The following is a 50,716-nucleotide window of genomic DNA, read 5'->3' on the forward strand; positions in this document are numbered from 1 at the left end:
GAAGTTTTAAAGACACTAGACAAAAGAAAAAACCTTGTCACACGAAGTTGTGTGCTTACAGATGCTTGATTTCGAGACCTCAAGTTATAATATGAGGTCTACATTTTCAACGATTTAAGTCAAAATCATGAAAAATTACTTCCTCGAAAACTACGTCACTTCAGGGGGAGCCGTTTCTCACAATGTTTAACCCTCTCCCCAATACTCGTTACCAAGTGAGGTTATTTTGAGTAATTACCAATAGTGTCCAGTGCCTTTAATTAAGCCTATCCTCTGAAAAGCATTTTCGGACAGTAGCGTTTCTCATTGTGTTTTCCAATAAGGAGTTAGTCTTCCTTTGGTTGATCGCTCTAGATCTTCGGTGATATCTCAAAATCGCCTTTTTTTTTTATTTTTTTTTTTTACATACAATACACTTTCGGAACAGAACAAAAAATTCACAGATTTACAAATAACTAACAGGGTTTACAGAAGGTAATGGTGAAAGACTTCTCTTGAAATATTTATCAATGAAATGCTTTTCTTTTTGAAAAAACATTAAAACAATTATCAATTCTCGATATCGAGAATTACGGAAACAATATTCTAAACACAATGTCATGACACGGCGAACTAACGTGCGGAAACAAGGGTGGGTTTTCCCTTTATTTTCTCTCGACTCCGTTGACCGATTGAGCCTAAATTTTCACAGGTTTGTTATTTTATATATAAGTTGTGATACACGAAGTGTTGGCCTTTGGACATGGGCCTTTGGACAATACTGTTTACCGAAAGTGTCCAATGGCTTTAATATAATTGTTAAATAATACACAAGGATTAAAACAATAAAACAGTTCAAAAGGCGAATTTTTCACTTTACAGCGGCACTGGGCCATCGTTTTCGGGCTATTTTGTGGCAGTTATCGTGAAAACGGGAGAACCCCCCCCCCCCCCCCCCCCACACACACACACACCCATGATGTGGAAATAATTTAAGACATTTGGCGCCTTGAAGTTTGATACTTTGTTCTTGTTGGACTGCGCGTTCAATTTTCACATAGTGCATATTTTGGGGGGTTCCTAGAGTGCATCTACACACGTCTCGTGTTATATAAACCCCTTCAATCCAAATGGATGAAAAATTGACTGACGCAACTGTTTCCCTGGCAACGGATTTGTAAATTGATCGCCAGATGAGTACACCTGATGATCTAGGGGGGACATCGTAGCATATGATGAATCGTTTATTTGCTGTTAAATCCATTGAGTTATGAACTGTCGGACGTCTATCAGATTTCAACTCTCCAGTTTCACAAAGGAAGTTATAAACAAGGTTTTTACAGTTTTTTTTTAAGAATAAACATTACAGTAACCGAACGAAGTAATAATGTTATAAGCTACAATCAACAATCACTGTTTGCTACCACTGTTGAATGTGATTGCTCAGGCTTCGGCGGGGTCAAAGGTGATTCGTTCCATATAAGGTTAATTAATAGAGACTTGTTACTATGCATCAATGCACGTCACACTGTTTATGTACGTAAACTATCAATCAACTAATATAAGCGTCTCTGATTGGTCGTTATTGCCCCAGCTGTTGTGTTGATGATTATTTATGAGTGACGTTGGGATACGTCACGGTTGATTTCCAGTAAGCCGCGCCCTGAGGTCAACCATTGTCCAATGGGATAGCCGGTTTAGTTGACCCGCACCGTGGGGAAATTGATGAATGGACTTGTTTCGCGCTACATGCTGCAGGTTGTCGTCTCGTGTGAAATTATCGCATGTTCAATCCACGTTGCGTGTGTGTTGATTTGATGTGTAGCAGGATTATATTACCACAGTGTGCTAGGCATCATGCAGTGGGTTTAGGATAGAAATAAGAATCAAAAGCGATTGCGGCGCTCGACTTGTCGCACGGAAGCTTGTGTCACGCCGAAAATCACCGTTTACCATCTGTGATCAGAACGACGATAGCCTCCGTCAACTTAAAAACTTAACTCAACTATGTCAACGTGACACAAATGTTCCAACCATCAGCAACACACATCGCTTTTTCTGTCGCATGCCACCACTATTTTCTTGTCATTTCTGTTGTGTTACCGCTGGATATCCTGTCGTTGCTTTAGCGAGATCGCCGAAGTACAACGACCGACTACAGTTTTATTGGAATTGGGAAGTCGTTGGTGTGCTAATCCAACACTTCACTTTTGGTTTCCCAGATTGACGGTGTATCTCGCAGGTTCGAGCCCGTCTTTACTTGGGATAACTCCAGGGATAACTTGGGAGAAGCACCACTTCAGTCAAGGTAAGTTGAATTGCTCGTTTGGTCTATTTTTAAGAACATCAGATTAAATTTACTTGTCTTCCACTGATTAATTGTAAAGTTCGTTTTTATTCACTTACACAAGTATGTAGTAAACAAAACTGTTCGTCGTCAGTACACACACAGTGATGAGTGAGTGTACTCATCTACTGTCGTGTTGCTATTATTTTATTAACATTATTTTTAAAAACACAAGATTTATTTTAACACTTAAGTCACTCTAGTCTCTTTAGTAACTTCTTAGTGTTAAGTATTATTATTATTATTATTATTATTAACAGGTCTGTATGCTTCGTTTTTGAAAGGGCAAGGGCACCAAGGCATTTTCTTTTTGGTAAAGGGCACCCTATGATGAAATTGCAAATTTGTACTGGAGCATTTCAAGGGCACCAAGGCAATGACCAGGGGACACGGAGGCAATCGCCTTCGTTGCCTCCGTGAAGTATCAGGCCTGTTATTATTATTTTTTTTTAACCAAGTTTTTTTTGGGTACCATTGAGGACTTCCTCCTTGTTTTAATAGTAATACCACCAGTCACCACATTAGATGGAAATCGGCACTTTGCTTGGCAATTGTTAGATTGTACTGATTTGCACTTCCTTGAGATTTATTTTAACTATTGAGCCCTGCTCTATTTAATTAGTGTTAAAGAGTGAAGTACAGTAACAGTGTGCATTCCTTCATCCATCTCATCTCATCATTTCATCTTTAAAACAAGTCCATAACCATTAACCCATCAGGTTGATGCATCGTAGTTGCTCTCAAAGTATAGCATTCAATATCTCATATCTTGATTGTCAGTTATGTTTTTTATCCTTTTATCAGTTACCATGGTTTTTATTTTTATCCTTTTATCAGTTACTATGATGGTTTTTATTTTATCAATTTTGTCAGTTTCCATGGTTTTTGTTTTTATCATTTTAATATTTATCAGTTACCATGGTTTTTATTTTAATCCTTTTATCAGTTACCATGGTTTTTATTTTAAATCCTTTAGGCCTATCAGTTTTTTTTATTTGTTATCCTTGCATTTCAACTGTGGAGTAGAAACTACTCTGTGGTTACAAACAACATTGTTGCCTCCATGGTTGAAGTAAACAATTAATGTTTTAATTCCAATTTATTTTGGTTTTCTAATGTATCCACACTAAAAACAAATCAATAAACCTCTATCCCCTTGCAATATAAAACTGTATTAGTGTTAAGGTGTTGCAAAAAAAAAGTTGTTTTTTAGAGCAGTCACAGTGTAGGCCTAGCCTATAATACGATGTCATACTAGTGCACTTATTATGCAATGGGATCCGTCAAGTGCTTGATGCAGAACAAAATGAAAAACTAGAAAACTAAAAATAAAAAGCAATTTTTTTAAACTGCAAAACAACTAGGCCCATCAATACAAAAACAATATAATCTGAAACTATGCCAAACTACTGTTTGAACAAATTTGAAATCACTAATTAGTAATAGAGCGCAGGGGGCCTATTCTCAAAAAGAATTGTTTTCCTTTTCATCTCGCAGGTAAAAAAAAGATTTCAACCAAGATGATGTATCATCACCAACAACACAGTCACGAGGCAGACTCCACATCGATGGTAGTCCCGGACCTCGCCGTTTTGGAACCCGCTCACCATGAGGTGAATCAATATCACCACATCCAACATCACCATCACCACCATTCCCAGCCACAACAGCATCATCACCAAGTACAGAGTGTCTTCAGACCGGGCAAGCCCAGACCAAGAGCACTGGATATGATTAAGCTGTTTAAGGTAAGCAGGCCTGTGCTTCATTTTTGAAAGGGGCACCAAGGGGAGGGCTGCATTTTCTCCTTGGTATAGGGCAACCATTTATAAGCCTTTTTGAGATATGACGGACACAAAAAAAAAATGCTAATATGAGTAAAAAACAACACTAAAAGGTTTGGGTAAATATATCTATAGACCGTATTGAATAACCCCATTTTGCTATGAAAAGTCGCCATCTTGTAGGGCAAACCGTATGCATGTCCAAACGCGTACATCATTGAAGCACGCAGCACACAACATCCAGGTTTGATTTTTACGGCACATGTACGCATACACGCAGGCACACTCACAGACACCATCTTGTAGGTCAGGTATTTGAGCCGCGTGACGTCATATTCAATACGGTCTATATACGCCAAAACCAAACTGCACTCTTATCGCGTCCGTCGTACCTCAAAAAGGCTAATGAGGACATTCTTAATTTCTACTGTAGAGCATTTCAAGGGCACCAAGGCAATGATCATTGGGCATGGAGGCAATTGCTTTTGTTGCCTCCGTATCAGGCCTGGGTATTAGGGTCAAGAAAATTGCTTACATCATCAGTTTATTATGAAACCATAACGCTCTTTTTAAAGGCACTGGACACGGTTGGTAACTACTCAAAATAGTTAGCATTACTTGGTAATGAGCAATGGAGAGCTGTTCGATTATAAAACATTGTGAGAAACGACTCCCTCTGAATTGAAGTAACATAGTTTTTGAGAACGAGGTCATTTCTCACTAAAATTAAATCTGATAAAGACTTCAGGCCTGAAGCTTTTCTCAGGCTTCTGAAAGCACACACATTGTGCAACAAGTACATGTATGTTGTCTCTTTCATTATTTGTTTACAACTTAGGCGACCAATTGAGGCCAATTTTTCACAGTTTTTTAATTGGGATACACTGACTGGTCTTTGACTAATTACCAAACGTATGTCCAGTGCCTGTAAGATTTGCCTCAAATTATGTCATCCACTCACTTCGTTTGAGGAAAGTCTAGAATCTACTAATTGGGGAGAGCTCAATGCATTCCAGTCATCAGAACAAAACTTGCACTTCATTTAAAAAAAAAAAGTGAAATGAAAAACAAGAATTGTATAATGTTCATAATTTTTTTAATAAAAGCACATCTCCCCCCCCCCCACCCCCTGTGTTTCATAAATGCACAACAGCTTGCAGAGATTTGGTCGGAATAAACGACTTTTGTTATTGTGTTTATTACATCAAAGCAAATATAAAGCACCTCATCAACAGATCGGTTGATCATTTTTAGACTGCTCTCAAAAAACAAAAAGGTAAAATAAACATTTAGGCCTAATATGAAATATTCATCTATCAACCCCAGTTTTTATTTAAGTAAAAAAAAAATAGATTTGGACAAGCACTTACAAGTTGCTGTAGTGACTATAATAGAAGAAGACAACCGAATTGTTTTAAAATTTATACAACTTTCATACAAAACGGAGCAACAGAGGTGATCATCGGACTCAGAATTGAAAATACTCTATAAACAAGGGTGATTTTATTCACAGACTAAAACACCATCGCGGACTTGTCCGGTCATAAGTTGTACAGTCCCGACGACGTCACTGAAAATGCAGCCTCGGGCCTGCGGTCCAGTGTTTATTCCGAGCCAAGCTCATTCTCACCTCACTGTTTCTTCATCAGCAAGTGGCAAGTAAAGCTATGACGACCCCCCCCCCCCCCCTGTATAGAAAGAAATCTTACAAGTGTTGAGTGAAATGCCCCTACCCCATGGGGCGAAACCCAGCAGGCAGTGGCTTATCCCTTGATCTGATTCTGATAACAAGCCTTTGAGGCTTCTCACTGAACTGGAAAATAGTGCACAAAAGGGATTAGGGAATAACTGTAGCTAGCAGAATGGGGAGTTTATTGAAGAAATGAATGAAACCAATGGGGTTTAATAACCTACATGCCCAGTCTGTTATTAGGAGTGGGTTATTTGAGAAAAACTGACCTGTTGAAATCAATGACTTCGTGTTAAATAAAAGGAGTGAGTAATAGACATCTGTAAAGCACACACATTAACACTGGTAGGCCTGACACAAACTCTGCTTGTTCGTGTTTCACAAGTTTACAACTAGAGTGTAGAAGCCCGTCAGTAGAGTGTTCGGTTCTGTTCAGCACTCTACAGCACCTAGATTTTTTGTATTGAGTTTTTTTTGTGATTTCAAGATAACTTTTCATGGGAGCGCGTTGTTTTTAGCTTTCTTCATTTCAATTTAAAAATAGTTTATTGGGTAATGACAATTAGTAGGCCTTTGAAAAAGACTTTTACAATTTTAAAAGAAGAAAATTGCTCAGTGTTTATCGTGGTTTTCACCTTTACCACAATGTGCGTACGTTGGTTATATTTTGAGGTTTGCACACTACACCTTGCGGATATTACAAATGGAAACCGTCTTTCCAATTGTGGTATTCGGAGTTAAAGGCAGTGGACACTATTGGTAATTACTCAAAATAATTATCAGCATAAAACCTCACTTGGTAATGAGTAATGGGGAGAGGTTGATAGTATAAAACATTGTGAGAAACGGCTCCCTCTGAGGTGACGTAGTTTTTGAGAAAGAATAATTTTCCACAAATTTCATTTCGAGACCTCAAGTTTAGAATTTGAGGACTCGAAATCAAGCATCTGAAAGCACACAACTTAGTGTGACAAGGGTGGTTTTTTTTGTGTTTTTTTATTCATATCTCGCAACTTCGACGACCAATTGAGCTCAAATTTTCACAGGTTTGTTATTTTATGCATATATGTTTAGATACACCAAGTGAGAAGACTGGTCTTTGACAATTACCAATAGTGTCCACTGTCTTTAAGTTAGTATTAAGTTAAAAGTTAATTTGAAAACCCCTTTTTCTTTCCCTAGTGATCAAAATGTTTATTTCGTATACCACAGTTTTCTGAGTTTTAAAATCAGTGACAAAACAACAAACCATAAACATACTACACTGTACTACAAATTTAAAGTTCCATTAGCAATTTACAACTTCCTCACAGAGGTGCCTATAAACAAAGGAGAGTTCACATCTGGGCACCCTTGGCCTTTGTTGAGGAACAAAGTGTCGTAATTAACTAATTTGACCAGAGACAAAGGTGGCCTAGCGTAGTAAAAGAGGACAAACTAATTAGTCCTGCTGGCTAGGCTCCGAAGAATTCAGGGCAAAACCTTCACATTCAATGCGAGGCCTAATTCTGGCCGAGAAAAGTTTTGATATGATCACACGGCTCAATTTCATGGCGTAGACAAAAATTTCAACTGAAATTGTTTTGTACACAATGAATGCTAATAAATTAGCAAATGATGACTTTTGAGTAGTAATTGTATGCCCTGTACATTTTGTGCAGCAATTTTGATACATTTTATAACCAGGGAAATAATTCACTGAATAGACGCTTACGGAAGCATGGAATTCCGTGCTTTTGTGCATGCAAACTCCACATTATTGACTTACACAGCAAGCGCAGCAATTCTGCGCTTCACTGAATGTAAGCGAAGAATGATGATAGCTAAAACAGAATTCGGCGGTAAGCAGAGCCAGGGAATTCAGCCCATGTCTTGCAATATATATGTATGTTCACTCAAATTCTGCTTAGAGAAACAACTGGTGTTGTCAATATTAAAGCCATAATACACTTTCGGTACAGAAAAAAAAAAAACGATTCACAGATTTACAAATAATTTAAAGGGTTTACAGAAGGTAATGGTGAAAGACTTCTCTTGCAATATGGTTCCATGAAATGCTTTACTTTTTGAGAAAACATTAAAACAATATCAATTCTCAATAGCGAGAATTACGGATTTATTTTAAACACATGTCATGACACGGCGAAACGCGCGGAAACAAGAGTGGGTGGGTTTTCCCGTTATTTTCTCCCGACTCCGATGACCGATTGAGCTTAAATTTTCACAGTTGTTATTTTATATAAGTTGTGATACACGAAGTGTGGGACTTGGACAATACTGTTTACCGAAAGTGTATAATGGCTTTAATCTTTTCTTTGGGACAACTTGTATTGTACACATTATTGTCAAGTGCAAGGCTTCGTTGGTTTTGCTGTTGAATTGTTGTAATGTAACCATAGAGCTAAGGTGTAACTTTGCGAACTTAAACTGCAACCTGACACTTGGCCAGTCCTTTGTGTGGCAGGATTTGCATGGTTCATGTGGACAGTGGACACAAGTGTTAAATCTCTAGACTTTGTCAATATCTCAAAATCAAAGGAAGTGTACACACTAGCTAAGTATTAGGTGTTAAAACCAACATCTATTTCCTTGAGGCAAGTAATATTTCCTCCTTCAGAATTTATGCTACAAAAAAGCGAGACCCACACAAACACTCACCGATACTAGTAAAATCAGGTAACGATTTCGTTCAGCAATTTTTCATCCCTGCCAAAAATTTCAACTGCACTAATTTTGTGCACACTGAGCGAGCAAATCAGGGTTTTTAAGTAGTATTTATCACTACATTTTGTTGAAGCATTCTGCTCTGCTACTATGCAGGGGGAACATCGTTCGCTGCAAATGATGTTGATACTAAAAGAAAGAAATTTCAACTTTGTGAAATTTGTGAAAAAGAATTATTAATAATTTTTCTCAGATGGCACTCACAAAATACATAAAAATTTCAAACAAGTTTCAGCACAGCTTCAACTGCTTTTATTTTCCAAAACAAGATTTTGGTATAATTTTGACTTAAATTACCCTTTAATAAGGTTTCTTTTGATGACTTTGTTTTCCAGAATAAAGGATTTCCTTATTCATGTGAAAAGCGGTCATTGCACTTTTTACTACAAATCTAAACTACAATAAGTCATTCCCGGTTTCCCCTAACGCAACACGCTATTTCAATTGTTAATGGAGATTGATCAAAGAAACAGCTATGCAATTGAAAAAATCTAGATCTCTTTTAATTTTAAAATACCTTGTTGACAGCTCGCTTGTTTGTATTTATTTTGCTGCCAAAGTTATAAATACATGTAAATAGGGTCTTCTTTTTAGTCATCCACAAAATATTTCACTTCAGTAAAAAACCGTCAGCACCATTCTGATTACTGTTCACACCATACACAAAATAAACACCAGCCCACTTCAACTCTGAGTTTCCTAGTAAACAGGTTTGTTTGGTGCTTAACAACCTGTAAGCACTTGAGCACACATTGTGCCCTGTCCAGGTTTTGTATTGGTCAGTTGGGTGAACACTGTACCCCCCTCCCCTTTAAGAGGGCAAAGAACTGCTATAACCTGAGTTATAAATAACGATCTATGGTAAACTAATGAATGGATGGCACTGGAGGTTCAATGCCCGGGAAAAGATACGCATCACTAATATTAATTTAAAAGAGATGATGATACACGTAGTCTTGTTATCTCTCTTAGTGACATCTTACTAGGCTTGTTTCAAGCTGCTAGTTCTCAATGTGTCCGCCCTCTCAATACAAATAAAATGGGGGGAAAAGACAAGGAAGAAGAGGAAACACAAAGTGGCATGATTTTTATTTAAAAAAATTCCAGATATTCATAAATATATAAGAACAAAAAAAAATTGTAAAATCGTTAGTGAACGTTCAATTACTAGTACCAATTGATACATTGTAGCATTTACATCCTGAAAAGTATTCATAAAACTTGACAATTTACAAGTATTGAATTGAATGTCTGGTCTTATAAACAAATTTGTACAAAATTCATTTCCATAATAAAAAATTACAGCATACAGGCTTTATAGGCCTACCTTTTCTGCGAAATGGATGTCAAAAGTTAAAAAGCCCACCATATGCGTACACAGCATGGACTAGGTTAAAAACTTAAATGTGGCTAACTCCAGTCATCTGACCCTAATTGGTGAAAATTGGTAGAAATAACATCACAGCAGTGTTCACAGCAGTAGGCTCGCTATTTCTAGACTTTTCAACTCCTCAACTCTCACCAAGGTTTACCAAGAAATGATTTGAGAACAAAAAAAAAGTATTTAAAAATCAACCATCATCAACAGCAGGCGTATTCTATTTTTAGCACACAATGTTACCCCCACCCCTTTCCCCTCCCTCTAAACCTGTTTCAAATGTGTTCCACTGTATATCAAGGGAGCCCCCTATTCCATAAGAACAAGAAGTCTCAAGAAAGATTCCCCCCTTTCTCAAAATAGACTCCCCTTCATCTTTGACCCTAAAGTCATCTCATTAGCATATTATATTACTGTTGCCAATTACTGGCCAGCCAATCCAGACCTCTGTTAATGAGTCACCCCAGATGTTATTGATTCACAAGTTTTAATACTAGAGTTGTTGGTACCCCATTGCTCGCTGAGCTGTTGCCAGTAACATGTGCCTGCCCATGTACACTCCGCTGACTTTTTGTGGACGGCCAGAAATCTAGCCTGTAGTTGGATTTTGTTTAGCTTCTTCCCCGTTTCATTATCGTAACCATACTATCGAAATGGCGCTGGATAAGAAGGCTGCGAAAATAACCACCAAGACGCCTGCTGAACTTGTAAGTCGTTCCTCCTTTGGAAAGTTTTCAGACCATGTACTTTTTTTTTTTTTTTTTTTTTTTTGAAAGAGAGAGAAAGGACAGCTCGTTACAATGTGGTAACATCATCAGAAGCACTTGTTGAGTGGGTAACAGTGGAAGATAATGCTTTGACCACATGGTGCCGTTGAGGAACACCTTGAGATCTTGTTGTCCTTTATCAGTGACACATTGCCAATGCCATCATGACCGCAAATCAAATCAGGCCGAACACAACCAGTGTTTTTTAGGGTGCCATCAACCCCCCTACTTCGTTCCCAATTCACCAATCACCCTCCTTCGCCCCATTAGTTGTGAATCCCTTATCTCTACAAGCCCTCGTGTGTTGATCCTACTTAGGCTCTGATGAATATTCTAATTTCACCAATCATCATCGCTTCCTTCCCGTAACTTAATTTCCTGCCTTTCTCTTGCAAACCTGTTCTTTTCTTTATACCCCTCCCAATTTTGTGTTTCTTCGTTCACCTCTTGAGTGCGAACACGCTCTTTAATTTGTTTCTTTGTTCTTCTTTACCCCCCGATGCGTAGCAGGCGGGCTGCCCAAGCGACTTGCCGCCCAAGGAGTTAGAGCGGTACAACAGAATGGTCGACGTGGCAGAGGGGGCCAGCACAGTTAAGACAGAGCCCAACGCTCAGGAAGTTCCTACCGGATTCGACTTGCCAGACGAACTTTCAGGAAGTCCTGTTGGTGAGTTTATTTTATTTTATTTTTTTAAATCTTTTTTTACAAAAATTGTATCTATACATTTTAAAACAATATTAAAGGCACTGGAAACTTTGGTAATTACCCAAACGTTATGTTGATAGAATTTATTTTTAGAAGCGCCTCCCTTCATTCAAAAGTAACACAGTTTTTGAGAAGGAGGTGATTTCTCACTCAAATATTAAAAGACTTCAGACCTGGACTAAAGCCTTATTTAAGCCTTATATACTCACTATGCTCTTGCAACTTGATGACCAATTGAGTGCAAAAAAATTACAGATTTGTATGCATATGTTGGGAAAACACCAAGCCAAGTGAGAATACTGGTCTTCGACAATTACCTCGGGTGTCCAGTGCCTTTTTAAAGTAAGTTTTTAACCAAAACGTGATATTCAAGAAAAAATTAAGTTCCCGTAACACTTATTATAACTGCATAAACATTATTCTCTGCACAATGCAACAAACAAAAGCTTAGCATAAATCTCTATAGACTTGAGGTGTTTTTGAAGTATTAGGTCGCCGACTTTTTACGTTTCAGTTACCTGTTCCGGTTGGTAAGCCGCAGGCTTGAACAACTTCCTCCCCCCCAATCTGGACCCGCCCATTATAAGAGTTGATGCATGAAGTTTGTTTAGAAGGGCATCCTGACAATAAAATATTGTTTCATCATCAGGCGGAATATTAAGTATTTCAAAAATCTGATAACTGCAATTTTTGGCAATTCTCTTGAGCTTTGAGCTACATGCGGGTATCTTGCCTTTTCGGATAAAATAACTTCACACTCTTATTTTGTAGTGATACTGAATGAAACGAAGAATTTTCTCCCCTGGATTTGCGTACTGTCCTAACTAGAGAACTGATTGTTCAATGCCATCCCTACATTGACCTATTGGGACTGGCCGTGCTTGGCTGCCGCTTCCCGTACACTGTACAATGTGGATGTTTTTCATTATTCCCTTGTACAGGATCAAAACAAGCCCTTTCCCATTAACCCCCCCCCCCCTCCCCCACACACGCACCCAAACTCAGCTGATCCCTGTAGAAATAAAGGGCTAAGGGATCGCGTATTTGGCCCGTACTTGGCCACTGTCCCAGTTAGTAGGTATTAGGGGACCCAGGCTGGAAGTTGACGGCTTCCTCTTGGTAAAGTCGCAGTTCAGTACAGAAACTTTAGTGAGCTGCCCAGTTTAAAGGAACTTTGTGATTTTTCATGTTGTCATGATTTCTCAAAATCTCCTTGTTCCTTCAAAACTTCCTTGAAACAGCAATGACCAAAGGGAGACAGAAATAGTCCCCTTGTCCAAACCTCAAACCTGTAGTTCTGTTTTTCTGGTGATGCGTTAGAGTCTGGAACACCAGGGCCAAATTTAAAATTTCTGCTTACCGTAAGCACGGAATTGGTGCTTACGGAAGCAGGAAATTATGTGCTTACGGCATGGGTTAGCGGTGAATTTAGGCTTCTGCGCATGTGTACTCCAAGTTACTAGGCATTCTACGCTTGCAAGGCTAGCGTAGATATTCGATGCTTGCATGTAAGCAGGGAATCGTGATTGTAAGCACATCTGGCAAATCTCTCCCATGAATTTATGAGAGTTTTTTTCAACATTCCCTTTAAGGGGAATGCATTTTTCCTCTAGTACATGTATGTGGCACTTCTATGAATAAAATTTGAAGTTGCTTTGGAACTTAGCAAAGGGTTGCTCAGTAAAACCATACAGGGCACCACTGCAAAAGTGTGGGTTCTATGGAGGCCTGTTCACATCTGGCAAATCTCATCCCTGAATTTATGGAGAGTTGTTGCAACATTCCCTTTAAGAGAAACTCAGGAAGAGGAGCTTCTCCATCACAGGATGGCATCTGGTTCCGTTTTCCTCCAAGCCTGTTTGTGATGACTGAAGGATTCCTGGACACACTACTGTGTTTTCATTATGGTTTAGGAAAGTTTCCATTATTGTATGCATGTCACAACATTTTTCAAGCTTTTGTTTCTGTGCTGGATCTTTGTTTCGTCTTAGTTTCTCTATGTGATTTTGGTACTGCATGCCTTGAATTTTGTTCCTGAAGGGGCACAGCAATTTTCCTCTGGCATAACAAGGAACAATTAAAGGAACACGTTGCCTTGGATCGGTCGAGTTGGTCTTTGAAAAGCGTTTGTAACCGTTTTTTATAAAATGCATATGGGTAGAAAGATGTTGTAAAAGTAGAATACAATGATCCACACAAACATGCCTCGAAATTGCGTGGTTTTCCTTTTACCTCGTCGACTAACACGTCGGCCATTTATGGGGGTCAAAATTTTGACTCCCATAAATGGCCGACCATGTTAGTTTGCACAGTAGAAGGAAAACCACGCAATTTCGAGGCAAACTTGTGTGGATCATTGTATTCTACTTTTAAAACATCTTTCCAACCATATGCATTTTATAAAAAACGGTTACAAACGCTTTTGTTTTGACCAACTCGTCCGATCCAAGGCAACGTGTTCCTTTAAAATTGTTTTTTTTTTTTAACTTTGTAAGGGCACCAAAGCAAAATCATAGGGCACCGTGGCAATTACTGTGGGTGCGAAGGGTCATTTCAAGGGCTGTTTGTGTCTTCAGTGAGGCTCTTTTTGATTTGGAGTTTGGCTAGTTTTAAGACTTCTACAAGTAGCAAAGTCTTCTGCTGTTCATAATTTCTTCACCATTTGTCGCTATGTCCAATTTGCTAACTGGAGATTTGACTCATGCTATTGGCCAATCAGAGGAGAGGTTAGAAGTCTGTTTGTTGAGAAGTGAACCACTTGTTCTATAACGTGGCAGGTGTTTGGTTGGATTGACTCATTGGACCATAGCCATGTTAGATTCAGAACGTACTTTTCTTGGGTTGGGGGGGGGGGGGGGTTGGCAATCATGGATAATGATAGATGAATCACATGGCCAGGAATAGTGTATGGATGCATTCGAGATCCGTGAAATTAGTCAAGGCTTGAATGTGACACTTCCAAGTTTGTTTTAGCTTGGGTTAAAGTAAACCTAAGTAATGAAATTGAGAACTGGGTTGAATTTCTAACTCTGCAGAAGTTGCAGCTTGCTGCAAGTGGAGAACCTGACTTTGGAAATATACAAAATCATGGACTGAAATTTGACTTGGCCTATAAAGAAAATTCATTTTGGAAAAGATTTAGAAGGGTAGGAGTACAATATTTAAAAGAAAGAAAAAAATTGAGTTTGTAGTTTTTTATTTCCATAGTTGCAAAAGTTTGAAAACTCTAACCTTCAAAAAATGATTAGTGCCTAATGCATTTGGTAGCGCTTATCATGATGACAGAGTAGTTTACATTAAGAATTTAATATTCTTGTCTTTTTCTTCACCAAACCTTAAAACCAGTTAACAAGCGGATTTCTGGATAGAAGGTTATAATGTGGTCAGAAAAACTCTGAATCTGTGAGTTATCTTCAAATCCCATAAGGTCTGTCTGTCATGATTATTCAATAAAAGAAAACCCAGCTTTATTACCTCAAGCTGACCTTATGCTGAACAAAACCACACAGGTAACAGTTGTATGCTAATGCCACCCCCCCCCCCCCCCAGTAATCATTCCACCAGTCCATGACATAATGCCACTCATCCATGAAATAATGAGACACACCATTGAAAAACTCCAAGTCTAGACAAGTCCATTGTGCTCTTCAGGGGAGGGTTCTTTTGTTTGTCAGGGGGTGAGATCACCCTCTGTAAACAACTGGCCATGTTTGATAACAAAAAGGCTGTAGTGATTATCTCAGTTTGGCAGGAAGCTTTTACTTTACTGGTCTGTGGCCCCCACACAATGGAGATGACCTCCGAATATTATGTAACTGCCAAAGAAAAAACCCAGGAGCTCATCCCTCCCTTGTATTGGTTTGAAATTTTGTTTTTGTAGTCCGTTTTTTTTTTTTTTTTTTTTTTTTTTTTTGTGAGGTTTATGGTTGTGGACAGTTGGGGAAACATTCTTGTAACATTAATCATAACTTGGCACGATTATAATTAAAATGTCAGAATTAATGATTTCTTGTTCATGAGTCTGACAACAGCGCTGCAATCATGTGTAACAGTCAATCATGACTCACTTTTTTAGGGATCAGTTGAAAAAAGTGAGGGTCGAGGAAAAAGGATGAAGTAACAGAAAGCATTAACACAATTTAGTGTTAAAGGCAGTGGCCACTAATTGGTAATTACTCAAAATAGCTATCAGAATAAAACCTCACTTGATAATAAGTAATGGGGAGAGGTTGATTGTATAAAACATTGTGAGAAACGGCTCTCTCTGAAGTGACATAGTTTTTGAGAAAGAAGTAATTTTCCACGAGTTTGATTTCGAGACCTCAAGTTTAGAATTTGAGGTCTAATGATCAGATGAACTAATGCAATTCAAGATTTTTCCAAGTTTTTCTTTTCTTTGATTACTATCAGCTCGACTTGTAGCGTTTAACAAGAATTGAGTAATCACATTTTACGATATCACCTTGGATTACTTACTCAGTTTGAATAACTTTACCCAGTATTGTGCACTTAATTGCGTCTTCTAAGTAATGCAATACTCCATTAGTACGCTCTGCCTTTGCACAGTACAAATTGCCCCCTGAGTTGATGGCCAATGAACTGAAGCTTTGTCTAGTAGCTCCGCCCGCCCACCCAGGCTAATATGCCCTTATAAGGTGAGGTGAACAATGAGAGAGATTATGAATGGAATATGCAAATGAGTTTCTGTGAACTGGGAGTAGTGGACTGAAGTGTGCAAAGTACAGCGTTCAGAGTTTGCGTTAAAGGGATGGCTGGCTGTTGAATTAAAAATGCAGCTGCATGAAAGCCTTTTTCAGTCGCCTAGGGGACTCATTCCTTTTTTTTTTCTTCCTTTTTTTTAATCAGGTTTTGAGACAAGTTTTTGTGTTAAAGGTTATATATTGGTAAATTTTTGTTTCTAATTAGAGTGCACATTAAATTTCTGTTTTTTGGGGGGCAACCAAACGTTATGCAAAAAGACATGGGGTTGAAGTTTTTGAGAAACGCTTTGAAACAGTTCTGTTTGATCAATCTAAAGCTTTGTTTAAATTCTACCACATTCAATTCATGGATCCATCGGATAAGCAACGTGTTCCTTTAAGGTCTTGCAGCAAACCTGAAGTTATGAAAAAGTCAAGGTAGTGGTAATTTTTAAGAAGCGCTTTAAAAATAAAGATCTGTTGGAATATTCTTTGGATCGTTTGGTCGACCAAACAATCTGCTTATTGTACTAAAGTAAAAATAAAAGTTTATAAAGACAAAAGTTTGTAAGAGCAACCTTCACGGTTTCCGAGTAGCCAGTCTGACTACAAAACCAGAATCGCAAGAACATGTAATCGCAGACCAGCTATCAAAAGAATCAATCTGTCGCAAGTAACGCGTTCACTCAAGTATCCACTGTTGGTGCTTGCTGGTCTGCGACTTTGGTCGTTGTGGTTTTCTGTGAAGATATGACAACTATTTTGCTTTTCAGGGTGGACTGGTGGTGTGTTTATTTTTTCTGGGAGTTATGTTTGTTTGTGATAATATTGAAATGCTGTGTGTTGTTATTGTGTGTGGGTTGTTTGTTGATTTTTCTGGAAAGATGACTGTTAAGTTGGCAATGAGCCAGTTTATTGTGCAGGAAAAGGTACACTGTGTAAACAATTAAAATAACAGACAGCCATTTGTTTAGAGAAACAACAAGATATGTCAGGGGTTGTTATCTTCTCTTGCGCTTCGCAAATACTCAGCAAGTTTAGCATTAGATGTAGCAGCTTTAGACCCTTTAGGTAGCTGTCACTCGGAACGTTACTGGTGCGCCTGTGGAGGCCTGTTTTTGAAAGGGCAAGGGCACCAAGGCATTTTCTCCTTGGTAAAGGGCATCTTATGAGGAAATTGTAGATTTCTACTTGAGCATTTCACCAGGGGGGCATGTCGGTAGTCACCTTTGTCGCTTCTGTGAAATATCACTGCCTGTGAAAGGGCCTTTTAAAGGCAAAGGACACAAGACTTGATTTCTCAAAGCGATCAAAGTCATTGTGAGACGAATTATCAGTATCACCATAGTGATTTGTATTGTGACATCACACTTTGCTAAGCAACTACAATTGATTTGCAGTAAAGATCAATCTTAGCTCTTTTCTGAAATCAGCCCCACCGCTTTAAACATGTTCCAACCAGATGAAAAGTAAGCCCTGAAGAGCAGGACACTCTCTAGCGAGTCAAGGCGCTTATTTTGCGCTCTATTAAATAATGGATACACAAATTCACAAGTGTTGATTCAAGTGCGTTGTCACTGCTGGGCTTTTGCCGTGTCTAAGAAAATCAGCAAGACGTCAGTCGGCAGTATGCCTCAATCGTCGTAACCTGTGTTTTCCCTCTGAATTGCGTCATTCATTCACAAATTGTCTAGACGATTCAATCGTTTACACCAATTTCATTTCATTTGATTTGTCGTTTAAAAAGTGCAAGGCAAATTTAGATAGAGCGAACACAAATTATAGGGAGGTATGCATGTTCATTTAGTAATCACTCCTAAAATTAATGGCATTTTAACAACTTACTTAAAGGAACACGTTGCCTTGGATCGGTCGAGTTGGTCTTTTAAAAGAGGGTTTGTAACCGTTTGTTATAAAATGCATATGGTTAGAAAGATGTTTTAAAAGTAGAATACAATGATCCACACAAACATGCCTCTAAATTGCGTGGTTCTCCTTTTACCTCGTCGACTAACACGGTCGGCCATTTATGGGAGTCAAATTTTTGACTCCCATAAATGGCCGACCGTGTTAGTTCGCACAGTAAAAGGAAAACCACGCAATTTCGAGGCAAATTTGTGTGGATCATTGTATTCTACTTTTAAAACATCTTTCCAACCATATGCATTTTATAAAAAACGGTTACAAACTCTTTGAAAAGACCAACTCGACCGATCCAAGGCAACGTGTTCCTTTAATGTTAAAAATACAGCAGCTTTTGAAAGCATGTTGAGAATCATGTCACTTTGAAATTCTGTGGTCATGGAAAAATATAGAAGTTTTTATACTCAAAAATGTAAATATAAGAGATGTATTGTCTGACCTTCTTTGAGTTTGTGTATTCCAATTACTGGTTACTCCTGCCTGGATATAACCGCTCCAGATTTTTGTCCATATCTAAAAAAAAACTACCTTTTGAAATTATTTTTTTAGCAGCTAGTTTGATCATAATATCGTCAATTCAAACAATTTACTGGTTCAAATAACCTAACATACTTTGTCTTTAAGAGTTAGCATTGATTTGATTTTGTTCAAAGTGAAAAAATCTTTGTGACTTGTTGACTGAGGTCAATTTTTGAGAGGTACAAATATTCATCTGCGAACGTGTTTTTCCCCCTGAAGATGCAAAAAGCAAAGAAACCTGGATGATATTAAGCTATTGCTGCTGAAGACTCAAGAGTCCCTTTTGGCCAAAAGTGCCTTCGTTGTCATGGACATGTTTCTTAAAGGGTTTGGGTACTTTTTGTACGACACAAAACACAATGTCCACATTTTACATTTAAGTTACACGATTTGATGATAATGATGGTGGAAAGCTTCCCTTAAAGACCCTGGATTGGTAATTGTCAAAGACCAGTATTCTCACTTGGTGTCACATGTTTCAACATATGCATACAATAACAAACCTGTGGAAATTTGAGCTCAATTGGTCGTTGAAGTTGCGAGATAACTATGAAAGAAAAAACGCCCTTGTCACGTGAAGTTGTGTGCTTTCAGATGCTTGATTTCAAAATCTCAAATTCTAAATCTGAGGTTTCGAAATCAAATTCTAGGAAAAAAACTTCTTTCTCAAGAACTAATTCACTTCAGAGGGAGTCGTTTCTCACAATGTTTCATACTATCAACCTCTCCCCATTACTTGTTACCAAGTAAGGTTTTATGCTAATAATTTTTTGAGTCATTACCAATAGTGTCCACTGCCTTTAAATTATTACTTGCTGAGATGCTGTAGTTTTTGAGAAATAAGTAAAAAAAGAAGTTACTCTCTGGAGCTGAAAGTTGTTTTAGCATGTTGTAAAACAAATAAATTACATGAATCTTATGCAAACATTGTTCTGTGACAGTGATTTTCATTTTTCTCTCAAAAACTTGACTACAACATCTTCAGTGAGTAGGGATTCATATCATTGGCAAAAACCTGATCTACAAAAAGTATTAAAACCCTTTAAGATGGATCATGGGAGACGAGTGTATGCAGGAAAAGTACTAGAGACCTGGCTCGCTCGGTTAGTGACCTGTAAACAGGGGAGATTGCCTCGCTCTACTGGTGCGTAGTTTGTTGAAGATTGCGAATGATTTTAAGTGAATTTTGTGAGTGCATGTCTCTAGGCTAACCAGTAGATTCTGAACATCTCTTTCTTATTTTCAATTTCGGTTTCCATTCTTGTTGTAAGGTTTTGGCACGGACAGAGCATAGTTACTGATATCTTTGCTGAGAAATAAAAAATCTTTTCGATTTCGACATAAAAGAGGTTGCTCAACTGGGGAAATTTGGACTGTGGGTAACTGATTAAATAGAGGCTGGAAAGTCTATTCGACTTAATTTTAAGAGAGAAGCAAGAGGTTGACATGTACACACATTGTACATTTCTATAATGAGGCGTTGCTTTCTTTAGCAGAATTTGCTATGAGAACTACTAAGTACAATGTCTAGTAGAAAACAAAAATTAATGGAGGGGGACATTTATACAGCCAAATGACACTCTCTCCAGCAGAGTTACAACCAAATTTTGCCTTCACAAGAAAGATGTCTTAGAATTATGTATAATAGCGACTTTGTTGTGGCGAGAGGACCTTGTCATTTTAGCACAGAAACCAAACATACTTCCTCATTTCCATGGCAACAGTAATTACAAAATTCCTTTCATTGCGAAGTGTGCTGACGAACACACCTGACTTTGATGAGGCCCTTTTCCATCGAGATCAACATGGGCTACATAAAATAGCAGATTCCCTAATGATAGCAGGAAGATTGTTCGAAACTATTGGTCCAGCTATACTGAAAGCTTTTTGACCCAGAACTTTGTTTGCGAGGGGAACATTCAAATGAGCGATGTGACGAGTATGGACCAAAGAAAATGTTGAGAAGTGTAATGTGACAGGGAATTGAAAAGAATCTAGAAGTAGTTTTGTCCAAGCATTTAATTTCAACGAAAAGAGAAAGTTTAGAATGAAGGCGGTCTCTGATCGCTTACCAATGAAGCTCCCTGAGTGATGGCAGGCTTACATTTGTGTTAATTCGCTCTTGAATTGAAGGGGCACATCAATATTCCTCTTGTACATGTAAGGGGGCACTTGTATGAGGATGTTTACCGGTATTTGTATTGTAGCAACTTTGCAAAGGGCACTATGGCAAGAACACAGGGCACCAGCAGCCGATTTCACGACACGCTAGGACTAATCCTTCCCGAGTTAGGACGAGTAACTTGTCCTAACTTAGGATTTTTCTTAAGGTCTGCATGCTACAGTGCAGGGCTGAGACTCGTCCTAAGTCCTAAGATTAATCTTAAGTTAGGAAGAGTTTGGTGAAATCCACGGCTGGCGTATTGATGGGAGTGTCATGGGTGATTTTGAGGCCTGTGATCACCGATGGTGTGATATATGTACACTTCAAGGGTGTGGAATGGGCCGAGTGTGCTTGTAATGATTACATGTGTAGAAAGCAATGCTGTCCTTTACATAACCCTGTAAGTCATCTAAAGGTTATCAATAATAGCATCATGAAAGTGATAAAATTCACAATTTTTCTCTTCCTTTTTTTTATTGTTGCAACATTGGATAATTTCCGGTGCCCAATTATTATTGGAGTTTGGACGCCCTAGGCTGAAAAAAATTGTATTGTGTCCAGGTGGAGTCCTCAACAAATGGAAATCGCAGAGCGGAGTTGGAAAACTGGGAATAACAAATGAAATGCTACAGACACGGATCATAAATTTTGAAGGGGGTTCTTTTTTTATCCGGTTGTGATTAGGTTGTTTTTATTTCATAAAAACATGGAGATTTTAGTTTCTGTCTGTATGGAAACCATTTAATAGCGATATGTGTCGATGAGTTACATATACAGCAAACCATTCTATTCTTCATTTTTGCACAGAGTCCTCCTGTTTTGAAGAAAACACTTTTTGAGTGTTTTCCTTAATGCCAAAGCAAACAAACAACCTGCCCAAAAGGAAAAAAAAAAAAAACCCTGATTGCTTTGCTTATAAAAATACAAAATTAAATTAACTGGCTGGATTTTCATATAAATTAAAGATCAAGCATAAATATACTATGCATCATTTACTCAAAAATGAGAAGAACAAAATCTTATTAAAAAACTTCTGCCCTTTTTCATTGAAATCAGCACTTGTTCAAACAATAATTGACATTCATTTAAAGAAAAGTTATAAATAAACATAAGGGGTATGATATCTACATCTCATTTTGTGATCAATTCTGCACTTTATCTGTAGGAGATTTAACAGAGTTAATGTTGAAATTAACATTTTAAATCCATCTGTTTGAAGTTTAACTTATGCTGTTTCACTTATGCTGTTTGTCGTGCCCTGGATTCTTAAATCCAATCTATATTCCTATCTTGTGGGTGTTTAAATCTACGGTAATAATAATTATACTCAGTCAACTGTAGTGGTTTATGGAGAACTTTTGTGTGCCAAAAGTCTGCCAACTTGTATCGTTTATGTTGAACTTTTTGCAAGATAAAAGTTCTGTAAGACTCTAGTGGTCTGTAGAATTTGTGGTAAAAAAACTGTGTCATGTTTTATGGCTGATGTTGAACTTTTTGTAAGAAAAGTTTTTGTAAGAAAAGATCTGTGGACTGTAGTCTATTATTGGAAGCTTTCACATAAAAAAACTTAAATCACTTTGATGGTTCACTTTTAGGTGAAGTTTTGTAGGGGAAAAAAAAGTTTTACAAATGAAAGGAGGTGATGAGTGCTGTTTGCAAGCTTGCCTGACTGTATTGGCATTTTGCCAAAATGGTGTCCCTCAATGATTCAGCAGTTCTATTGTTTCAGATTCTAGACTTGATTTAAGTCCCGTTCGCGTGTGAGCAAACAAGCTGTATAGCTCTGTCAAAATGTGCCCACTGCATGTACTAAGCCAAGCAAGGCACCATTTTCTTTTTTTACTTAACGGCCCTACATAAAATCTGCCCAAAGTTGTCCAAACCCTCCTGAAAATGTGAACAAATTTTGATGAAAATATTACCAGATGAGGGTATGAATCTTTTAACAAACAGTGGGTTTATATAGAACAATGACCGGTGTCATTGTTCGGCTGATATTAGACTGTAATATTTTGGCCAAGGTTTGCATTAATAACCTTCCTACTTAAAAAGTATCCAGTCTGGGTTGATTTTCTATCCTGCCAAAAATGTCACCAAAGGGGCTAGAATTCTTTCAGGTCCATTTCAGAGATTGTGTGTTACTCTATGACCCATGTAGCCCGTTACAGCTGAATGCTTGGAGGAAACACTACAGTTATAGACCGGAAACTCAAGGCGTCTCTGACTCTGATCAGTAAAAGTGTTAAATATGAAACGTACAATACGACAAGTGTTTCAGGAGTGGATTTTAATGAAAATCTCCACCAGACCACGGAACTTGTATCTAAAAACATTCACTGAGCTGGAAACACAAGTCAAATCCTATTATTCTTTTGCTTGTCGTTTTTCTTTTTTATCACTAACTTGCTCAAAACTTTTAAGAGACCATTGCAAAGTTTTTTTACCTGTTTTTGAGTTGAGGCATGGAGCAATAAAGTTGAGGAGAAAACCTAGAGTCACATGGCTTGTTTGGTTGTGATAGTTACAAGCCCCAGTTTCCAAAGCCAAATCTTGCTTTTTAGAAAAAGTGTTATGCTAAAGTGCTAAGCAGGGCCCAATTTTATAGAGCTGATTTAGCACAACAAATAGCTAAGCACGACAAACTTATGCTTACCTGAAAAAGTTTACCAGCCAAACTACCACCTGACATGTACATATCTGTACGTAGTCTACTTCTTGTTCAGTAATCTTTTCTTATTTTTTTCAAAGCGATGACAATTTTTGTCCTGGCTAGTGTACACAGATTCTTAGTATTAACTGAGGAATTGTTCAATTAAAACAATGACTTGTTTGGTAAATGTAGGCAACCATTGTGTTGTTTTGATACTATACATGTTCACTCCCTGTTAACCTGGTCTACTTTTAATTGACTGATGACTGACAGAGGGATTTTTGGAAAGAACATACGTGTATTGTGGTTTTGAATGTAGTGTTCACTTTTGATTACTACGCACATGTAATCTCTTTTAAATCTGACAAACATAGTGAAGATTTTCCTTTTTCGACAATGGATTCCGGGAGGTCTGGAAATCACTGTTGTTGCATTGAAGTTTTCATTTAAGAAAACATTTTCTGAGTTGGCAACCCTAAACATCAACAACTTGTTTAAGTAATTGCTGTCTTCATTTCAAAGGAAGATACTTTAGAACAGCTTGTTGAATCAAAACTCGTCTTGATTGCCAAACTCAACAAATCAACAACTAGTTTAAGTAATTGTTGTTGTTTTCTTATCCTGGGGTGGTACATGCATGCTTATTGTGTTTTTAGTGTTTGATTAACTGTAGTCTCTTTAATCTGACATCAGAGTAAAGATCTTCCTTTTTTCGACAATGGACTCTGTGAGGTCTCGAAATCACTGTTAGTGCATTTGTTGATTACTAGACTATCCTTTCATGCAGTTTTCATTAAGAAGTAGTTATCTTTAGAAAAGCTTGTTGAATATAAAATCATTCAGTTTACATCCCTACAAATCAACAACTACTTAAAGCAATTGTTGTTGTTTACATGCTGCTTATTTGGTATTGTAATGAAGTGTTCACTTTTGATTAGCCGTAACCAAATCTGACAAAATAATGGAGTAAAGTTGCTCCTTTCGACAATTCGATTCTGTGAGGTCTAGAAATCACTGTAAGTACATTGAGGTGCTATGACAAGACACTTTTCTTTGGAAAAGTCAACAACTATTTAAAATAATTGTTGTTTTCCTATCCCTGGGGTGGTACACGCAGGCTTATTGTGTTTTTGAATGTAGTGTTTACTCTGATGACTGACAGACAGCCTTTGCCAAGTGTACCAGTTGCACCATTCATTCATACAGTTTTCAATAGCTTGTTGAATCAAAAATCTCTAAGTTTACAACTCTACAAATCAACAACTGGTATTTAATTAAAGTAATTGTTGTTGTTTTCCTGTCCTGGGGCGGTACACGCAGGCTTATTGTGTTTTTAAATGTACTGTTCAGTTGTGATTAGCCGTAATATCTTTAATCTGACAAACAAATAAAATTCCTCCTTTTTTGATGATTCGATTCTGTGCGGTCTGGGAATCACTATTATTGCATTTAATACAACCCTACAAATCAACAAAGTAGTTTAAGTAATTGTTGTTGTTTACTTTAATACCTCGGGGAGGTACATGCAAACTTATTGTGTTTTTAAATGTAGTGTTCACTTGTAATTAGTTGAATCTCTTAAATAGAGTAAAGATCCAACTTTTTGGATGAATCAATTCTGTGAGGTCTGGAAATCACTGTTAGTTATTGACATTTGGAAAATGTAAACAGGTCATTTTGTGAATCGGTTTCCATCCAAAGGGGTACTGTTCAGGGGGCAGTACTTGAAGAGTTCTGTCATTTAGGGCGGCACTTAAAGGGTGCTATCATTTAGGGAGCTCTTGGTTTCTTCACATTGTCATCTGATTGTTGAAGGGGGCTGTTTGAAGTCTTCAAGTCATACCCAATTACTGAAGCTGTCAATGTGGTGTCTCATATCATGACTCTATCATCACCAACCATTGTTAGATGTGGAGTTACTGTTAAAGGGGTGTGTGGGGTAAATAGGGGATAGAGGGAGGCCCACACACAAACACCTGTTTGCTTGCGTGTGGGGCGATCTCTGTCCCTCACGATGAGACATCACAGGTTAAGTCCCCCACCAAACCCCCCCCCCCCCTCTCTCTCTCCATACCCCCTTTGGTGAAGTTTGAAGGAAAAGCTAGAAGTAGAAACTGTGAACAAAAGTCAGCCCTTTTCCTGAAGGACGTGATGACAGACGTGTCCAGCAGTCATTCCGCGTTTGAGTCATTTTCAGGGATGTTCGCAAATCGGGGAATTGGATTTGTACTCGGAGAGGCGTTTTTATAAAAGGAACGAGGCAGAGATACAAAAAAAAATGGTTCGGGAGCTGGAGATACTTTCGATTGATTTGAAGACTATTGGCTTCATGAGTGGTAAACACACTAAGTGCTGCTGCTTTTTAAAAATCCTACGGGCAACCAGTCTGTTGGGATAGTGAATTCTTTCAAATTTGCGGAGGCGTAATTTTTCAGTAACACGTTTTTGTTGGTTTAGTGTTAAATTTTAAACAGGAAATGTGCAGTTCATTATACTTTTAGTTTTGTACATTATTTTTCATTGTTTCAGATTTGATTGGGGGAGTGGTTTTCATGGGTGGGTGCATTTTAAACATTATTCCTAATGTGAATTTGCCTGCCAACTTAAGATTAATCTATTTTGTTGGAAGGTTGAATCAACTCATATCTTTTCTGGGAGGAAAAGAAACTGATAAATTGTCACGGAAGTGTGTGTGTTGTTTAACTTGTTAACCTCATATTTATTTGTTCGTTATTCATTCCTTATATATTTTTTTTTTTTTTTTTTTTTTTTTTAATTAGATTTGCACCCGGCCGTGCCGCCCCCAACACCGGGCACCAATGCGTTGATGAATGCATGTCTGCGAGAAAGCTTCAGTAGTTTCCACAAGGAGCAAGACAGACTCGGCATCTCGAGAGGTGAGTTATCTTTTCAAAACCAGTTCTTTACCCTCTATTTTTCACAACGAACATCTGAAATATTCAAGTTAACATTCATTAAAAAATATATAGATTATACACACCACAAATGTTTACTTTTTTTCGACAACTGTTTGTTAATTAACCACAGATGATTATGTTTTTGTAAAGAAGATTTGTCACCCCACCACAATTTCCATTTTGCCACATTTTCAAATTTGAAAGAGCAAACATCGGCGAGATTGCTTTTTTTTTTTCTTCAAAGAGTAGGCCTTACCGTGGCCGAATGCGATGTGAAGTGTCTCTTATTTTGTTCAATCAAAATTGGATTTAATACTTTATCCTCTTGGTGAGACATGGCTCAGGTGGAACCTCCCTGGGGGGGGGGGGGGGGCTTCCAAATGAATATCGTTAGATGGATGTTCCCAATTAGCATTAACATCCACTCTGAAGTAAAAAACAACCTGTAGAACGTATTTTATAATGTACACTTGTAATCAAGATTCCGAAACGGGAATAAGTAACTGTGAATAACATTTCACAATGTCCTTATACTCTTGCATAGAGGCTCTTGGTATCTTAAAGGGAAGGTTTGTCAACATGTAAATGTACCTCAAATTAAGATTCCAAAACAGGAATACATGTAGGTAACTCGTGCTAAAACGAAGCATTGTGCTTCAATCAAGATTCCGAAACAGGAATAGGTAACTTTGCATTACATTGTACAATAGCCCATTGCTAAACTCAAAGAGCAACTGAAGCATCTTCCTTCGATCTAGATTCCGAAACAGGAATAGGCAACTGTGCATTACATTGTGCAATGTCCCTTTGCTACAATGAAGCATCTCACTATATTTTGTAGGAGACAAAACACAATATCCACGGCAGCCCTGTTTGCCTTATTTTGCTTTAAAGGGCAAGAGCACCAAGACATTTTCTTCTTGGTAAAGGGCACCCTTTGAGGAAATAGTGAATTTCTACTGGAGCATTTTAAGGGCACCAAGGCAATGACTAAAGTAGTATAATGCATCAGACCTGCCAAAGATTTACATTAAACTTACACAGCTTGAAGATCAGTGATGATAGAAGACACAAATAAGCCAGGGTGATTTTGATGGTAAATTTTGTATACGGTTTGACAGTTTGGGAAACAGTGAAGACACTTTTTAGTTTAGGTCAACTGCTGTTTAAAGACAGTGGACACTATTGGTAATTGTCAAAGACCAGTCTTCTCACTTGGTGTATCTCAACAAATGCATAAAATAACAAACCTGTGAAAATTTGAGCTCAATTGGTCATTGAAGTTGCGAGATAATAATAAAAGAAAAAACACCCTGGTCACACGAAGTTGTGTGCTTTCAGATGCTTGATTTCATGACCTCAAATTCTAAATCTGAGGTCTCGAAATCAAATTCTTGGAAAATTACTTCTTTTCGAAAACTACGTCATTTCAGAGGAAGCTGTTTCTCACAATGTTTTATACCATCAACCTCTCCCCATTACTCGTCACCAAGTAAGGTTTTATGCTAATAATTATTTGAGTAATTACCGATAGTGTCCACTGCTGTTTAAAGTGTGTTTAATTTTATTCTGAAACTGCAATGTACATGTAGGCCTAATGCTTTTTAGTTTTATATTAAATTTAATGTACATTTATTTTATCGACAGATCCAACACAATGGACAGAGTGCCAAGTGGTCGCGTGGGTCCTGTGGGCCATTAAAGAGTTCAGCCTTGAGGGCGTCTCGGTGGCTAACTTCCGCATCGCGGGTCATGACCTCTGCGCGTTGGAGAAGGTCGACTTCCTCAGTAGAGCGCCCCCGTTCATGGGGGACATACTGTGGGAACACATTGACATGCTCCGTAAGGGTAAGTCGCCTCGCAAATCATCTCTCTGTTGAAATGCTTTTTTTGTTTTGTAAAATATCTTGTCAGAGAAAGTGCAGATTTTGTTTTCTAAGGTGCCCATGGCAAGGAACATAATTTCCTTTGGAGACAGCAGAGTGGGCTGGGTAGAGAGTAAAAATATAACCCATCCAATAAACCATGGCCGCAATCTGATAATTCCTGGAACTTCCAAAGGGCTGAAGACCTTTTCCCAATTTAATGAAGCTGCTTAACTACATAAAAACAGCTAAGCATGAATTGAATCATTCAAGCACCAAGGCATTAACCAAAGGTCTTGAAGGCGATTGCCTTTTTTTGCTTCCATGAAGTACGCACATTACCTGATACATTTTACAACTGTGATAATTAACTTTTGTGATAATCAACTTTGATATTTTCCCCTTTTTCCCACAATTGTTTTAACAAAGCCACATCAGGGATGCTTCGTTTTTTGAAAGGGCAAGGGCACCAAGGAATTTTCTCCCTTGTAAAGTACATCATAAATGAGGAAATTATAAGTTACTGCTGGGGCATTTCAAGGGCACCAAGGCAATGGCCAGGGGGCACAGAGGCAATCACTTTCAGTGCCTCTGTGCAGTATCAGTCCAGCCACATTACTTGGTTTGTTAGTTTAAATGGATACATATTTCATTTATTTTACCTTTGAATTAATTAATTATAATGCACTGTTTTTTTTTTTTTTTTGGCAGAATGTACAGCCCCTCCGCCCCAGTCAGAGCCCCTCCCAACTGCCACAACAACAGCAACCACAACACAAGCAGACATCAAATTGGAGTCAGTGTACACGTCAAGCTGTATGCCGCGATTCGACGACTTTCTTGGACAAGGTGAGAGAAAAATCATTTTGGGTTGGGTTTGATGTTTAGACTTAAAAAATAAAACAAATTTCTATTGTCTATTTTTTATTTTATTTTATTTTACTTTTTTATAAAAATAAATTTCTCACAATTATACCTCTTGTTTAATTTTGTTACTTTCTCAAAGCGGGAATTTGTATATCCAATTTCTTGTTTCATTAGACAAACTGGTCCCGGACAATGTTAAAATTGTAAAATTAAAACTAGTTTATTCTTTGGTGTGCTTCATTTTTAAAGTTCAGTAGCATTAGTATACATGGGAAGTTTAACTCCATATTAGCAAAACATAGAAACTTAACTCCATAGTAGTAACAAAGAAGTTAATACACTCTTGATACAGTGTGTAAAGTTCAGAGCTCTGTATCAGTTACAAAATTAAAAAAACGGAAAGCCAGTTATCTCCACTGGTCCAGAATCTCTGTCCTTGCCCAAATCATCGCCAGCACACTACCACCGCTGTAGCCTCACCTGCCAATCACTGGCACGGCCATGGGTACTACCACAGCCACCAGCTCTTCCCTCTTCCTGTGGTGGAGGCTGAAACACCGATGTCTGTTATCTCTACCACCTTACCAACCCTGACTTCCTGGACGTCACTCCAGATACCAGGCAAAAGAAGAGGGAACCAGTCGGATCACTTAAAAAAAAAAAAAAAAAAAAAAAAAAAAAACACCAGAAGTCACTACCACCAGATGGGAAGTTAAGTTTGTGTTGACCGGTGTGGGCGTGATACCATTGTTTAGTCCCGCTGTGGTAGTAAGCGAGAGTTGGTGGTGGATCAGTTGGTTCCCTTAGCTACATTGGTGTCATCAGGCAAGGATTTCCTCCTGCAGCTCTTCCACTAATAGTGTATCCGAACAGAATAATTCCACCAGTGAAACAATCGTGAAAACAACCATTTTGGATTTTGCGGTCGCAAGCGGAGAAGATTTGGTGATTGAGTTTTTGGTAGCAGCTTCCATTCAGGAGTTGGCATTTTACACAATCTGCATACTGGGATCGTCAAATTGTAGGGCGTTTCTGCACCACAATCTGTTCAAGGAGACTGGATAGTGCTATTTGGATCTGGTGTTGGGTTTTTTAACAACCAAAGCAGAGTGATCGGAGAGACAGCATAAAAGTTGTTGGTTTTAGTGGAGGTTGGAGTGAGAAAGGTTTCCGCTGTGGTGTTTGCGTAGCGTGTGTGTTCTGTTCATGAATGGTTTTCCCAAATCACTACATGGAGACAAGGGTTGACAATTTGACGCAGAGTAACTTTTTTTAATATCCGGATAATCGATGTGATAGATCACAACTGCCTTCCTCCCTGCTCGGACTCGCATTCTTTTTGGCTGGTGACCAGCATCTGCTTTTCATCTTCCCTCTATTGTGTGGAAATTAATGTGACGGGAAACCATTGATGAGAAACATCATCTGGGCAGCTTGACTTCGTTTGGGCGACTTCTTTCACTCCCGTCTTCTGTAACTTTCATTGAATAACAAATGGCAACTTGAGATAACACCTTTGAACTCTCAACTCTGACCGATCCGATAATACATCAAGTGACACAAAAATAAACAGGAGAGGAACCATTGTTGTTTTCCCCAAAACTTAGCGAGTTGTTGCAAACTGAGCCATTCCTTCGAAAACTACCATCTCTCGCAATAGCAATATTACTGGTCATAATGACGAGGACGTAAAGACCAGAAAGAATTTTTCTACCTCCAATATATTTGTTTTTTGGTGAAGCGCAATATTATTTTTACCAGCAAGGAATATAGTAAGATACGAAAGTTAAAATCCAAATGTGGAATAGCTTACTTAGGCAACCACATGTAACTCGAAACATGGAGTTTGATCTAGGTGAGTTTAAAGACATAAAGTTAAATTGTTCTTCCCGAACCAAGATCTAAAGTGGTGATGAGACTAACCTAAATGGGGTGTTTGTTTGTCTGTTTGTTTGTTAAGATGATCTTCCCATCAAAGGAACTTTGGCAAACTCCCACAAGGGGATACATACATGCCAAGCTGCCAATTGCCAATTACTCTCATAAAAACTTTGGTCGAGTTCATTGAACAAATCAAGAAATTGTGATTCAGTACACTAGACGACAAAACTTATTGCAGATTGAAATATTTATTTTTTTTGCTGTATCCCTGAATGTGAATCCTAATTCTTTATGCGATTTTGTTTTCATTGATGACACGTCATTTTGTCCACTTCCAAGAACAGGTTATTAAAAGTGCAGGCCTGATACTTTACAGAGGCAATAGAGGCGTTTGCCTCCATGCCCCCTGGTAATATTGCCCTGGTGCCCTTTTTCTAGTAGAAATTTACATTTTCCTCATAGAGTGCCCTTTATCAAAGAGAAAATGCCTTGGTGCCCTTGCCCTTTCAAAAGCGAAGCCTGCAAGTGGAACTTATTTTGATGCGAACTGAACTGTTAATTTTCTTTGTCGTACCCCTGTATGCATCCAAATTCTTGACTCCTTTTTCTCTTTTTCTCATTGTGGTACCCGCTGCCAAAACATAGGATTCGAACTGCCTCTAGCTACCGGGCAATCTCGGTAGTCTATTTAGTTGGTAAGACACTGCTCTAGAATTGCAAGGGTCGTGGGTTCGAATCCCACCCGAGTAACATGCCTGTGATATTTTTTCACAGGACTTGGGGAAAGTACTGAGTATACAGTGCTATCACACATCGATGTATGGGTAAAAAAAAATATAACAAAATTAATATCCATTTTCTTTCTCAACCCCAGCATTCTCAGTGGAGCAACCGCAGGCGGTTCCCGTGGCAACGCCTCCGACCACTTTCAGCGATGGCATGTACCAGATCTCGGAGTCGCTTCAAACGCTTAACGAGTTCAACGCTGAGGACATTCTCAACATAAAGCAGGAGGACCCCGGGAGTAGCTCGGACTACTACAGCCTCGAGCCCTCACCGAGCTCCGGTAACTATCTGGAAGCTGCCACACCCGAGTTCTACAACAACCCTATGATATTCGATCCCAACACGTCGTACTTCCAGAACAACAACTACAGTAAAAGTAAGTATGGTTTAATTTTTGTTTCATTCGCCTGCAAACTTAAAAAAAAGATTGCGCTACTCAACGATATACACAACAACAACAAATCAGAAACCTTTTAAGAAGAATAATATACAAACATTTGGGGTTGAACTTTGCCAAAAAATAAAGTACTTGTTGCTTGATTGAAAGATGATTGTGAGACTCAAACTCAACATTTGAGCTTCATTCTTTTGAGAAAAAGAGGTTGTATTGGAAAAAAAGACAAGACCACTTGACGTATAGCAACAACTTTATCAACAAAATGAAGTACTCTTTGCTTGATTGAAAGATATTGTTGAGATTCAACATTCAACTTCAACATTCAAGATTCAACTCAACATCTGAACATCACTCTTTTCAGACAAAGATGTTGAACTGAAAAAAACAAGCCACTTGACTAACATAATTGGCCTTATGCCTGTGAGTATGTGGTCCAATGTAGAATTTGAGCCCTGTGATCAGGGCCCATTTTCATAGACCTGCTAAGCACAAAAATGTGCTTATATAGCATGAAATTTCTTCCTTGATAAAAACAGGATTACCAACCAAATTTCCATGTGTTGCATATTGCTTGATACTGGTATTCAGCTGTTGTTTGCTTATCCTGAAAATCATGTGGAAATTTGGTTGGTAATCCGATTTTTATCGAGGAAGAAATTTCATGCTTTTAAGCAAATTTGTGCTTAGCAGCTCTATGAAATTGGGTCCTGCCTGAGCTGTTTTAAGACCCTAATCGAAACCTCATAGCAAGATCTTCAGAATCTACTCCTTGCCTCCATACAGAGTTATTTGTTATCGCATTCATCTAGACGATCGATCATGTCGTATAAACGAACAAACGCCCAACCCACCCGTAATGAACGTCTGATGAGGACTTTGTGATGTTTGTTTCAGTACACACACGCAGAGTTTCATACGTTTGCACGTACTCAAACTGGCCGGGCACGCACGTACTACACGCACATGTAGCTTGACTCGTCCTGGAAGTTTTCAATTAGCGTTGGAAGCGACCCTGCCCAATAGAAACCAACGTTTGGGAAGTTTTTACAGTGCTCTCTTGCCAAAAAAAGAAATTTCCCTTTTTTGAGTCATCATGCTTAGGTTATCCCATAACAACTTCTCATTAGTCACAGTTTTGTGGAAATGTTTTAGCTGTGTGAACTTGTTGAATGACTCGGGAAATGTTTCTTAGTTTGTTGTGAAAATTACTAAAATAATTCATATGCTAGTTGTTAAATAAGAAAATATATATATATGAAGGTATTATACAGGGTTGGCGAGGATAAAAACAATGCTTAATTTTAGTATGAATGAAAGATTGCTGATGATGAAGTTCGTACTTGAACTGAATGAAGTAACATTCAAGAGTTCTTTATCTGAAAACCTTACAAAACGTAACTGCTGACTTCGGTTACAAAACCAAAATGAAGGACACTGTGTTTACATTGTGCAGGGTTTTCCAAGATTTGTTTGTGACTTACACAACAGATTATTCATAAGATTGGACAGTTTATTAAAAGATTTGGATACTTTTCCAAAATGTCCATAGATTTACATTAAACTTACAGGGTTTGAAGATAATGATAGTGGAAAGCTTCCCTTCAAATATTACTAACTGAGGTGCTGTAGTTTTTGAGAAATGAGTAAAACAATGTCATGAAATTACGTTTGTAAATGATTAAAATAATTTTCGTCCCATGAGACGAAATTATTTTCATGACATTGTTTTACCCATTTTCCAAAAACTACAGCACCACAGCACGTAATATTTTCAGGGAAGCTTTCTACTATCATTATCTTTATACTGTGTATGTTTATTGTAAATCTGTGGACAGAGTGTTTTTTGTCCTGCAAAAGTTACATAGACCCTTTGATTCACACAATATGAACATTGTCTACAACTTATTTGTCAGCTCTCAACACCCAATCCTGTATAGTTTGCTAATAGTTATGAATAGTTAGCAACATGTAAATTTGTTTACTTTGTATGATTTGTTTTCCTGTTTTAAAGGCAGTGGACACTATTAGTAATTACTCAAAATAATTATTAGCATGAAACCTTACTTGGTAACGAGTAATGTGGAGCTGTTGATAGTATAAAACACTATGAGAAATGGCTCCCTCTGAAGTAACGTAGTTTTCAAGAAAGAAGTAATTTACCACGAACTTGATTTCAAGACTTCAGAATTAGAAATGAAGGATCTGAAAGCAGAGCAAATTCAGGTGACAATGGCGTTTTTTCTTTCATTATTATCTCGCAACTTTTCATCCAATTGAGCTCAAATTTCCACAGGTTTGTTATTTTATGCCTTTGTTGAGATACACCATCCAAGTGAGAAGACTGGTCTTTGACAATTACCAATAGTGTCCAGTGTCTGTTAAGCAAGAGGAACAGATCAAAGACTTATGTGGGGATATGAACTTAAAATACAGACTTTCTGTAAATTGTGCTGTACATGTTGTGTGTATTATTATCACTTTAAAGGGTTGTGATACCTTTTGTAGATCAAGATTATGGCCATGACATGAATCCCTACACGCTGTGAATGAAATATATAGTGAATAATATAATTTACATTTAGGGTTTCAGCTTTTTAAGTTTTTAAGAAGTGAAAATCACAGAGCAATCTTTTTCAGGAGAGTTGCATAAACTCATTGTTCATTTTGGCTTAAAAATGTTTGTGTGAATTTGTTTTTCAAAAAAATACGACACCTTAGCAATTTATGTAAGGGAAGCTTTCTACCATCATTACCTTTAAACCGTGTAATTGTAATGTTAATTGATGGACATTGTGTTTTGTGTCCTCAAGAAAGTACCCGAACCCTTTAAATGCAAATCTGTGGACATTGTGTTTTGTGTGGCACAAAAAGTACCCTTTAAAGCAGCATCGAGCAGGTTTTTCTTCCGAATAGGAAATGACATCAGTCCCTAGCTCTGACCACAGCTTTCCTCTCTGTGATGTGGAAGGACTGTAATAATGGGCAGGATGTCTCAGGCTAGGGCTCCCTTCCTGTTCAGTGTGCTTAATCAGAAGAATTTTAAAGGGAAACTGCCTCAGTGTTGTCGGGGCAATAGTTTAGACATTTATTTCAGTATTGGTGCATGTAACAACAAACAAACGTATCGAATATAGTTTAAGCATTACATACCAGGGGAAAATGTGAAGCATAGAAGTGCTTTTAAGATTTGCCCTCGGTAAATAATAAAGAGTAATAATATTGACAATTTCTTATACTGCTCTACACAAAGACATCAAAAGTTCAAAATGCTGAGATGTGTCGTTAATTTAGAACAAGTAGGCTACATACAATACAATACAACACAATACAACTTTATTGTCCCTGCAACATCTACATGTATCTGCTTTTTCGAGTTGAAGTGGGAGGATGTTCCCAAGATAGCCCGGCAGTCATGTCTGAAATGGAACCATCAAATTTACTTTCTGGTGAAGTTTGCGGCTAGCACCATTTGTTAATCTGGACGTTCGGTTTTGTGTCCCACAAATATTACCCAAACCCCTTTTGAGTAGGGTTGGTGGTGAAAATAACTTGTGGTTAACAACTCAACGTTTCAATCTGTATGCTCGAATCGTCTGCATGAGAAAGATGAGAGGATAATTACCAAAACGTTGAGTCTAGTCGCAAACCAGCGGTACTGTAGACCTTCATCGTGGTGCGTCCGTCTTGATTTTCTCCCATTCAAATCAATGTAGCCAAATTGAGGCTGACAGAAGAATTAGTCTGGTTCCTTTTTGTGCAATGAACATTAGCATCCATTACTGTCGTTGGATACAGGGAACATGACCAAGATGGTGGCAGCATTACAGGTCTACAGGAGGGGAAGCTCAATGCATGTTGTGAGATAAGGTCACCTTTGAAAGGTGTACAGTGTATATAAATTGAGCTTAATGTACACACTTAGTGTCATAATTTAGACCAGATGTTTCAGCTTTGTTGTGGACTGTCCCTTTAATATATTGATAAAGTGCAGGCATGTTTTGATTAGGGAGTGAAACTTAACCAAATCAATAGAAAGATGTTGTTAATGTGTACAATGTGTTTAGGAAGTCAGTTTGTTGCCCTACATGTATATTGATGAACAAACAAAAAACACGGCATATACTAAACACTCTCAAACAGATGATTATAAATATAACAAACCCGGGGTTAAAGGTCATTATTAGTATGGTCTCCTGTCCGTCTTAACTAATAGTTTGTGGTAATGTATACAGGGAACAAGGCAAAATGGTTGAAGGAGTGTTGCACTGCAGAGACAAATTGCCGATTGCAAATTAGGAACACCGGGGCGAACCTCTTCTCTTAGCACTTATATAAGCGCACTGGGTTTCTTTTGCGCTAATTACACAACGCACGGTGGCTTCCCTTCCCATCCGAAGGACGAAGCAATAATGGTTAAGTGTCTTATAGACACAAGTGTCATGACCAGGACTCGAACCCACACTCTACCGATCAGAAACACTAGAGCTTGAGTTTGGTGCTCTTAACCGCTCGGTCACGACATGACAAGTGAAACTCTTGCATAACACAAAACATGAAACCAATGGCATTACGTCCCACCCATTCATAACGGTTTATGTCAAAAAGCTGACCTGCACTTGTTTTACCAAGTAAGTGTTTACGCTCACTCATTTTTGTAGGAATTACCAAAGGTATATCCTAGCGTTAACTTAACGATCACTTTTGTACCGTCTCATTTCAGATCACTTCGGAGGTTTCGATAACTTTGAGAATACAAGCACAGGGTACCAGCAGGTCCCCATCTGCAAGACACTCTCCGAAAGCTGTACCAGTTCAGAACTCAATGGACTCGTACGGAATGTCACAAGAGCAAACTCTCCCTTAGAGACGCCATCCAATCCGGTCATTCCAGCAGCTGTCCTTGCTGGTTATTCAGGTAGACATGCTCAAACTTATTAAATCAATTGAAGAAATATAGTTTTTATTTTTTATTTTTTTTTATTTTAGGGTGTTTTTTTATTTCGTTATTATCTCACAACTTCGATGACCGATTGAGCTCAAATTTTCACAGGTTTGTTATTTTGTGCATATGTTGAGATACACCCAGTGTGAAGACTAGTCTTTGACAATTACCAATAGTGTCCACTGTCTTTAAGGGCTTGGGTATTTTCTGTAGGACGTGAAACACAAGTGACACAGATTTATTGATAATGATGGTAGAAAGCTTCCCGTAAAATATTACTTGCTAAGGTGTTTTTGAGAAATGAGTAAAATAATTTACTGAAAATAATTTTTGTCTCGGTGAAGCATAAATTAGTTGAGCATGTACAACGGATTTACGGAAAACATTGCTTTTTGGTTTTCACTTTTTTCTTAAAAAAAAACCCACAAGCTATTATGCTGATTATGCTGACATGACCAACAATTTGCTTCTGAAATTGGTTCATGTTGCAACTTTTGAAACTTTCTGCACTTATGTCAAAATAATCATTTAAAAAAACGCAACAAAACACAAGCGTACAATTATTCACTGGTGAACTAATTTAGTGGACAACTGAAACTCTTTCTGATTAGTTGACATGTTTTGTCTTTTCACTACCTGGGAGTCCAAATTAAAGAAACACAACAACCAACCAAGCCAAACTGTTGACCTCTTTGCTATTTGTCAAGGGAGATTATTTTACTATTCATATATTACTAGAATTCTCCTTTCAAAATAAAAAAAGAACACACACTAAATAAGACTTATAATATTGGTTCAATTGGAGTTGATCCGTTGTTTCTTTTAATATTCATACCCAATTTTCTCTTGTTTACGAGTTTGGGGAGATGATAGACTACAGGATTATGCTGCTTGATTAAACGAACGGCTCCACAGAGAAATAAATCTTTAGATGTTTGGTGAACACATGGTTTTTGCCCTGAGGGTTACTGAGGGGGTTAACATTGTGTCCCTGGCCCCATGCTTTGTTCCATTCGACATTGGGCTCGAGCCCCGTGTTGAAAACAATAACTATAATAGGGTCTGCGGTTAGGATCATGGTGTGAGAGTTTATTTTAGGTGGTTATTTTTCTCTCTTTCATTTTATTTGGGCTGTAATTGAGGGGAGAGGGTGGGCGGCTCATTATGCCGGCAAGAAACCGCAATTTTTGTTTTGATTTTTTTTTTTATGGATGTTTACGTCCCTTAAATTGTGTTTGTGCAATCGGGGATAGCAGGCAATTTGTGATTGATTCACTTAACACACAGATTTAAAAAATTATAATAATTGTTACACATAAGTAAGTATTGTGTATGTTTATATATTTTGTTTGTTGTTCTGCTGGTTTGTGTTTTGTTTGGAGTAGTTTATATTCCTATCTTACTCCTTTTCAAGAGTTATGGAAGTTGCAAGGTGGCGTCTTTTTGAGTGATGGGTTCTGACCGGACAGCAGGAGGAGTCGGCTTGCCATTTCACTTGCCAGCAAACTTTTTCATGTGGCAATATTGTTTCATTGTTAAAAAATGTTGAACTAGTGTGACTTGGAGACCTCCATCCTCACGAAATTATCCTAATGTCCTTATGTTTTTTAAAGGAACACGTTGCCTTGGATCGGTCGAGTTGGTCTTTGAAAAGCATTTGTAACCATTTGTTATAAAATGCAAGTGGTTAGAAAGATGTTTTAAAAGCAGAATACAATGATCCACACAAATTTGCCTTGAAAATGCATGGTTTTTCTTTTACTTTGCGACCATTTATGGGAGTCAACATTTTGACTCCCATAAATGGCCGGGCGTGTTAGTCGACGAAGGTAAAAGGAAAACCACGCAATTTCGAGGGATACTTGTGTGGAACATTATATTCTACTTACAATATCTTTCTAATCATATGCATTTTATAACAAATGGTTACAAACACTTTTCAAAGACCAACTCGTCTGATCCAAGGCAACGTGTTCCTTTAATTACTATAATATAATGTAAAGTATATCATTTTTTTATTGTGTGTTGGGGGAAAAATAAAAGAAATGAATGACCAATATTATTATTATTTTTTTTTCTTCTTAATCTAGGGAGTGGTCCAATCCAACTTTGGCAGTTCCTCCTTGAACTCCTAACCGACAGAACATGTCAGCACATCATCAGCTGGACGGGAGACGGCTGGGAGTTCAAACTGTCCGACCCAGACGAGGTTGCCAGACGATGGGGCAAACGAAAGAACAAACCCAAGATGAACTATGAGAAACTCAGCCGAGGACTACGCTACTACTACGACAAAAACATCATCCATAAGACGGCAGGGAAACGCTACGTCTACCGTTTCGTCTGCGATCTTCAGAGTCTTCTTGGGTACACGCCGGAGGAGTTGCACGAGATGGTGGGCGTAAATCCTGCACGGGACGACGATTGAATGGCGCCATCGTGTGACCCGTTTATATCCATTCCACGTAAACCTTGATAATGATTTTTATTTTTTTTTTCGTTTTGAAGTTATATTTTTTCTTAAATGGTTATCCCAAATTGCTCTGATGAGTGGTGCTTGCTTGTTGTCCGTTACAAGACTTTGTTTTGTGGTAGCGTGACTCTTGTCGTTTTTTTTTGTTTTTTCCGTCATTCACTTGCGTGGAGCGCTTGCCTGACGAAGTACTCCATGTGTCCTGCTGGAAAGCCTAGGGCAAAGTTCCCTTAGTCCTGTATTTTTGATGTGTAATGATAATCATATGTGATTGGATGTTGTGCGATACCTTGCTGGGAAAACTTGTTTTTACGAAACTTGCCATGATTACGTTTCTGTATTTTTGGATGTGACATAAAAGATAAGCTTGAATTAATGTAGCAGGACGTATCAGTATTTTTGTACAGACACTTTTCTGTTTGTTTATAAATGTATAACTCTATCTTTTACCAAAATGTGCATATTTTGTGTGTTAAAAGCAAAAAGAAACGTTAACACAAATGTAGCACAATTGCGGTATTGGAAAATACCACTTTACACAATGGGAGAAAAAACAAAGAAAAATATATTTGTTTTCTACTACAGTTCTATTTTTTATACACTGACTTTTCATCGCAAAGTGTGTGTTTTTATTACCAAATTTTTGAAGATTTTGTCTGGAAACTTTGCCGAGGTAAAGGTTGAAGAGGTTTTTATATCGGTGTGGATCACCCCCGGCTTGTGGATGAAATTTGGGATTAATGTTCCAGTTTGAGAAGTTTTTTTAACAAAGAAACTTCACAGTGAGTTGGTCGGGGTGGTGGAAGAGTCGAAGGCAGCAACTGAGTGGCTTGAAAGTACTGTAATACTGGTCATAACAAAAAACAGAAAACAATTCGAAAGTTTTCACAGGGGCTGATGTAGTTTCAGACTTTCACTCTGATTTCAGACCTGAGGTCTGGAATTACATGCAGGCTATGGTCTCGACCTTAAGTGCCCCTCTCTAGTTTCTAATATTGACCTTAAGATTTCCAAATAGAAGTGCCTTTTGCAAAATGAAAATGGCCTTGCCCTATCAGCATGTTCAAAGATGAAATTCCAGGCCCGAGACCGTCTCTTTGATTTCAGGCTTGTTTTTTTATTTCAATCTGTTTATCTGGTGTTAGACTTTTTTATCAACTTATCAACTTAAAATGTGGCATTCTTGGGTAAATGTATTACCTTTCTATTCAAATTTCAGACTTTTTAGACTTAAAAAAAAAAATCATGGTGCTCTTTTTAACAAAGTCATTCCTTAAAAAATAATTTTGTTTTCCTCCATTGTTTATATTTTTGTGAAGGTAATTTTACTTACCTTAAAAATCAACCGCAGAGAGAAGAAACAACAAATTAATTCTTCAAAGTAATTTATTTATTTTACCTTATGATTTCTCAAAATGCATGATATTTGTGATTGCATTTTGTATTTTGTCTTTCCATTCCTTTTTTTTTTTAATGAGAGTTGAAAAAGCCAAGTTTGGTTTGTCCTGATGTTGCCAGTCTGGTGTCCTTACAAACACACACACACACACTGTCCTGTATAACCTTTAGTCTGGTAACCTCCCTTGTTCTTTTGTTGTCGAAGCAACAGTTTTGGTTGTGTACACAACTGCTAATCTGAGGACCTACAATAAGAAAGTCCAGTTTTTAAGACCTGCAATCACGAAAGCCTTGTTTTCCAGAGCTTACGATTAAACGTTCCATTTTTCGAAAGCTTACGATAAGAAAGACACAGTTTTCGAGAGCTTATGATAGAAAGGCCTAGTTTTTTTGTGGACATTGAGTCCTTCACCAGCTTTTCAAAGTACTGTGTTACAAGTTCGCAATTTATCTTGTGGATTACAGAAAACATACAGCGCATTCTCACTTTATCTCATAAACCTCATTTGAACATCAAGGGACAAGCTGTTGTGAGAATTTGAGTGTTTCTACCAAGCGAGGGCGTCTGGCTTTTTGTTTTGAAGTCCAAATACAAAGAATTAGAAAGTCCTAAATGTACAGGGGTCGATTTCACAAAGAGTTAGGACTATTCGTAACTTAGGACTAATCCTAAGAGATATCGACAATGTACAGCTAGTCCTAAGTTAGGACTAGTAACTCGTCCTAACTCGAGATAAGACTAGTCCTAACTCTTTGTGAAATCCATCCCTAGATAAATAAATGTGTGTGTGTGTTTGTGTAAGTTAATTAATTTTCTTGCCATCAGGGTGACCAAAAAAAACATGTTGTAAAGTTATTATGTTTTTTCCACTGTATATAGTTCAAGACTAGTTTATTTAGTACTTAGCTTTTTAGATGAACAATTTTACTGATTTGAAATAATACGATCACTTGTTGATCTGTGGAATTCTTGAACCACTTTGGACTGTTAAAATACAATTTTAAACCGCACACAAGTGATGACATAGTCACATGTTTGGCATTCACAATTCCCTAGCCAGAATTTCACTTTAATTTGTCTTTTATAACCTTGTTTTCCTTACGAAAAAACACTGTATTTTGGCAGGCCAAAATCAGCCAACTCGAGAAACATTGCTTGCTCACAGAGATGAACTTTTAAAAGTGATTTTTAGTATCTTTGCAGGTGACTTAAAAATGGAAGGTTTCCGAAGTCCATGCAAGATTGATACCTATACATAACGAGCACTCCTTGTTCCAATTTCATGAGTCATTAAGCAGAAAATCATGCTAAACAAATACTTTTTCTTAGCAACAAATTAAAATAGTGGGGCACCAGTCACAAACACCGCAACATAATGAGGAATGTTGGCTGGTGACCTGTTCTGCTAAGCAATATTTTTCATATGCTTAGCAAGTTTGTTGTGCTTGAAACAAAACTAGTTTTCTAGATCACAATCTGCTATCTTCCAGCTTTACTGGGCCGGTTCCCTGTAGCTCACAATACAGAGTCTGTGTAAAACTATATTATAAGAATTGCCTCGGTCTAGAACGAAGGTTTTGCGATGGTATTTTTGAAAGGTCGAAATTTTTTACAACTGGTTTATAAATACACCGCTGAATTTAAGGTATATTTTCTGCTGAGAAGTGACAAAAAAAGAATTTTCTCCACATTTTGTATAAAAACATTACAGCGAGACTGTTCAAAAATGTTGTTTGGCTTTCATTTAAGTACAAAAAAAGTAGTGATAATGTCCACTTGGTATAATTATTTGTGTTGTTATTTTTGTTGCACCTGTCGGTGTGGTTCCTTTGTAATATAGTAGTCTATTGTGACGTTTAACAGTGAAACAAATAGAAGTTTGGTGTTGTTTTGTTTCGTTGACTGTTAAAAGAATTAAATATAAGTAACGATTGGTGGAAATTTGTTTTCAAGCTTCAAGCCGGTGCTGGCATTGGTAAGGAAGTAAACAAGTCAGAACCAAATTTGTTTGTAACACGACTGCTGTAAATGTGTAAATGGTTAATTAACTGTATTATTAAAAAAAAAAAAAAGAGTTAAATCGGTATAACACACGCCTTGTGTACCCCCCTTTATGGAATTAATTTAGAAGTCACGTATTGCCCTATTAAGTGCTAATTTGAATTTTGACTGTATTGTCCAATCGGTGTCCACTATTGATATTATAATTATATGACGTCTCTGGCTGATTTGGTTGCGGTTTTGTTTCCCCTCCCCCTCACAGATAGCAAGTTGTGATGTGTTGTATCACTGTGTGCTTTCACCTCAAGTTGTAGTGCCTTTTTGTAAAACGGCTGTTTAAAGTGAATAATGATGATCACGAAGACATTTTTGAATGGAATAAAAAGTTACAGAATACAAGGCGAAAACAAGAATTATGAGTGATTTGTTCATTTGTTGTGTTTACTAATTATATCTTAATGATTGTTTGATTGTATAATCATTGCATGTGAAGGTCTGATTTCGAGAGAAAGAAACAACAGTTTTATGCTCCACCATTTGAATCTACAAAACTGTCAATAATGTTTCTCAGATTTTGTGTTCCGATATCTCAAAAATGCAACCGCCTTTTGACATGGACATTATGTCAACATTTTAGTTTTACTGTATACATCTAGGATTAAAGACAGTGGACACTATTGGTAATTATCAAAGACTAGTCTTCACAGTTGGTGTATTTCAACATACACATGAAGAAGAAAAACTGAAAATTTGAGCTCAATCGGTCATCGAAGCTGCGAGATAATAATGAAAGAAAAAACACCCTTGTCACACGAAGTCGAAGTTGTGTGCTTTCGCTGATGCTTGATTTCGAGACCTCAATTCTAAACTTAAGGTCTCGAAATCAAGTTCGTGGTAAATTACTTCTTTTTCTCGAAAACTATGTCACTTCAGAAGGAGCTGTTACTCACAATGTTTTATACTATCAACCGTAATTACTCGTAATCAAGAGAGGTCACATGATGATAATTATTTTGAGTAATTACCAATAGTGTCCACTGCCTTAATAAAGCAATCGAGCGGTTCCAAAAAAAAATCTAACATTAGTGTGCTTTCCCTAAGGGGAAACTTATGGGATCGGTGTAGCAATTCCAATTAGAATAAAATTACCGGTGGTTGCACCTTTACATAGTTGTCCCATGTATCTTTATAATAAGATGTGACCAAAGGACAGACTGGTTCCAATTTTTAGGAACCAAATATAGCAGGCATTGGTTCCTTTTGGAAGTCACACGGATCCCGATCTTCGCATGCTGTTCCGTGTATATAGAGTGTTCCGGCAATTCCGGGTATGACTCAACTGGAAGAGTGGGCTATTTTGGGATCCAACATGGATGACTTCAATTTGTTGAGTATAACGTGACAACCAATAAACGTCGCTTCCGTTGGATTAAGGCTCCACACTATGAAAAGAGTTGAACTCCAGTTTTAACCAGTGTTACTGTGATTAGCAAAGCTAGTATTAAAGGGGCTTCTTACTATGGTTTGGCTATACGGGTATGTTTGTTTTGTACATGTAGTTGGACACATAATGCGTTGCACGTATGCATTGACGTCATTATGCCGCCATCTTAGAAGTAAAACGATGATGCAACAATTTGGTAATAATAATAATAATAACCCGTTTAAACGCATGTGTATAGATTGCGCATGCTCTCGATGGATCAATGAGCAACATTTTCTTGAACATCTAACTTAACATTTCAGCCTCGTGAATTACGCCTAAGATCTTGTGTTAAGCCAACGTACATTCACCTTTGACCTCGTATCATTCCACTTGTCTCTCACGGTAAATCTGGAGATTCGAAGTTAAGTCCGACGTGTTTCGTTTTGTATACATACCATTATTATTGTCCTTATCCTTGCGGACAGAGGACCAGCCGACCTTCTCTTGACATACACTGTAAAAAAATATCCGTGAAATTTACGGCACTTTACCTGGCACCCTAGCTACCAGGTAAAGTGCCGTAAATTTCACGTAGAAGTATTGTGTGCTTTAAAGGGATACTGTAGTTTGCAAAATTTCAACCGTGAAATTTACGGCACTTAAAGGCAGTGGACACTATTGGTAATTTCTCAAAATATTTATTGGCATAAAACCTTTCTTTGGGACGAGTAATGGGGAGAGGTTGATGGTATAAAACATTGTTAGAAACGGCTCCCTCTGAAGTGCCATAGTTTTCGAGAAATAAGTTATTTTCCACGAATTTGATTTCGAGACCTCAGGTTTAGAACTTGAGGTCTCGAAATCAACCATCTAAACGCACACAACTTCGTGTGACAAGGTTGTTTTTTTTTCTTTCATTATTATCTCGCAAGTTCGATGACCGATTGAGCTCAAATTTTCACAGGTTTGTTATTTTATGCATATGTTGAGATACACCAACTGTGAAGGCTAGTCTTTGACAATTACCAATAGTGTCCACTGTCTTTAACCTGGCAGCTAGGTAAGTAAATATTATAACCGTTTTTTATTTTACAGCGTATAGCCATGGAGGAAGGAATATGAGGGCGCTGTATGCAAATAACGCCATTCGGACACACATCAAGCAACGAGGTAGTAGCTTTCACCTTCGTGCTAGCACCGTGGTAAAAAAAGGAAAAAAAAAACAACAACAAAACAGGCCTACTTCGAACCCACGACCCCCGCCATCACCAGATCACAATACTTATGCAATTCGGTTGCACCTGCCTAAGAGACAAACTTGAGGAAACTTAACAAGTTCATCAAAATAATTCGATCCAACTGTGATGGAACGAGATTTCCGGTTCATGATAATTTTTCAGTCTCTGCAATATTTCTAAACATGTCTCAAGTTTCCTCAAAGTGATGTGAGGGCAGGAAAACAACTCAGGATGTTTGGTTGCGTTGCTGAGTTCTTCCATTTACAAAATAATATTGTTTTTTGTGTCAATGCTGATTAACAGGCTGATTAGCAGGTTTTAGTTGTTGGTCACATCAAAGATCCCATCCCAAAGTTTGGCTCAGTTGGTTATCGAAATTGCTCTGGAGAACAGTTGATATCGAGCTGTTGATGAAAACGTTAAAAAAAATACATCCTTTTGGATGGAATTGAGAAGGAGGAATTGTTCACCAACAAATTGATTTTTTGTTCAGATTAATCAGCATTCAAATTCGCAGACGCTTCTTGAGGCGTGTGTGTCACGAAAAAGAATGACGATAAGCTAAATCGAACAGAGTGCTAAAGGAATTTGACTCGACTCAAAACGAAATTGAATGGCTGAATTTGGAATTTGAAACGCATTAACAACTGGAAAGGCAAAACAGGTTTAATTCGAACGCATGAAAATGAAATTGACTGCTCATTTGCCGAATTTGACCGAGAAAACATATATGTAAACTGCGTCAACCATGGTATTTGTGATAGTGTAAAAACAGTTTTGTTTGTTAATCAGTTTCTTGAATATGATGACCTTGATACTCTCGGTCTGCTACTCAGATCGTTCTGACAATCCATCTGTTTCTTACTTTGTCAGGATGGTATGGGGGTCGTTCGAGAGTGTCAGGGTTATCCTGTTTCTTAATTTACGTGTTTATGTCCCTCTTTTTGTATTTTTGATGTACTTTTTATACAAAAAAAATTATCTTCTCCATTTTTTTTGAGGTTTTGAGGAAATAAATAATAAATCAAAAAACATGTATATCTTCCTATAATGTAAAGGTACAGTTCGAAGTGGTATTTTTTTTTCGTGCCAACCCCTTTAAATCTTTGACTGTATTGATATAGACCAGACGGATGGTCAGCTGTAATTACTTTTGAGAACCTCGCACTAATTAGAAACTCAATCATCATTTCCTCAGATTTATCAGGAATCGCCAAAACACTTGTTGTGAAATTATCACTTAATATAAAGATAGGCCTAGCTTGATGAAGACGTCTTATTTAAATACACCACGTCCTTAAGAATATTCTTCCTACATGTTTTTGCCAACTTTTCGATCAAAACTATAGATTACTGCTTCACTTTTCTTATGAATTTAATAGTATTCCCGTAGTGATTTACTATTAATTTGTAATGTAAAACAAGTGTGACTAATTGTGTATGTCAAAAAAAAAAGGCTGGCCTCATTTTACATTGGCACTAAAAAGGCAATGTCACTTACAATATTTATTAACCAAATCCAGGCAATCTATAAAAAAAAGTAATCCATTTATATTTCAGTTTCCTTGTTATTTTCTTGCGGATCTATTGTCTTTCTGCTGTGGTACTCTATATTTTTGATGTGGTGTTGCCCTATATATGGCCACATTTCGCTGTGGTGCCCCTGTCCCGTGATGCCCTTGATGTGACGCCCTGTCATGTGCTTTTGCTGTGCCCTGTGTTTTTGCTGGGGTGGTGCCTTGAGCGTGCTTTTGCCTTGGTGCCATGTGCTTTTTCTGTAGTGCCCTATGTTTGATTTGATGCCCTGTCCTTTTGAACCGTGTTTGCATAGTTGTGGTGCCCTTGAATTGTCCTGTTGCTCTAATCGGGCTACATCGTCAAAAATGGAGCAGAATACAAAATGTGTTTCAAAAAAAGTTTTAATGTCTAGCATCACCAGCATAACATTTATAAAAAAACTTATTATTGTATTGCAGTGCACAAAGACCCGACATGTTTTGTTATATAAAGTTAAACTCAGCTTAACAGTGTTTGGCGTGATAGCAAAACTTAGCGAGATACCAGTCACAAATTGTACATGTGACTTTAGTGACAGCACCAGTTTTGGCTGGTCTGGTAAAGATAATGTTGTTGTGCTTAACGTGGCGGGGGGGGGGGGGGGGCACACACAAAAACTAAACAGCTCTACAGAGTTGTGCCCTGTTGTGTGGTTGTTTTTTTGTGTGCCCCCCCCCCTCCCCCGGCCACTAATTCTCTATCTTTAGAGGATAGTGAATATTATGTCCGAGTGCAGTTTTGTGTTGATAGTTATAAAGGAGGAGCGACTATCTAAGGCAATTGGTCATTTTGCAAAGTGACAAGATTCTACACGGCTTTCATCAATATCCTGTTATCATGGCCAAGTAACACTTTAAAGAACACCCCTATTCGAAGTGATAATGGGACGGGCCGGAGCATCCTACTCCCAAGAAACAACCATCGCGCGGGTCATACTAATTCGAAATGACAGGGGGAACGCACCCTGTAGATTAGTTGATTTAAGGAGGCTTAGGAAAGCTTCTTAAAGGGGAAGACAGGGATGTTCTTTTCGGAAAGGGGGAAACTTCTTGAGGCGCCCCCCCCCCCCCCCCCACAAATACCTCCTAACACTGTTGCATGTCATCTCTTCAAAATTGCACGAGGACAAGCTATGCACAATGTCAGTTGGTAACATCGCATTGGAAGTTGTACAGCAGATAGTTATATTAAACCACTGGGAGTCACTTACAAGTTAACCAAGTCAACCATTTCTAGAGAGAGTTGCCTTGACTCTTCTAGTATGGATAATGATCCTTCTAAATGAATGTCACATTATTTTGACTATTTTGACTCTGCAGAGTCAGTGTCAGTAAAACATGACGATAGAGTCATTTTATACATTGCTTGATTCAGTTTTGGAGAATGGCATTGACTCTTCTAGAGTCGATAATAACCCCTTCAAAATGAACGTCATTTGACTCTGAAGAGACAGTGTCAGTCGAACCTAACAGTGGAATCATTTTTGACAAAGTTGCTGACTACATTTTAAAGAGTAGTATTGACTCTTCTAGAGTCGATACCTACCCTTCCAAACGAATGACATTTGACTCTGAAGAGTCAGTGTCAGTCAAACCTATAGAGGTTGTTGTTGTTGCTGCCCGTTGATGCTGGTGTTGCTGCTGCTGATGATGGTGATGTTGTTGTTGTTGTTGTTTTTTGTGGGTTTTTTTGTGTGGTTATTTTGGGATATCAGTGAATTTACCGTATTCGCTTCATGAGTGTGGGTTGAAACACCCCCTTTAAGATTCCGACGAGTTTGTCACGAAGTTACGAGGAATTCCTTAAGCTCAAGACCTTCCCAATGGTGAGAAATTGGTTCAAATGGATCCAACAAAGTCTCACTGGACTAAAAATATATTATTCGGGGAAACTTTCCTGATAGGGAAATCACACCCACTACCTTGAGATATTTACTTACATTAGACAAGAGAGTTCATGTTAGATTTTGTTTTCCTCTTCCATAATACAGTCATAATGATATTGATATTGAGTTAAGGGTGTAAAATTAGACGCACTCGCCTACAGATAAACTGGTTACAACAACAATAAAATAACTATGGTTCGTTTTAATCCTACTTTGATAAGGGACAGTTTAAAGGTAGTGGACACTATTGGTAATTACTCAAAATAATTATAAGCTTAAAACCTTTTTTGGTGACGAGTAATGGGGAGGAGTTGATAGTATAAAACATTGTGAGAAACGGCTCCCTCTGAAGTGCCATAGTTTTTGAGAAAGAAGTAATTTTCCACGAATTTGATTTCGAGACCTCAGACTTAGAACTTGAGGTCTCGAAATCAACCATCTAAACGCATACAACTTCGTGTGACAAGGGTGTTTTTTTCTTTCATTATTATCTGGCAAGTTAAATGACCGATTGAGCTCAGATTTTTACACGTTTGTTATTTTATGCATAATATTATGTTGAGATACACCAACTGTGAAGGCTAGTCTTAGTGTACACTGCCTTTAAAGGCACTGGGGTGGATTTCACAAAGGTAGTCCTAACTTAGGACTAGTCCTAGGCAATGCTAAGAGATAGGACCAATCCTAAGTAACTCATGCTAACTTAGGACTGGTCCTATCTCTTAGCATTGCCTAGGGCTAGGCCTAAGTCCTAGGACTACCTTTGTGAAATCCCCCCGGACACATTTTGGTTGTCAAAATACCAGTTTTCTCACATGTATCCCAACATGCATAACAACAAATTTGTGAAATTTTGACTCGATCGGTCATCAAAGTTGCAAGAGAATAATGAAAGAAAACACACTTGTTCACAAAAATTGTGTGTCTGATTGCAGATGCCTACAAGTAAAAGGCTTCGGGCCTGAAGTTTCATAATGAGTGAGATTACCTTTTCTCAAAAACTATACGTTACTTCAGAGGGAGTCGTTTCTCACAGTGTTTTATAATATTGAACAGCTCTCCATTGCAAGCCTCTCCCATTACCAAGTAAGTTTCTATGCTAACATTTTTGGAGTAGTTACCAATAGTGTCCAGCCGTCGATTTCACCAAACTCTTCCTAACTTAGGATTAATCTTAGGACTTAGGACGAGTAAAGTTCCGTATCCAAAGACGTAGAATGCATTGAACCCATCCTAAGTTAGGAGGGGGTTACTCATCCTAACTCCAGTTAGGATTCATCCTAGCGTTTCGTGAAATCAGCTGCAGTGCCTTTAACAATTGAAGTCATAGTGAAACAACTATTGGACAAACAAAGTGAGACGGAATCGAATGACTGTATTGTTTTGATAGAATCGTTGGCCCACGCACAATCCAAAACTTGGTGTTTGTACAGGAAAGGATCACGCGTGGGAGACAAGTGGAACTCTTTAATATTAAAGGGAGTTTTATAATAGCTGGGGCTTCCAAAGATAATAATGATTCCGTCAGTTTAGTTTTACGAGAAAGCAATAATTTCATTAACAGATTACATAAACCACCTCCAAAAGTGCTACGTCATGTGACTGCTATTTTTGTCGGTAACCCTGTTCTGGGGAGGGCTATGGGGGGGGGGGGGGAGGGGGTAAGCATAATACTTATTATTTTTGTTGTGCTTAGCTACTTTTTGTGCTGAATCAGCTCTATGAAGTTCGGCCCTGGAAGATCCAGGGC

The 50,716-nt window shown here is 38.0% G+C and overlaps 1 protein-coding gene across 3 annotated transcripts; it reads left to right on the top strand.

Annotated features, from left to right (window-relative positions):
• The first annotated feature begins 1,831 nt into the window (after positions 1–1,831).
• Positions 1,832–43,273, top strand: LOC139951395 (protein C-ets-1-like). 3 transcript variants are annotated; one of them, XM_071950277.1, is made up of 9 exons: positions 1,832–2,287; positions 3,824–4,074; positions 11,180–11,336; positions 26,112–26,228; positions 27,897–28,097; positions 28,826–28,963; positions 31,737–32,024; positions 36,766–36,960; positions 39,078–43,273. In XM_071950277.1, exons 2-9 carry the CDS (start codon positions 3,847–3,849, stop codon positions 39,413–39,415), a joined length of 1,662 nt encoding a protein of 553 aa, XP_071806378.1. In that variant the 5' UTR covers positions 1,832–2,287; positions 3,824–3,846; the 3' UTR covers positions 39,416–43,273. The 3 variants fall into 3 exon arrangements, with proteins under 3 accessions (XP_071806378.1, XP_071806377.1, XP_071806379.1); XM_071950276.1 differs by having other exon boundaries at positions 1,833–2,287; positions 11,177–11,336; XM_071950278.1 differs by lacking the exons at positions 1,832–2,287; positions 3,824–4,074 and adding an exon at positions 10,346–10,609 and having other exon boundaries at positions 11,177–11,336.
• Positions 43,274–50,716: the final 7,443 nt, after the last annotated feature.

This window comes from Asterias amurensis, chromosome 19 (assembly GCF_032118995.1).
Source record: "Asterias amurensis chromosome 19, ASM3211899v1".
Classification (NCBI taxonomy): domain Eukaryota; kingdom Metazoa; phylum Echinodermata; class Asteroidea; order Forcipulatida; family Asteriidae; genus Asterias; species Asterias amurensis.

Bases quoted from the DNA above. Each gene is read 5' to 3' on its own strand.
- LOC139951395 (XM_071950276.1), top strand. From the start codon at position 3,847: ATGATGTATCATCACCAACAACACAGTCACGAGGCAGACTCCACATCG. The intron at 11,337-26,111 runs GTGAGTTTATTT...TTTTTTAATTAG, and splicing joins ACTTTCAGGAAGTCCTGTTG to ATTTGCACCCGGCCGTGCCG. The intron at 28,098-28,825 runs GTAAGTCGCCTC...TTTTTTTGGCAG, and splicing joins CATTGACATGCTCCGTAAGG to AATGTACAGCCCCTCCGCCC.